The following is a 64,543-nucleotide window of genomic DNA, read 5'->3' as shown; positions in this document are numbered from 1 at the left end:
CTTCATGTTGCCGATGAAAATCTGCTATTTAAAAGGTATGCAGGGGAGGGGTGTGTGTTTGAGAGACCATATGGCATGCAGGTGAGAGAAGGAAAGACCAGATCACCTGTGGGATGGGGCATGGTTCTTCTGCCCACCCATCTTGGGCCCAGGCCCACCCAAAATTGGGTGTCTTGCTAAGCCCCTGCTCGACACAGATTTCCATAGAAACAGGAAGTTTGTATAGAAGAAGAGGCAGGATCAGTGCAGTGTTTGAATATGCCCTGTCTAAGGGCCCCAGCTCAAGATATTTCTTTCAGTGAGGGAGAACTGGGTAAAGGCAAGATTCAGGCAGAGATTACCCCCCCCCTCCCCCCCATGTCTAAAGGTGCAGAAATTTTAAATCCAGCACTAGTCTCTCTTCCCAGAATCACAGGAGGGGATTTGTGGACCACTTGTATGTACTTATGCAATGGCTATTTTTACAGTGACCAGTATACCAACTACCAGACATTTTGGTTCACTTTTGGGTCGTGTTTCTTTTCTTTTTGAAATACCCAAGATGTGTAAGGTAACAGGAAAGTACCCTAGCAGCATCCATACAAACAGGGTGAGTTTTGTGTGTTAATCAAAGTGCAAAAGATACTGAGGGAGCCTCAGATTCCATGTGCCATGTGGTGTTGTCTAGAAGAATAACTCTTACATTACATTAAACACTTCTATTCCGCAATTACCTATATGATTCAGTGCGGATCATAAAAGAGGGGAACACTAGGCCAATTCCTAGCAACAATCCAGTATTCACAATCAATTCACTAATAGAAACTTCTTAAATAAATAAATTTTCAGTCCTTTCCTAAACACCATATAATCACTGTTTTTCCAAATACCAGAAGGCAAAGCGTTCCAAATTAGTGGAGCTTGATAGGCCCTAGACGTGGTTAATTGTTTAAAAAGCTTCACATTTTTAATACTTGGAAATTGGAGCAGGGTTAGTTGCTGGAGGGAATAAGACTTCTCGCCCTGTGATAGACAATATATCAGACAAGAAACAGAATGATGTATTTCCATATGAAACCTTATTAATTGTTACAAGTCATTCAAATTGAATTCGGGCCATAACCAGAATCCAGGCATTCACTGGTCAGATATTTTTGGAGTTTTTCAGGAGATTTAATCCTTATGTTTTGGCAGTGGTCATAACATCGCTGGGAGGTTTAGGACCCTTTTACAAAGGCATGCTAGCGTTTTTAGTGCACGCTAAAAAAAATGTGCGCTAAATGCTAAGTTGCCCATTATATTGCTATGACAATAGTACTCAGGCATATAACAAAAGAGAGGGAACGAAGTACAAACTAAAGTCCAAACAAAAAAAAAACAGCACCACAGGCCTTTAAAAATGGAACAAAGTTCTTTAATGAATGAGCCTTGACAAAAAGACCCGACATGGGCCGTGTTTCGGTGACTAGCACCTGCGTCAGGGGTCACAGTGATGACGTGGAAAACTTGGGGAATAACTCGAATATATTCCTCTACAATATATTATTCCTTACCCCACGTCTCGTATAGTAAAAGCTACAAAGCAACAGGGCACTTTTCACTTTCTGTATCCGTGTCGGGTCTTTTTGTCAAGGCTCATTCATTAAAGAATAGTACTCAGGCGTACATCCAATTAAAGTGGTGAAGGGAGTGTACAGTCAATCACTTTCAGAATACTCAACTTCACATCAATTACATCCTTATTACAATTTAGCAATCAGAGGCGCTTTAATAGGATCAGCAGACCAGCGTACCTGTCTCTATAATGGCTAAAAATATTATGAGTTGGTGACTGCTTTCCATGTGGGTGCTCTCCTCGCCCGCTGGTGGCCAGAACTGGTGGCTGCTATGGACTGTTTTCTGCTGTCTTCCATGTTCCAGACTTCTGAGAGTCCGGTCCGGATTTTCCAAGTTGCCAGACTTGCTCTGCTGGTTTGTCCTTGAACAGCAACCTTACTTGGCTGGTGATTGCTGCAGCTGAGTGTCAGCTGCTGATGGGCTTATTAGCTTCTGTGAGCCTTGCTTGCTTTGCCTTGGTATCAAAGGTCATCCATGAGTTCCTGTTGGTTTGTTCGAGTTACTGCTCTGAAAGTTTTCTGTGTGTTTAACCCTGCCTGTTCCTGGACCTGGACTTTGCTTACTGCCTGCCTTTGACCCTTTGCCTGGACCTGGACTTTGACTTTGCTTTCCGCCTGCCTATAAGACTCTGGTTAGTTTATGGATTACCCGTGTTTGCTGCCTCCCCTTTTGACCTTGCTGTGCTACTGGATAATGTTTACTGTCTACTATTAAAGCCTCTTCTAGTTATATTCTGTGGTTCCTGCCTGTTGTGTTCAGCACTGCTTTCTGCTTGGGTGATTTGCCTGCCGCTCCTCAGCAGTGGCCCAAGGGCTCACAAACCTAGTTGCTGCGTTGAGAACGTTACATGAGTATAGAAGAAAGTGGGATGTTTGACCACGGCAAAACAAAACCTGGAGAGATGGATCTTAAAAATACCGGTTTATTGATGAAAAAAAGGACTCGGCACAACCTGTGTTCTCCCGTGGGGAGTTCAAGTTCTCCGCTTGACTGCAGATTTCTTTAAAAATTTTATGAGCCAAGCATTTTTTTAAAGAGATGGTATCGCAATCCTCATCAATCCCAATTTTTAAGTTTTTACTTATTTTTTCTTCATAACATTTATTTATATCATTTATCCCATTTATCTTGATTTTTCCATAGTTCTTATTATTTTTAGATTCCAAGTTAGTACTTAGCTTTTCAGCTACAATAGATAGTATACGGCGGAGACCCAATATCACCGACATAGATCCATGTTTCGCAAGCTGCTGTTTCAAGGTAGTCTACTGTAGAATGAATTATGAAAGAAAACCTAAATCTCATTATTATTAAAGTTTATACGCTCCGGTATAAGATCAAGTCAATACTGATCTAACCTTTGTTTTTCTTTATATGCGGTTTCTAAGATGGCCACCGAGCAATTCAACTGAGACTTATATAGCCACATTATCCTTACGTCATCTACTACGCCAATTAAACTACCTGGCTGAACAGGTGTATACATGGCAATAATTATAGATACTAGGTAGAGGCACACAGGTATAATTAATTTAAATAAGTGTCATCCAATTGATTTCATTATTCAGACCACGAGGCTCTACAGAGTTCAAAGTAAAAATCCAAATTTGCTCCCTATAATTCAGTAATTTCTCTAGATCGCCACCCTCCCACCCCTCTTTAACCTATCTATTGTGGCTGAAAAGCTAAGTACTAACTTGGAATCTAAAACTAATAAGAACTAAGGAAAAATCAAGATAAATGGGAGAAATGATGTAAATAAATGTTATGAAGAAAAAAAATAAGTAAAAACTTGAAAATTGGGATTGATGAGGATTGCGATACCGTCTCTTTAAAAAATGCTTGGCTCATAATATTTTTAGACATTATAGAGACAGGTACGCTGGTCTGATGATCCTATTAAAGCACCTCTGATTGCTAAATTGTAATAAGGATGTAATTGATGTGACATTATATTCCTATGGGCATCTTAGCATTTAGTGCACGTGAATTTTCAGTGTGCGCTAAAAATGCTAATGCGCCTTTGTAAAAGGGCCCTTTAATGGCCAGATGCAAAGCCCCCTTCTCTCTAACAGGGTACAAAAGACCATCCTCAGGTCACACCTCAGACCCTGCACTTGGATCTTTGCCAAGAAACAGTCACACCAGGTCCAGATGCCAAACCGAAGCGGTATCCGTTTACAACTGACTAAATTGTATTTCATTCTGCCTGACAGGTAATCAGTCCTGATGAATGTGATACACATTGAGCTCCGCACGTGTTCAGTTAAGCCACCTTTTGAACTTTTGTCTTTACTGAAAAACAAAAATCCGCTTTCAGAAAGGGCTGCACTGTATTTATTAGAGCATGTTGTGAGCAATATATTGGACTCGTAAATGTATCATATGCCTGCCCGAGTACAGCGGTGATTAGCATAAATTGTATTCACTGTGTGGAGCGTGTGTGCAGATTAAAATTGGGGAAGAGAGTTTCAGATTTTGTGTCGTGTTGTGACATTAACTATTACTGTTTGTTTAATAAACCACCTACAACCCTGAAGGCTATTGAAGTGATGTACATTCAGCTACAGTAGGGTTTTTTCCCCCCCTGCAGGGCTCACAATCTCAGTTCACACCTGAGGCAATGGAGGGTTAAGTGACATGCCAAAGATCACAAGGAGCTGCAGTGGGACTTGAACTGGGCTGCTATGGTTGTCAGCCGGGTGCTGTAACCGTTAGGCTGACTCCTCCATAACATAACTAGACCACAGGGGTTTTTTTTGGCAACATCTGTCTGCATATTTGCTCAAGTTCTACCTGTGGCAAAGTTGTTTTAAACCAGCTGAAAAGGAGGCGCAGAGACAGACATAAAATGATGAGTATAAAATGTATTTGCTGTGGGTCCTATACAGTGTGAGACAAAAACAGAACCCTAAATGAACAGTAAATTTATTAGAATCCGCTTAAGAATGAACATTCCAAATCCTTCATTCAACACTACCTATGGGGAAGCCCAGTAAACCAAGTGGTCCAACCAGTAGGAAGGAAGCGGAGCACACTGCTTCTCTTTGCCCTGTCCCTTTTCCTTTTCCTTCAAGTACATGTGCTCGGAAACCGATGTAAATACTTTTAGCTACTGGGTGGAAGACAATTTTCAGCTCAAAAAAATGTATACAAAATTGCTCCTCACTTTGTATTCTTTCAGAGGCTCATTGAGGGCACTTTTACAGAGCAGTGGTAAGCCCCACTTGCCCTTTCGGGACTGCTGCTGGCCCAACACGACCACCAGCGGTAGTCCGACCCTGAGCGCGCACCATTTCCGGGGAAAAAGAAAACCCAAGGAAATAGCTTCCGCGGCAATAACCTGGTGGTAAAGGTTACTGCCAGGTTAGTGCAGGAGCCTTTATCGCCACCTTAATGGGTGGCGGTAAGGGCTCCCCATTGCATGGCCATGCGGTAAGAGTTCTCTTACCGCATGGTCATGTGTGCTGGGGGCTTTTTTACCCATTGTGGTAAAAAGGGCCCTGGCACGAGGGAAAAACTGGTGCCAGGTCAGGGCCCTTTTTCCCACAGCTTGGTAAAAAGGCCCCCTTAATGCTGCCATGATTTATTTGCAAAGCAATACTACACTTAAATCATTCTACATTTATACCTTGGATGTACCATCTAAAAAAACCTCACTCTTTGGAGTAGTAAATCTCACTCTTTGGGATGGTTCACCCTTGGTATCTCTGCTCATGGCCACTGAGTCCCTACAATGGTCACCAAGACCTCTAGTGGTAATATCGCAGTATTACCGCTAGGGATCAGGATTCCATATATGGGGTGCCTCCAGGACCAGGTTTGGGACTCACTGTCCTACTCAGATGTTCATCAGATGTTCAATCAGATCATTTCAAGTCCATGACTCGTTTTTCTCGTAAACCTCCAGAGCCAGGAAGGCTTGAATGTGATTATATAAGCAAGAATCCCCAATGGACAGGGAATTATCTACCTCTAAATGTTCTAACAGAAAGATTTTGTTAAATTGTTTCCATTATTTCAGCTTGAAAGCAGAATCAGAAGCTTCTAATTTGGGGAATGATATCATTAGTGGAAAATTCAGTTCCTGAGATCCATCCAATGAAACGGTGAAGAATGAACCTCAGGGTTGTATTTAGCTTATAATGATTTGGCCAACAGTTGTTCAGTTCCTCTAGTGCTATTTAGTTCAAGCAGGAAACCAAAAAAATTTGAGCTGATTTTTCACTCATGAGGAGCAGCTGCCAGCAGGTCCTTACTTGAATAAGCACTTGAGACACAGACATATTGAACATAAGAGTTGCCATGCTGGGACAGATTGAAGGTCCATCAAGCCCAGTATCTTGTTTAATCCAGGTCACAAGTACCTGGCAAGATCCCAAAAAGTAACATGATTCCTCCCAGGGATAAGCAGTGGCTTTCCCCAGGTCTACCTTAATAACAGTTTGTGAGTTTTCCTCCAGGAATTTGGCCAAACCTTTTTTTATTGGTGCCTAAGTCACTTACTCCAGATTCTATAAATGGTGCACTACTTTCCACGTGCATAATTGCACACTATCCTGCGATACGCTCACAACTAAATTGGCTAATGACTAATGAGCCACTTAGCACCAATAATTGGGTGCTATCAATTATTGGAGCTACAATAATAAACTTGGATTTACACACACAACTTGCTATGCACTATTCTATATAGATCCGTGTGCAAATCTTATAATGCAGAATTGAAAAGGGGCGTGACTATAAATCACAGATAATTTACTCGCAGTCAGATGTTCAGAAGTGCTGCCCCAGGGCACAGAGACTCCACAGTTCTGGGAGCTGTTTCAGTGGTTGGAGGTGAGATCTGAAGAGAGGTAGCTTTATTGCAGATGAGAAATAGTTGAGCAGATAGAAGTGGCTCAAAGCTGGGTGACTGGAATGTGCGATATCTCTTTAGGGAGAAGATATTTTCAAGGTAAAAAACCAAGTTCGTTCCAGGGAGTTGGGAGCAGGACAAGTACTGGACAGAAGCAAGATAGTGAATGCCTCGTGGTCAGAGAGACAGGGGGGGGTCAAGAAGGCTCACAAGCCCAGGGAGGAGGAGTTAAAGACCAATCGGCCGTAGGGTGGCAAGGGTGGTCCAAGAGGACGGCCCTCGATTGGAGGGAAAGGTCATGCCTAGCTGACCTCTCAGGACAGAGTTAGTAAGAATGATCAGGAAATGACAGCAGTTAGACAAAGAAGCCAAGCTTGGCTGAGAAAGAGAGGAGGTCTAGGCAGAGACACAAACCAATGGTAACAGTTCTTATACAAATAGGCAAGTGTGGCTGCGTTTACCTGCAAACTACATTACACACAATGCATTGCTCACGCAACCTTGCAGTGAGAACTGCAACCATGAAAGTCCTTAGACATGAGAATAACAGTAAAGGCATTAAACACATTTTAGGATCGCATTACGGAACTAGTGCAAGGCTGTCGGAGACCAGAACACCAAAGACCCTCTCCTAAATTACGTGCCAGGATTTACACCAGGTTTCAGTTGGTTTAAATCCTTGTGCCCAATATTTGGTGCACAAATCAGCTCTAAGCGCTATTCTATAAAGAGCCATTGACCAGGTGTAAGCAAAGCACAACTTCAGCATGCCAAATCGGATCTATAATGGGTTAGGCCTTAAGTACACCCTAACACTGCTACACAATTGGCACTAAACATGCCCCGATTTAGGTGCCACTAAGGAGGTTTTATGACAGCCATGACGTCCAAAAGTTGAAGCCATCTCGCCTGCACAGCTGCCATATTGTGTAACCCTCAAACATTCGCAGACGCTTTGAAAAGAATAGCAAACTTGTGAGGTTTATGAATGCCTATGTGTGGTTTTTAATTTGACAGCTTTTTTTATTTATTTGAAAACTCCCCAATTGTAACCTGAGGCATTTTTTTTTTTTTTACTTCTGGGGGCATCAGCCGTAGTCCTGCCACAGGTGCGAGCGCTCTGGAGTGGCAGACTTGTTTTTGGAGCCCCGAGAGGCTCGATCTTTGTAGGGGGCAGCTTTAAGAAAGGCCCCGGCAGCTCCAAAAACAAGTCTGCTGCTCTGGAGCATCTGCACCAAGACCACGGCTCACTCCCCAGGACCCCTCCCCATGGTTAAAAAAACCTCGGGCTACATATAGCAGTGGTTCCCAGCCCCATTCGTGTCTGAGCAATTTTTCGTGGCACCCCCTCCCCCCGGCCACACAGGTCTCCGACACCCCCCCCTCCCCGGCCACACAGGTCTCCACCTTTTTCTCTGCACAAATAAAACAGTGCTAGGCTGTCCCTATAACCAGACCCTCCAAATGACACACTGATTATGATTTATAACAAATTACTACTCTACCTATGAAAAGTTATTCCGTTATTATACTTCCTCTGTGTACATCTGTATGCCGCACAAGCCAGCACGTTTGAAAATTTAAGTGAGATTAAATTAAAAATGCTACCAACAATAAAGAATGACAATGTGGATGCAGCTACTCATAGGTTTGCTTTTTGCTTTGTTTTGAATGGGAAGGGAAAACAGAGACTGGCTTCAACTTTTTGATTTCATCCCCTGTTTTCATCCAACCTCCATGGCAGCAAAAGCGTGTCCTGAAGGCTGTCTGCTCTGTGTCCCCAGTGGCAGGCATGCGCTGTCGACTCTGCTGGTCCTCTGCCCCCACCAACGTCAACTTCCAGTTTCGGGGGCAGAGGACCGGCAGAATTGACAGCACACGCTGCAACCCTGCGCTTGCTTTTTCGTTGTTGTTTTGCAGCCGCTGCTGTCTGCAGTAGCGGTTCAGGTGGCGGTGGGAGGTCGGGATTTGCCTCGGCACCCCAGAGAGTTTGCTGCGGTTTGGGAACCGAGGACTTATGGGAAGCTTTCAAATAAAACACTGTCAATATTAAAAAAAAAAAAATCACACATAGGCAGTCATAAACCTCACAAGTTTGTTATTGTTTTCAATAGCGTCTGTGAATTTTTGGGGTCGCACAATATGGCAGCAAGCTCTGCCCACGGCTTCAGCCCACAAAATGGGCCAGATCTCGTCATAAAACATCCTTGGGTGCCACATCATAGAATTGTCACCTTAACATTTCCCAGACTTAACACTCCCCCACACCCACATTTATTGAGGCAACATCTACCCCTTCTATAATTAAATTCCTGCTTGTGATTATTATAATACGCCTGCAAACTCTAAACACCAACTTGCAGGGAAGTTTGCCTAAACAAATAAGCCTTCAATTGCTTCTGAAATGTGGCCAAGTTAGGAGTTAGCTAACCCTAACTATTTTTACCACATCCTCTGGTAATAAGTTCCTTATGCATTCAGTGAAACAGTATTTTTTTTCTGATTTGTTTTAATTCTGCTACTTCCTACCTTCAAAGCATGTCCTCTATTCTTTATACTTGGTGAAAAAAAATAAAGAATTGATTCACTTAACCTGTTCCACACCACTCAAGATCATAAGAACATAAGCATTGCCATACTGGCTCATACCAGTATGGCCAATCTAGGTCACAAGTACCTGGCAAAATCCCAGAACAGTAAAACAGATTTTATGCTGCTTATCCTAAAAATAAGCAGTGGATTTTCCCAAGTCCATGTTAATAATGGCTTATTAACTTTTCTTGGAGGCACTTGTCCAAACTTTTTTTAAACCCTGCTAAGCTGCTTTTACCACATTCCCTGGCAACGAATTCCAGAGTTTAATTACATGTTGAAAGAAGAAATATTTTCTCTGATTTGTTTTACATTTACTATTACTTAGCTTCATTGGCGCCTAACATAGCTTACTAAAAGGTCCCTGTGAATTAATACATTTTACAGGCTTAAACACACTTTAAAAGAGGCATATTTTCAAAGCACTTAGCCTTCCAAAGTTCCATAGGTTTCTATGGAACTTTGGAAGGCTAAGTGCTTTGAAAATATGCCTAACTGTTGAGTATTTCTCCTGTTTGGCCAGCAGATGGTGCATGGTTATGCTTAAAGCTGTTACCGAGGCCTGGCTTCTCTTTCTTTTATTTGGCACACAGTGATGTAACCAATTTTTATTTGAAACTTGACTGTTCTGGGCTCTGATTGGCCTGGAGTTTTGAAAAATTACCCAGTAGTACTACTGGCTATTACTTCACTCCTAGCCAGGAGTTAAGAGAGACAGATCTTAGTGAATTATATGTCCTGACTTCCCCAGGTACTGTTTAGACAGTATACAGATGTTTATTTATTTTTGTTACATTTGTACCCCGCGCTTTCCCACTCATGGCAGGCTCAATGCGGCTTACATGGGGCAATGGAGGGTTAAGTGACTTGCCCAGAGTCACAAGGAGCTGCCTGTGCCTGAAGTGGGAATCGAACTCAGTTCCTCAGTTCAGCTAGTTTTCTAATTCATCCATTTTGGAACTACCGCCCAGCTACCGTGAGCCCCAGGCGGTAATTCCATTTTTTACACGTGTCCGATACGCATGGACGTGCGCCAATGTTTTGCTGTATGTCCATTTTCAGCCCCCCCCCCCCCCCCCCCCCCCCCCCCCCCCAAAAGACCTTTTTTACAGGAGCGTTGCACGCTCCAATACACACACCTACAACAGCACAGGCCATTTTTCAGAGCACCTTAGTAAAAGGACCCCTAAGATTGGAAAACAATTACCTAAGGGCCCTGTTTACTAAGCCACGCGTACCAACGAGAGTGTTGGAATGTAATTGTATTTTACATGCATTGACTGTCACCTATTATTTCTCTGTGATTACTCTGTGACCTCTGATGTGAATTACTTAGAGAGGTCACATAGCTATGCAACTTCCTGTGGGGGTTAGATGCAGCAGATGCAGCACATGGAGCACATGGAGCTCATGATCTCTCCTAATCTGAGAGGATCTATGGTGGTGTGAGCATCCATTACCATCTAAGCATATGGAAGGAGCTGATAATACAAATGTATAGTAATATGTATATATAAGCCTGTCTGATTATAATCTAACTACAAACTGTGAGTAAACAGATGTTTTGTTACTTCAACTTTAAAGTGACTCAGCAGTGAATTATTCAGGGGTGAATGAGAGAGAGATGAAGAAAGAAATTAACATTTCTAAAGCTGAAGCTGTGTGTACTAAAATCTGCTAATTATTTACTACAAATAATCCAACAAAAGGGTTATGGGCCCAGAACCAGGAATTGAAAAAGAAGAGAAATATTACCAGGCAGAAAAAAAGGCCACATTTTTCTCTTAAGTTTTAAAGGAAAGATTCAGTCTGTCTCTCTCTCCCCCCACACAGCAGACAGAAGGCTAAGAAAATGGCTGAGGGAAGAAATTCACCATTGTTCTATTCTCTCAAGGTGCCTAGATTAACTGAGTTTAATTATTACCAGTGGGAACTAAGATTCATATGTCTCCTTCGAGCAAAAGGATTAAATATATGCTTAGACCAAGACAGAACAGCTGAAAATATGGCTGAATGGGACAATGCAAACTATTATGTGAAGTGCATGCTTTTGGAAGCTCTCTCAGAGAAACAAGCCATATTAGTGGAGGGAAAAGATACACCAAAGGACATTTTATATAAACTGAGAACTATGTATGCAACTACATATGCAAAGCAGCAACCAATTTGGCTGGCAGAGTTGAATGAAACCAAATTAAGGGATAAAAGTAAATGTAATGATCACATTATGCATCTTATGTCTTCATTTCAAAAGCTAGAACTTTCTGGAATTCCCATGTGTGATGCATTGAAAAGAGCATTTCTTTTTACCTCACTATCAAAGAAGTTTGATGTTTTTAGGTCTGTAAATGAGGCCATTGAAGGGCAATCTTTTGAACAGGCAACATCAAAACTAAGGCAGGAATGCATAATAAATGATTCTGAGGAGATGTGTTCTCAAAGCAAGTCAGAGAGAAATGAAACAAATTTCTTGGCAAAGAACAGAGGAAGGCGGAGCTATGGGAAAACTCCACCCAAGGGCAAGCTGATTTGCTACTCATGTGGAAAGGAGGGACATGTATCTAAATGGTGTAAGGAAACACAAAACACTCCCTCTAGCTCACCTAAGCCAATGGAACTAAAGAATTTTCAAACCAGGAAATGTATGAAGGACAAAGATAAACACAAGGGCTTTCTAATGGCAGAAAAATCTTTGACTATGGTAAATAATAATTCAAATGAAAGTACTTGGATTTTGGATTCAGGGAGCACATGCCATTTAACCAATTGTAAAGATTTCTTTCAGGAAATGTGTCCAGAGGAAGGTATTCTTAAAACTGCAAACGCAGGGACTGCTAAGATCCAAGCAAGAGGCATTGGATTCTTAAAATGCAAAGTGTCTAATGAAGTTAAAGAAATTCCTGTAAGTGATGTTTTGTATATTCCCCAAGCAGTTTGCAATATGCTTAGTGTATCTACATTAGATAAGAAGGGATTTGCGATTCATTTTGAAAACAGTAAGTGCACAATCTCTAAAAATGATGAAGTGTATGCTGAAGCTTTTATGCATAATGATGTTTATAAACTGAGCATTTCAGGTGAAGCCTCACATATGGCGCAAGTAAGGAAGAATGATGGAAAATGTAGTCTGGAAATCTGGCACCGCCGCCTGGGACATCGTGATTCTAAGGTGATCCAGGATCTTCACAATGGGCAACTAGCCACAGGCATTCAGATAAGTGCAGATGCTGGTAAAATGGAGAAATGCATAGACTGTGTTACTCAAAAAGGTGTAAGACCCTCATTTCCTGCATACACAGGAAATAGGAGTAATAAAGTGCTGGACTTAATACACAGTGACTTATGTGGACCGTTTAATATCCCATCATTGGGAAATAACAGATTTGTGCTAATATTCTTGGATGATTTCTCTAGATATTGTGTGGCCTATTTGCTGAAAGAAAAAAGTCAAGTCACAGACATGCTGAAGAAATACGTAGCCATGGTGAGCAATAAATTTGAAAGAAAACCAAAGGTTCTTCAGACAGACAATGGTGGTGAGTTCACTTCACAAAGCATGCGCACATTTCTAGAACAAGAAGGCATTCAACATATCACAACAGTAGCTTATACACCAGAGCAAAATTCTGTTGCAGAGAGAAAATTTAGGTCACTTGTGGAAATGACCAGATGTATGCTGTCAGATAGCAATCTCCCTAAAAGACTATGGGGGGAAGCCATTCTCACAGCAGTGTACCTACAAAACAGAATGCCAACTAAAGGCGCTGAGCGCACACCACATGAGACATGGCATGGTAGGAAGCCAAACCTGTCACACATAAGAACATTTGGAAGTACAGCATATGCTCATATACCAAAGCAAAGAAGGCATAAGCTGGATTCCACAACAGAAAGGGGCATTTTAGTTGGCTATGCTCCAGGACACAAAGGATATAGAATTTTGAATCTGAAAACTGGCATTGTTGGCATAAGACATGTTACATATTTTGATGAAAACAAAAGGGTTGATAAAGGCTGGATTATCCCAGATGAGCCTTATCATCCAGAATATGAAACTAGAACAATAATAGACATGCCAGTGTATATAAATGCCATACCAAGGCAGATGTCTGAAAGCAACTCACCTGTATCTAACGAGGAACAGGCAGAGGAAACAGACACAGAAAGGATCATTGAAGAAGACAGTACAGTTGGAGAAGGGGAATCAATTGGAGAAGAACTCTCAGATTTTGAGGATGCAGAAAGGTCAGACCAACCTGTTGTCAGACGCTCATCCAGGGAAAACAAAGGTGTTCCACCCCCAAGACTGTCTTACTTAACAAAGTCAGCAGAAGCTCAAGAGCCCTTAACATGGGATGAGATTGAGAAAATGCCAGCAGAAGAAGCTGCTGAATGGCGTAAAGCTGCACAAGAAGAAATTGATGCATTGGATAAAAATAATACTTGGATTCTTACAAAATTACCTCCTGGCAAGAAAGCTATAGGATGCAAATGGGTATTCAAGTTAAAAAGGAATGCACAAGGAAAAGTGGAAAGGTATAAAGCCAGATTAGTCGCAAAGGGATATCTTCAAAAATATGGAGAAGATTTTGATGAAGTGTTTGCACCTGTAGTGAAACACACGACAATAAGAACACTTCTGAGCATTGCAGTCTCAAAAGGCATGCAAGTCAAACACATTGATGTGAAAACAGCGTTTCTTCATGGAGAAATAACTGAAGACTTGTACATGGAACAACCAACAGGTTTCATAAATACAAAACAAAGACAGCTAGTGTGTAAATTAAACAAAGGTCTTTATGGATTAAAGCAAAGTGCAAAATGTTGGAATGAAAAATTGCATGAAATATTGACAAATTTAGGATTTAAGCAAGGTGAAGCAGATAAATGCTTGTACACTAGGTGCACAAATGGACAATATGCATACATTTTAGCTTTGTTGATGATCTGCTCATTGCAAGCGAAAGTGAGCAAGAGTACAAGGACATTGTAAAGTGTTTAAACCTCAATGTTGAGATAAAAGAACTTGGTAATGTGTCATACTATCTTGGTATAGAAATTGAGAAACAAAATGATGGTTCTTATCTTCTAAGCCAGAAGCAGAAAATAAATGAGCTTATTGAAAGTTTAGGTATGCAAGATGCCCAAGTTGTAAGCACTCCCATGATCACTGATTTTCTGAAGGATGAAACAGTAAGAGAACCTTTACCAGATAACATCCAATATAGATCAGCCATAGGTAAGCTTTTATATCTAGCTACCACATACAGGGCTGATATAGCAAATGCAGTAGGAATTTTGAGCAGAAGGGTCAGCTCACCTACCAAATCAGATTGGACTGCAGTTAAAAGGATGGTAAGGTATTTAAAGGGTACCATTGATTGTAAATTAAAGATTTCAGCCAATAGTAATCCAAAACTAATATGTTACTGTGATTCAGATTGGGCAGGGGATCATTCTGATTATAAATCCACAAGTGGATATGTGTTTATGTATGGAAATGTACAAATTTCATGGGCCAGTCATAAACAAAGTATTGTGAGTTTGTCTTCTACAGAAGCTGAATACGTGGCCGTATCGGAAGCGTGCAGAGAACTGATGTGGATTGAAAAACTTTTGCTGGATTTCGGAATAGCTGAAAAGAGACCAATCCAGATAATGGAAGATAATCAGAGCTGCATCCGACTGTCACAGAATGACAAGGTTCAGTCACGCACCAAGCACATCGCAACGAAATACCACAACGTGCGAGAGTTGGCAAAAGAAGGGGTCATCAGTCTACACTATTGTCACACCAGTGAGATGACAGCTGACATCATGACCAAACCGTTACCCAGAGAACATTTTGTGAATCTGCGTATAAAGCTTGGACTTTGTATGAATAAATAATTGCATGACAGTTATGCATGAGAAGGGGTTTGTTGGAATGTAATTGTATTTTACATGCATTGACTGTCACCTATTATTTCTCTGTGATTACTCTGTGACCTCTGATGTGAATTACTTAGAGAGGTCACATAGCTATGCAACTTCCTGTGGGGGTTAGATGCAGCAGATGCAGCACATGGAGCACATGGAGCTCATGATCTCTCCTAATCTGAGAGGATCTATGGTGGTGTGAGCATCCATTACCATCTAAGCATATGGAAGGAGCTGATAATACAAATGTATAGTAATATGTATATATAAGCCTGTCTGATTATAATCTAACTACAAACTGTGAGTAAACAGATGTTTTGTTACTTCAACTTTAAAGTGACTCAGCAGTGAATTATTCAGGGGTGAATGAGAGAGAGATGAAGAAAGAAATTAACATTTCTAAAGCTGAAGCTGTGTGTACTAAAATCTGCTAATTATTTACTACAAATAATCCAACAGAGAGAGACACCCATTATATTCCTATGAGTGATGCACCTTAGTGGTTTCAATTTATAGAACATCCTACTTCCCAGGGCACACACTTAATGTCTAGTGTTAGGTTAGAATCTCATAAGATACCCAGCACCTGTAAACCAGGTTCCAAGTTAAATACCTTTCCCTGAATTACCCGATTTTTATTTTGTCCACTTCAGGACAGGGGACCAAATGTGAGAACTTTTGCCACAAGTCTACTGCTAAAAATAGAAAATTTAGAACCGCTTTGCAGAGGACACAGCTTTACTGGATTCAAAATTTTATTCATATTTTGCCAAAGCACAGCACATTAATACAGACAGCATAAACTGGGATTCAGCTGTGTGAAGACCCCGTAGGTGCATGTTAAGCTGTGTTGATCTCCACACGACCAAACTGCACAACCTTTCTTCCAGCTGCACGAGACATATTTTACAGATGGAAGCAGTGCGAATCAGTGGCAGACGTGCTCTATGCAGCTTGCATTTCATTCAGCAATCCCATAACACCCTCTCTGGACAGAAACACGACCTCCCCAGTGTTCTGACACCAAACTTCAAACTGGGATGGGGTATCTAACACTCTCTTCCCTGCTACGATCACATATGGATACCCCAGCCTCTTAGCGTCCTTCAGTCGTTTCCCAATACTGAAGTGACTCCTGTCATCCAGAAGCATGTCACCCTTCAGCTGAGGGGTGGCCTCTGTAATGTCATCATAGAGAGCTTCTACAAGGGCAGTGGCGCTTTCCTCCTTGCTGCCTTTCTTTGGGGGAATGAAACAGACCTGGTAAGGGGCAATAAGCCCTGGCCACCGAATGCTGTCCTCTGTTGACAGGACTTCAATAGCAGCGGCCAACATGCGTGTAACACCCAAGCCATAGCATCCCATTTCTGCTAGAACAGGCTGGTTCTGGGCATTAGAATAAGCAGCATTAAAACTAGAGGAATACTTAGTGCCCAGGTAAAAAGTGTGCCCGATCTCTATCCCTTTTGTTTCGGCCAGTTTTCCTTGGCAGGCTGGGCACAGAGTCTGGCCAGGGTTTACCGCTTCCACGTTGGCCGAAAACTGACAGCCCGAGCAGACCAAGAGCCGATCCTCACCAATTTCTGCAGGAAGCTGAAATTCATGCGACATCTGTCCGCCAATGTTGCCAGTACTGGCCTGCACCTTTACAAACTGCAAACCCAACCTACTAAGCAAGTGACAGTAGGCATCACACACGGCGTTATAGGTGTGGTGTGCTGCCTCCTCTGAGACGTCAAAGGTGTACATGTCCTTCATGTAAAACTCTCTGCTGCGCAATAAGCCAAAGCGAGGCTTGGGCTCATCCCGAAACTTTCGGGTTACCTGGTAAAGCAAGAGAGGAAACTGTTTATAGGATAAGGTACCCTGGGAGGCAATCAGGTCTGTTATAACCTCTTCGTGAGTAGGCCCTAAGCAGTACGCCTTATTGTGTCTGTCTCTAAGTCGGAAGAGTTCACTCGCCATTAAATCCCACCGTTCACTTACTCTCCAGAGTTCTGCACTGCATAAACTGGGCATGTTAATTTTCTGCCCTCCTATGGCCTGCATTTCTTTGTCTATCAGTCTAATGAGTTTCTCCATGGCCCGAACCGTGTAAGGCAGATAGGAATAACATCCGGGGCTTGAAGGATAGATTAAACCTGCTTGCAGCATTAGCTGCTGGCTTTTGCAGGTCAGCTCACTCAGTTTGCCCTGCAGTGCAGGAACCGTGTCCTCCCGGAAATTCATAGGCTGAAAGAACTGGGACTGCAGAAGTCGCTTTGTTCTAGCGACGCGACAGTGCTGGAACCTGGAATGGTGCCGACGCCAAGCGTCCAGGCTGAACAGTAATTCCCTCCGTCCTCTTCGTAACATTCTTTCTGCCCAGTTCTGCAGGCTTATGCCACTGTGAAAGAAAATCAATCATGTTAAATGTTAATTTGTGTAACGTGCATCACTTCAACCTTTCGTTAGCACATTATTGATCAGAAATGATAATACATTTTTACTAGAGCCGCCCACCAATCGTGATTAATCGCGTAAATTTTTTTTTTACTCGCATCAATAATTTTAACTCGATTAATCGCATCATTTTTTTTTTGTTACATTTGTACCCTGCGCTTTCTCACTCATGGCAGGCTCAATGCGGCTTACATATTGTATACAGGTACTTATTTGTACCTGGGGCAATGGAGGGTTAAGTGACTTGCCCAGAGTCACAAGGAGCTGCCTGTGCCTGAAGTGGGAATCGAACTCAGTTCCTCAGTTCCCCAGGACCAAAGTCCACCACCCTAACCACTAGGCCACTCCCCTACTGTTGCTACTATTTGAGATTCTACATGGAATGTTCCAACATTCCATGTAGAAATTGGCCCTTGCAGATCACCAATGTGGCCGCGCAGGCTTCTGCTTCTGTGAGTCTGACGTCCTGCACAGAAACAGAAGCCTGCGCAGCCTTCTACATGGAATAGCAACATTCCATGTAGAATCTCCAATAGTAGCAACATTCCATGTAGAATCTCCAATAGTATCTATTTTATTTTTGTTACATTTGTACCCTGCGCTTTCCCACTCATGGCAGGCTCAATGCGGCTTACATGGGGCAATGGAGGGTTAAGTGTCTTGCCCAGAGTCACAAGGAGCTGCCTGTGCCTGAAGTGGGAATCAAACTCAGTTCCTCAGGACCAAAGTCCACCACCCTAACCACTAGGCCACTCCTCCACTATCAAGCTGCTTTCTCCTATAAGGAGGAAGAAAAATGGCAGAAAGTTGAATGTGAAAGATGTTATAGGACCCACATACATTTTTTGGATGTAGATGATACACCGTGTAGTAATGAATTTCATACTAACGTGTTTGTCACGCCTATGGATGGAAACACTATTTTGGAATATAACAGCTATCGTCCTAGGCACCTACGTAACCCTTTTCACAGTTTTTATGCTTCCGCCGGATTTGTACGGCGGACGAAGATTTCAAAATACAGTCTAAGAGGTTCTACCAAAATATGGTTCATAAGTACATAAGTACATAAGTAGTGCCATACTGGGAAAGACCAAAGGTCCATCTAGCCCAGCATCCTGTCACCGACAGTGGCCAATCCAGGTCAAGGGCACCTGGCACGCTCTCCAAACGTAAAAACATTCCAGACAAGTTATACCTAAAAATGCGGAATTTTTCCAAGTCCATTTAATAGCGGTCTATGGACTTGTCCTTTAGGAATCTATCTAACCCCTTTTTAAACTCCGTCAAGCTAACCGCCCGTACCACGTTCTCCGGCAATGAATTCCAGAGTCTAATTACACGTTGGGTGAAGAAAAATTTTCTCTGATTCGTTTTAAATTTACCACACTGTAGCTTCAACTCATGCCCTCTAGTCCTAGTATTTTTGGATAGCGTGAACAGTCGCTTCACATCCACCCGATCCATTCCACTCATTATTTTATACACTTCTATCATATCTCCCCTCAGCCGTCTCTTCTCCAAGCTGAAAAGCCCTAGCCTTCTCAGCCTCTCTTCATAGGAAAGTCGTCCCATCCCCACTATCATTTTCGTCGCCCTTCGCTGTACCTTTTCCAATTCTACTATATCTTTTTTGAGTTACGGAGACCACAGGGCTAAATACAACAACAGAGCCCTGTTACTTACTGACAAGCAACCTAGAGAGTCAGACAGTGCGTGTAGCACTTTTGTGCTGAAGTTTATGTCGGGAGGGGATGCGGTGGCAAACATAATCAAACACAATGGGGATATAATGCAAACACACCCTTTATTTAAAAATCAGTCTTTGCGGGTAGCCTTTGCGCGTGCAAGAAATTTAAAAGAACTACTAAGCCCCGCACAACTACCAAGTGTCAACAACTCCTTGCTATTACCCGGGGGGGGGGGGGGGGGGGGGCATTTCAAATGTGAATCCCCTAGTTGTAAGACTTGTGAGATCACTCGGCAAACTGATGCTTTCTGCAATCCAGCAGATAAAAAAGTATATCATCTAAGACATCACACTTCTTGTTCAACCACACACGTTGTATACGTTGTGAAATGCCCGTGAGAAGTTTTTTTTTAATTTTTGTTACATTTGTACCCCGCGCTTTCCCACTCATGGCAGGCTCAATGCGGCTTACATGGGGCAATGAAGGGTTAAGTGACTTGCCCAGAGTCACAAGGAGTTGCCTGTGCCTGAAGTGGGAAATGAACTCAGTTCCTCAGTTCCACCACCCTAACCACTAGGCCACTCCTCCACTGTTGCTACTATTTGAGATTCTACATGGAATGTTCCAAGAAGTCGGCCCTTGCAGATCACCAATGTGGCCGCGCAGGCTTCTACATGGAATGTTGCTAGTGGAATAGTAACATTCCATGTAGAATCTCCAATAGTATCTATTTATTTTTGTTACATTTGTACCCTGCGCTTTCCCACTCTTGGCAGGCTCAATGCGGCTTACATGGGGCAATGGAGGGTTAAATGACTTGCCCAGAGTCACAAGGAGCTGCCTATGCTTGAAGTGGGAATCGAACTCAGTTCTTCAGTTCCCCTGGACCAAAGTCCACTACCCTAACCACTAGGCCACTCCTCCACGTGGGCAAGACTAAAAGGGCTTTACGTACCTGTATTACTGAGCACAGATCCTCTATCACAAAACGGCGCACAGGAGCTCTGATTGTCTAACACTATATTACATTAGGACATAATTTCAGTGAATTGAGGTGTTTGGCCATTGACCGGATTTATCCCTCCCACGGGGTGGTGACATCAATCGTATTTTATTACAGGAGCTATTTTGGATTTTTCACTTGCGTTCTCTAGTGCCACAAAGTCTCAATACAAGTCTACAGTAGGGCTGTTACATGTGAATTAAGAACTCCAACACATAGTTTCCGCTTTAACTTTACATGCGTTTCCAGTTGCTTCCCTTTAAAACAGACACCGCCATTTTTTTGACAGCTGATGGAGGATGCGGCTAGGCGGGAGTGAAGCTGCTGTGAGTCAGAATTTGTTTGGGTTTTTAAAACATGTATTCACTGGTTTGCTGATTGATGCTTTTTTGTTTATCTGCAGGTGTTCAGGCTCGTTTCCCTTGAAAAAGCAAACTGGTGAAACAGATGTCCGTCGGGACATATGGAGCCAAAGATAAGGGCAGCCCCGCTGAATACATATTGCAATGGTCATCCAGCAATTTAATTTAATTCATGATATTGTTAAGACTATATGGCCAGATGCACTAAATTTGAGCCACTTAATTTCAAGTCATGTTAATATGGATGGAGGCAGTTTTTCTGCCGATGATTAAGACTAATCACCATAAAGGTCTTATATTATATTGGGGATGTGTGAGCGGGTGATTCATGAGACATTTTCCCCTGCTTTCTCCATAATTAACAGTGAACACAGTGAATTTGCAGTCTTCATAGTAACATAGTAAATGACGGCAGATAAAGACCTGTACGGTCCATCCAGTCTGTCCAACAAGATAAACTCATTTTACATGGTACATGATACTTTATATTTATACCCGAGTTTAATTTGTCCTTGCCATTCTCAGGGCACAGACCATAAAAGTCTGCCCAGCTCCCGTTTTGTTTACCCAATCTCTGCTATGATTCCATGGAAGCATTCCTTCTAAACCGGATTCCTTTGTGTTTATCCCACGCATGTTTGATTACTTGCCTATTCATATAAACAATCCGCACCCGAAAGGAGCCCAAAATAGCCCAAGCTCAATCCGCGATCCCGCACCCGAAAGGAGTCCAAAATAGCCCAAGCTCAACCCACGATTCCACACCCGAAAGGAGCCCAAAATAGCCCAAGCTCTCTGAGGAGCAGCAGGGGGGAGCTGCTCTTCTCTTGCTGAAATTCCACGTGGTCACTGCTCGGTGTTGAAATCCCACGTGGTCACTGCTCGGCTCGCTGCTGCTGCTGCTGCCACCTCTCCCAGGGCTGATGATGAGTCATCAGCTGAAGACCTCATCACCCACTTCACCCTCCTATTAGTGCTGAGCTGGAATACAGGAGGAGAAGACTCCAAGCAAGTCTAGCGTGCCATGAAAGCTGCTTCTTCTTCCCTAAGAGGTGGTTTGTAAAGTACATAAAAGAAACTTCAACAAGTTTGGGAAAAAGACTTGAATGCTCATCTTTCAAACAAAACATGGCAATCTTTTTGGGCCTTTGGTCCTAGAGTTTCAGAGGGTATTTTACTACAGCTTAGCTCGAGTTATCTGCAGCAGAGCCCACAGCAATAAAATGGGCCCTGCTGCAGATAACTCGAGCAAGATGAAAACGGTAGTGGAATTCAAATATGCGTGGGATAAACACAAAGGAATCCTGTTTAGAAGGAATGGTTCCGCGGAATCTTACCGGATATTGGGTGGCGACGCTGGCAATTGAGAAACAAAATGGGAGCTCGGCAGACTTCTACGGTCTATGCCCCGATTGTGACCGAATAGATTGGGATGGGCTGGAGTGTAAATTTTAAGGGGCTTTGACGTTAGCTTCAGAACTTAGTAAAGAACAGTGCTGGGTAGCCTTCTACGGTCTGTGCCCTGAGAAAGGCAAGGGCAAATCAAACTCGAGTATACATACTATGTAAATGAGTTTATCTTGTTGGGCAGACTGGATGGAACGTAAGGTCTTTATCTGCCGTCATTTACTATGTTACTATGCTTTAGTAAAAGACCCCCTCAATGTCTGCTTCAATCACCCTATCCTTATACTTCGTTTATCACTGCTCGCTCTGGACCCCCAGGAAAGCCAAAGCTAGCAGTCAAATTCTATTGATTTATGTTGGTCTTGCTCCAAAACAACAGGTACACTTTCCCATATGTGGGGAAAATGTGGGATACAAATGCAATAAATAAATATGTTATACGAGTGTGGCATTTTTTGGTCAGACATATGGGATAAAGTTTCAGAAATATTTTTATCTACTAATATTTCCCTCCAAATCATCATTTGGAAGTCCTTCATTATGCCTGAAATATCTGATGATCCAGATAAACTTTTATTTGACTTTCTAATCTCTATTGCCATTAAAATTATCGTAAATCTTTGCAAGGTTAATTCATCTCTCTCTCTTACCAAATGTGGTGGAATTGGGTTATTTTATATAAGAACTATGAATCCAAACTTCGATGTCATACATTCCCCAACTCTAGGAAATTATTAAAACGGAAAACGATAGATACATATATTTCTAACTTATAATTTGCAAGGCCTGCGATAATCCATTTTTGAGCCTTCTACACCTTTGTCCTTAGATTAATTCTCATTACTCATGCTTGCTTTTGTGCTTTGTTTGTTTATATTGCTCTCACAAATTCGACACTTAGGTAATTCATAATTTCATGAATATTATTCATATTGTTAATATTTTAAAATACAATAAAATAAAAAAAAAGATTAGTCCCCTACCTACAGGAAAGAACTGTGCAGCGCAGCAGCAGGGGATCCTAATTACAGAAAAGAACTAGAAGAAGAAGAGGAGACCAAGCTCCGCCCCCACCTCCACGCCTCCTTCTCCCGCATTGGCTGACGGATGCAGATGCAGGTCCACTCTTTCCGACAGATTGGCTGCAAGCAAACCAGGAAGCGGAAATAGAAAGCGACCATGAGGGGAGGATAAGCTACTTTCATGTTAAACAAGTATGAGGGGTTGAGGCTTTTTTTGTTTTGTTGCCTCTGCCGCAGGATATTAGAGTAAATGCTTGATTAAAAAAACCCTGCGTGTTCCTCAGTGTTTCAATTGGGGCTGATACACCTAAGGAGGTTGATTGATACTCACATTCCACCCCGCTTTACCGTCTTTTCTCAGATGAAGGATCACCCCTCCTTGTCTCTGATGGCGTCAGCAACAATTTATGATGGTAACCAATAGTAAAACACCATCGATCCAAGACAACAACCAATCCAGAGGTTGCTTTTATTGCTCGACGTGGTAATTGGCTGGTATGCTGAGCTGGAAAACAGGAGGAGACTCCGAGCGTGTGAAGGCTTCTTCCTTAAGGTGGTTTGTAAATGGACAGCTAGGACGGGTGGTGACGTCGCCTACCAGCCTCTGTTCAGCACCGTCATGGCTTCGCAGGCTCCAGCGCACGAGGAGGACTCTATGGATAGCTTCTTGGATACATTTAAAAGCCAGAAATATAAGGGAGGCTTTAATGAGGCCACGTGGGAAGAGGTTAGTGCATTTGTGCCAAGCCGGAGCTATGCATAAGCTCAGATTCCCGATTTGTCAGGCTGAACTAGTTCTGAGTTTGCCCTGTTGTACATAGGGCTTTGTAGTTCTGACTTCCTAATAAAAATAAGTAGAGGAGCAGGCTAGTGGTTAGGGTAACAGGCTGAAAATGGAGTAGTGGTTAGGGTGGTGGACTTTGGTCCTGATTCCCACTTCAGGCACAGGCAGCTCCTTGTGACTCTGGGCAAGTCACTTAACCCTCCATTGCCCCATGTAAGCCGCATTGAGCCTGCCATGAGTGGGAAAGCGCAGGGTACAAATGTAGCAAAAATAAAATAGATACTATTGGAGATTCTACATGGAATGTTGCTACTATTGGAGATTCTACATGGAATGTTGCTATTCCACTAGCAACATTCCATGTAGAAGGCTGCGCAGGCTTCTGTTTCTGTGAGTCTGACGTCCTGCACGTACGTGCAGGACGTCAGACTCACAGAAGCAGAAGCCTGCGCGGCCACATTGGTGATCTGCAAGGGCCGACTTCTACATGGAATGCCAACATTCCATGTAGAATCTCCAATAGTAGCAACAGTGGAGGAGTGGCCTAGTGGTTAGGGTGGTGGACTTTGGTCCTGGGGAAGTGAGTTCGATTCCCACTTCAGGCACAGGCAGCTCCTTGTGACTTTGGGCAAGTCACTTAACCCTCCATTGCCCCATGTAAGCCGCATTGAGCCTGCCATGAGTGGGAAAGCGTGGGGTACAAATGTAACAAAAAAAAAAAAAAAATCAGGGCAGATCCCAGGAAACATCAGAACAAACGGTCTGTTAACACCAAGGTAGCGGAGGAAATTAGCAAACCAAAGTATGCAGAGGTCCAAAATCAAGGTATTTTGCAAAGATATCACCAAAACAGGGAAGATATGGTATCCCGATAGCGAGGTTGCATTAGAGACTATAGTAGACCAGGTGTCTAAATAAAAAGCAGACAAAAAAACACTGTCAACTGCAAAGCAAGATGTAAATAGGAAAAACAAACATAGTTTGAAATGTCTATATGCAAATGCCAGGAGCGTTAGAATATTGTACTAACTGAAAAATTAGACATAATAGGCATCTCTGAGACCTGGTGGAAGGAGAGTAACCTGTGGGACACTGTCATACCGGGGTACAAATTATAGTATAGTGATAGGGTGGATTGAATTGGTGGAGGGGTCTGTTAAGGAGGGCCTTGAATCAAATAGATTTGAAAATTGTGCAGGAAACAAAACACATCTTGGAATCCCTATGGATTGAAATTCCGTGTGTAATGGGGAAAAGGATAGCGATAGGCGTGTACTACCGTCCACCTGACCATGATGAATAGACAGATGTAGAAATGTTATCACAAGTTAGGGAGGCTAACAAAGTGGAGAACACAATAATAATGGGTGATTTCAATAACCCCGATCTTGACTGGGTAAATGTAACAGGGTATGCTAGGGAGAAGAATGGTGAACAAAACACTTATAGGAGCATCTGTGAAGGTGAAAAATTTACATCAGGCATGGATGCTTTTCAAAAATACCATCCAGGAAGCCCAGGCCAAATATATTCCATGTATTAGAAACGGAAGAAGGAAGACCACATGACATCCGGCATGGTTAAAAAGTGAAGCAGAGGAAGCTATTAGAGCTAAAAGAAAGTCCTTCAGAAAATGGAAAGATCTGACTGAAAATAATAAGAAAAAGCATAAGGAATGGCAAGTCAAATGCAAAGCGCTGATAAGGAAGGCAAAGAGGAACTTTGAAAAAAAAAGATTGCGTTGGAGGCAAAAGTACTTAGTAAAAAATTTTTTTAGGTATGTTGAAAGCAAGAAGTGGGCAAAAGAATCAGTTGGATCGCCTGAGTTTCTAAGGCGTACAGTGATGGGGAAAAAAAATGATACTCAAGACATGGTTGGAATCAGACAGCCCCCCTCTGTCCAACTTTGGAGGTCATATATGATTACACTATTTATTTATTTAGATTTTGCTTACACCTTTTTCAGTAGTAGCTCAAGGTGAGTTACATTCAGGTACACTGGATATTTCTCTGTCCCAGGAGGGCTCTCAATCTAAGTTTGTACCTGAGGCAATAGAGGGTTAAGTGACTTGCCCAAGATCACAAGGAGCAGCAGTGGGATTTGAACCGGCCACCTCTGGATTGCAAGACCGGTGCTCTAACCACTCCTCCACTCAGCAACATTCCATGTAGAATCACCAATAATAGCAACATTCCATGTAGAATCTCCAATAGTAGCAACATTCCATTTATTTTATTTAGATTTTGCTCACACCTTTTTCAGTAGTAGCTCAAGGTGAGTTACATTCAGGTACTCTGGATATTTCTCTGTCCCAGGAGGGCTCTCAATCTAAGTCTGTACCTGAGGCAATGGAGGGTTAAGTGACTTGCCCAAGATCACAAGGAGCAGCAGTGGGATTTGAACCGGCCACCTCTGGATTGCAAGACCGGTGCTCTAACCACTAGGCCACTCCTCCACTCTACACTAAGCACTATGGAGCGCAGGATGGTCCCAGACCTTGCCTCACGTAAGGGAGATAGATTTCTGCAGTGTTGGAGTGTTGGTCCCCTTCTTGTGACACCTTGACTCCACTTGCTCGCAGCAGGGTACTCAACAGTTGACTAGGCACTAGAGATGTTCTCATTAATTGAAGGGAGGGTGATGGGGGGGGGGGGGGGGGGGGGGGGTAGGGAACCAAAAAGGAAGGGGGAGAGTTGAGGGGGGAAAAGTAAGATGGCAAACTGCATCTTTGGAGCTTTGATACTCTGTCAATAATATAAGTTTATGGTAGATATTGAATTGTTGTATTAGTACCATTGTCTATTGTACAATTTGTCATCAATAAAACATATTTAAAAAATAATAATAAAATGAACTTGGGAAAAATCCACTGCTTATTTCTATAATAAGCAGCATAAAATGTATTGTACTGTTTTGGGATCTCGCCAGGTACTTGTGACCTGGATTGGCCACTGTTGGAAGCAGGATGTCCTTTGGTCTGTTCCAGTATGGCAATTCTTATGTTCTTAAGGTAGCCAGAGTTCAAATTCCACTGATCCAGCGTCATAATAAAAAGACTCTTTTTAAACATCATTCCTTTGTGATCTACATATTTTGTGCAAGAACTGCCACAGGAAATATATGAACTAAATTAAAAACTGAAAAGGAAATTAGAGAAATCCTTCTCTGTATGGTTATCTTATGAGAACTAGTTGGGGGAAAATGAATATTTGATTAATCTGACCTTGATTAGAATCAGTAACTGGCCAATCTATATGAAGATGTTAAATGTTTATTCTGTACTTGTATGTGAAAGGGAAGAGATTTGGAAGGATTAGGGAGAGGAATTTATACACTGTAGACCCAATATAACATGGGCACCAGGGTCCAAAGCTCTTGTTAATGTTATGAGTCTGTGTTTTTTTTTTAAATTAAATGGCTTACTGACATCAAACATTTCCAAACCACAGAATACATTACATTTTTTAACAGAGATCAAATAAGTGGATTTATATCTTGTTTGCTTTTATTCTTTACAATTACTGATGTGTGGATCATCATTGACCTTATCATTGCCCTGTTGGCTAGAAAGTACAGTCTTGTCCAGAATATTTGCCACAGTTGTCATCAGCCAGCCACTTCAAAAGCAGGACAGTCATTATGGATCCCATCATCTACATCCTTAGTGGGAGGTTGTGTAATAAATCTGTTGTTACACTGTCTCTGCCTTGTTCCCATACATCCTTCTCAGTGACATCTTCAAACTCATGATGGCTCCTCGGCATCCAAACCTTGTCTACTGGAGCCGGATGAAAATGTCTTGCCCAGTCCCCCCGTTCCCAGCATCTCTTGATTGTGAAACAGCGTTTCATGCCTTTTTCTGCCAAGTCAAAAACTCCTGCGAACGTGGGTTTTGGTAGGCATTCTGTAACTGACCTGTTCTCCCCTATGATTCTTCTTAAATTCTTTCTGTAGTGCATCTTGATGTCCCTTGATCCAAAGGCTGAATTTTTGATATTGTGTTCTTTGGTGGATGAGCTAGGTAGTTGTCCAACAGTGGCAATGCTTGAGGTTCCCATCCCTTCTTCCTCAGATGAGACCGGACAGAGGTCATCCATGCATTTTTGCTGTATCGATTTGAGAATGCCAGTGTTTTTCCATGCTTTTGTGGTGAAAGCACCTTGGCAATCAGGATTTTCTAATAGAGTGATTTCACTTTATGGGTGCTAGTCTTGTTCATGTAGAACAGAAGAGTCGCTCTGTTTTTTCATTAGCTTGAATCCTTATGCCTTTTGTTCTTGAAACTTACATATAGCAGTGTCCAGGTACGGAGCATGCAATATACTCCCCGAAATGTTATATGATGCCCACTTAATTCCAGTCCTGGAGAACTGATGTGCTCAGGAAGGTACTTTTGTGTCTGTAGATTGAATTTCGCCTGAAATTGCAGCTTGGCGAATTCTGTGTCTTTTCTTCCATCTGCTGAGCCACCCCTTACTTCCTTGAAAATCCTTTCCTGTTTTCCCTCGATGATTGTTTATCAGCTCTTTCTTCAGTTTCTCTGCCTGACTTATGATCTCTCCAGAAATTGGTGTTTCCTCTGCACTCTTCCGGGTAAATTACATGAAGACACCTTTTATCAAGTGGACTTGTCACAGGCCATCTTCAGTTGCTTTAGTTGTAGGCCTTCAGTGACACCAAATTCAGGTATTGCTTACCATAAATTGCTGTCATCTTTTATCCAGTCCCTCAGCATGGATTACTCTACTCCTAAATGTCAAAATACCTCTGCTTGAGTTTTTTTCCAGACTTCAAGTGCAGTTTTTCTTTAATGGACTATTTTTGTTTTTTCTTTTGCAAACTATCCATACCGGTACTGAATAAAGATGGTATTGTTAATGGTCATAGTTTTTATGAAGGCTGGCCTTCACGCATGACATGCTCAGTTTTGCACCTGCATGCATGTGCGAACGCTAAGCAGGCACCAAATGGGGGGGGGGGGGGGGGTTGACAACTTTGACTTGGGGACACTGCCACTGCCTGCCCTACCCAAGTTGTAAGTGTTTGTTTGGTTGGGGTGTCCAATGTGACAAGGAAGATTAAAGTTCTTCAGGTGTCACTACATTGTAAGCGATTCTGTGTTATCTTTGGGTCCAAAGTGAACCCGCATTGTATTGACCTGAATTCTTTCGGGTCTGCAGTATTTGTTCTGATTACTTTACATTTTGGCATAGATACACTTTCTCTAATGTTGTGTATACATTGACTTTGATTTAATAAACCCAATAAAGTAGAGTTGAACACATGCCCTTGCGTGCAGTGGGGTAAACCCAGAAATGGATCAACTTGTCAAGCAAATCTGGAATTACATGGCAGTCTGAAATTTGGAAGGAGGAAGTACAGTGGTCCTTCCCTGACTGGTTCTGTACTGACAGATCTCCGCCTAGCTTTCAGAAAGTCAAAGATCCTGTGAATTGGAGGCGGAAAGTGTTGAACTCTGTCTGAGATCTCAATGCCTCTCACCAGTGATAAGTTTTAATAAAATTACTAGGTTGAGATCTATGCAGGCTTCCACCCTCCACGCCAGCTGCAAAAGGAAGTAAGATCAAAGCGGTTCCAGGTTAGTGACTAAGGCATATTTTCAAAGCACTTTGGGAGGCTAAGTTCCATAGGTTTCTATGGAACTTTGGGAGGCTAAGTGCTTTGAAAATGAGCTTGATGATAAAAATCCTCACTGCCTCTCGTCCATCACTTTCTTCAAAGGCTTAACGCATTTCTACTGGCGTTTGTTTATGATGGTCTTGTAAGGTATATATTTAATACTATTCAAAAGTATTTTTTCCCAAATAGGCTTTTTTTTTTCCACAGTACTAGAACTACTTGGTGATTTAATGAATTAAATCCCTCATTTCAAGTCCTTCTTTATCCAACTGCTCTTCACCTGAACTTTAGGCTGTCTAATGCGCAGTTCCCAGTTGAAGTGCAGGTGAGATGGTCTGCCAACAGAGAGAAGGCAGGGACCTGCCAACGCAGCAGCCATTGCAAAGAAGGGATGGTTCAGCACTGCTGCTGCCTTCAGCCTAGTGGTTTTTTCCTTTGTTTCTACCCCTTTATACTACTACTACTTAACATTTCTAAAGCGCTACTAGGGTTACGCAGCGCTGAACTCATTGGTGGGCGGCACTTCTTGACTTGCTGATGCCACCTCTTCTAAGGGCTTCTAATCGGCCAATAGAATTGTAGGGTCTTGTGTTCTTGTAGGACCCAAAAGAGGAGGTGACCCAGCATCAGATAAGAGGTGCTGCACATGCCAGCTGCATGCTGGAGGAAATGGCACAAGAAGGGGGATGTGTGCTCTAGAGGGAAGGAATTAAAAGGGTTGGGGGGTAGGGGAGAGGAAACACAGGGATTTCACCAGCAGCCAAAGGAGTAGGGGGTAGAAAAATGACTGTGCCAATGATGGTAGCCTTCCCGGTGACATGACTTCCTGCTTCCTCAGAGGTGGTAATACGAAAGAGGGAAGGCTGTGGGGCCCACAGGAGCGATGTTGGTTGCTTCTGTTCACTGCTGGAGAAGAAAGAGGCCCATCTAGCAAACACAATGAGAAGATTCTTGTTGCAAGAAAAGATTCTGTTTATGAGTCTACTGTGGCCATGAGATGTATCAGAAGATGTACCCGCCAATGAGGAAGAGAGCCCTTTGAGTGGCATGATCTGAAAATCAGCTTGACACAAAACTGCTTGGACTCCTCACCCTGAACCAGGGGCGTAGCTACTATGGGGCCACGGGGGCCTGGGCCCCCGTAGGTTTGGCCCTAGACCCCCCCTGCCGTGACCCTCTTGACCTCCCCTTCCTGCCACCAACCCTCCCCCGCCGCCATCGTATACCTTTACTGGCAGGAGACCCCAACCTCCACCAGCTGAAGTCCTCTCCTCGGCTGCGCGGCGTTGCTTGCTGAATGATCTGATCAAGTTTCTGTGCGTGTGTCTGATGGCCTGGCGGGGGGGGGGGGGGTTGAGAGGGTTGTGACGGCAGCGGGGGGGGGGGGGGTCAGCAACGCCACGTGGCCGAGAAGAGGACTTTGGCTGGCAGGGATTGGGGTCCCCCGCCAGCAAAGGTACCTGGTGGGAGAGGGTTGGCGGCAGAAAGAGGGGGTCGAGAGGGTTGCGGCAGCAGTGGGGGGTAGTGAAAGTTGGCGGGGGGGTTGGCGGCGCTGGGGGGGGCTAAAACGTGCCCCCCTACCTCAGGCTGTGGACCCCCCTCCCATCGAAGTCTGGCTACGCCCCTGCCCTGAACAGTGAAGCTTGTTTGAAAGTCTCATCTCATCTCCTCCTGGCAGATCAGAAAGGATCACTCTGTTTCCAGATCATGCCTGTTCTCTTTGCACTGACTTCCCAATGATAAACCAAAGATTTTTCGCTAAGTAATTCATCTTGCTGCAGAGCTTTTAGCAAGTTCACCTTTGAAAAAAAAAATCATGCTTTATTTGTGACAGAAAAGAGAAGCTTCTATATTAAATGATAAAGAAAAATCCCACAAAGCAGGCCACTCTCTTTTAGAAATAATGCATTTCATTAAAATTGTTTCACAAAAAATAATTTACAAACGTGGAAACAGAAGGTACATTTTTTTTGTTCAAAAAAACCGAAAAGCACCAAGAGTCTTCAAAATCAGGACACGGTTCCTTTAATTATATGACTTGAATGACCCAACACGGGCCGTGTTTCGGCCGACAGTGCCTGCATCAAGGGTCAAATGTGTTCCAACATGTAATGGATTCAATGTGTAGCAGTGGAGCTTCCTCCCATGCACATTGCAACGTAATCACTCACTGATCAGAGCATAAGGAGACCGACTTTGTTCCTAATGCACTGAGTGATTACTTTGTAATGTGCATGGGAGGAAGCTCCGCGGCTGCACACTGAATCCATTACATGTCGGAACACATTTGACCCCAGACGCAGGTGCCATGTGCTGAAACATGGCCCATGTCGAGTCATTAATGGAAGAATGATTTTCAAGTCATATAATTAAAGGAGCTGCGTCCTGATTTTGAAGGCTCTTGGTGCTGCTTTTTTTTTTTTTTGGACTTTGTTCTGTTCATTGGACCCTCTCTGCAGTTTCAACACAGGAACATCTTCTGTACTTTAGAACAGGCTTCTTTTTGGCTGTGATCCCTTGTTGTATATAATTATGTCTTTGGTTAATTTCAGGGAGCACATTTACAAAATAGCAGTGCATTTAGGAGTCATCTGGTGGAAGAGTAACTAAGAAAAACTCTATTCAACATAGAACTGAGGCATCTGCGATTACAACTCACTAGAACTGGTACTCTCTCTGAGGCTGGACCTCAGGCATGGAATAAATTCCCTTTTTCCTTGACATCACAACAGAATACTGCATTGTTTAAGCAGATGTTGAAGTGCTATCTGCTGGACCATCTTGTTGATTAATAATGCTTTCTGGTGTCCTTTGCTGCTGTATTTGTATGGGACTGATGTTATTGTATTGATAAGTAGTTTGTATTGTATTTATTTTTGTTTGTTTTTGTATATGTTGTGGTGTTACATGCCTTGGATAAAGGTGGGATATAAATAAATATAAACATATAATTGGGACATCATTTTGAAAGACAGTGAAACAGGACACACATTCTCACATATGGGTGATGTCATTTGACAGAGCCTACAGTGGAGATGATCCCCAGCATTCAGTTGTGGAAAGGGTGGGGGGGGGAGGTAAGTGGTATGCGTGTATGTGTGTGTTGAAGATGTGGAAGGTATGTGTGTATGTCATGAAAGTTTTAAGGAGGGTATGTAAGTGGGTATGTTGGTATGTAGAACCCTTATTTTATCATCCTCACTTTAATATTCCCTTATCTCTTGTTTGGCCTAATTAGATTGTAAGCTCTGTCGAGCAGGGACTGTCTCTTCATGTTCAAGTGTACAGCGCTGCGTACGTCTAGTAGCGGTATAGAAATGATAAGGAGTAGTAGTAGTCTTGGGATTCCGGAATCTTGCTACTCTTTAGGATTCTGCACAGAATCTTGCTACTATGGGATTCCGGAATCTTGCTACTCTTTAGGATTCTGAACGGAATCTTGCTACTCTTTAGGATTCTGCACGGAATCTTGCTACTCTTTGTCCTTATCCCTTATTTGTTCTGTTTGTCTGTCCTAATTAGATTGTAAGCTCTGTCGGGCAGGGACTGTCTCTTCATGTTCAAGTGTACAGCGCTGCGTACGTCTAGTAGTGCTATAGAAATGATAAGTAGTAGTAGTAGTAGTCTTTGGATTCCGGAATCTTGCTACTCTTTAGGATTCTGCACAGAATCTTGCTACTATGGGATTCCGGAATCTTGCTACTCTTTAGGATTCTGAACGGAATCTTGCTACTCTTTAGGATTCTGCACGGAATCTTGCTACTCTTTGTCCTTATCCCTTATTTGTTCTGTTTGTCTGTCCTAATTAGATTGTAAGCTCTGTCGGGCAGGGACTGTCTCTTCATGTTCAAGTGTACAGCGCTGCATACGTCTAGTAGCGCTATAGAAATGATAAGTAGTAGTAGTCTTGGGATTCCGGAATCTTGCTACTCTTTAGGATTCTGCACAGAATCTTGCTACTATGGGATTCCGGAATCTTGCTACTCTTTAGGATTCTGCACAGAATCTTGCTACTCTTTAGGATTCTGCACGGAATCTTGCTACTCTTTGTCCTTATCCCTTATTTGTTCTGTTTGTCCTAATTAGATTGTAAGCTCTGTCGGGCAGGGACTGTCTCTTCATGTTCAAGTGTACAGCGCTGCGTACGTCTAGTAGTGCTATAGAAATGATAAGTAGTAGTAGTAGTAGTCTTGGGATTCCGGAATCTTGCTACTCTTTAGGATTCTGCACAGAATCTTGCTACTATGGGATTCCGGAATCTTGCTACTCTTTAGGATTCTGAACGGAATCTTGCTACTCTTTAGGATTCTGCACGGAATCTTGCTACTCTTTGTCCTTATCCCTTATTTGTTCTGTTTTTCTGTCCTAATTAGATTGTAAGCTCTGTCGAGCAGGGACTGTCTCTTCATGTTCAAGTGTACAGCGCTGCATACGTCTAGTAGTGCTATAGAAATGATAAGTAGTAGTAGTAGTCTTGGGATTCCGGAATCTTGCTACTCTTTAGGATTCTGCACAGAATCTTGCTACTATGGGATTCTGGAATCTTGCTACTCTTTATCCTTATCCCTTATTTGTTCTGTTTGTCTGTCCTAATTAGATTGTAAGCTCTGTCGAGCAGGGACTGTCTCTTCATGTTCAAGTGTACAGCGCTGCATACGTCTAGTAGTGCTATAGAAATGATAAGTAGTAGTAGTAGTCTTGGGATTCCGGAATCTTGCTACTCTTTAGGATTCTGCACAGAATCTTGCTACTATGGGATTCTGGAATCTTGCTACTCTTTATCCTTATCCCTTATTTGTTCTGTTTGTCTGTCCTAATTAGATTGTAAGCTCTGTCGAGCAGGGACTGTCTCTTCATGTTCAAGTGTACAGCGCTGCGTACGTCTAGTAGCGCTATAGAAATGATAAGGAGTAATAGTAGAACTATGGGCAGAAAGTGCATTCTCGTTCAAGCAGGATTCAAAATGAGATCCCAACAAATTAGAGGCTTACAGCCCTTCTCCTCCGGATGCATTTTAATAATATGAGGTTTAATCTCTGCATGAGAAAAATTAGGGCAGGATGGGTAGATGTGAGGCTGAAGGGGTACAGTGATGACAGTATAAGCCATCGACTGGACAAAATATTAGATCATATTCAATAATGTCGACCAATATCAGACAGCGCACAACCTGTGTCACATGAAATGATTTGCCAAAAACCGAGACTAAAATTAAGACCAGACAACAAAGGTAGACAAATGAATTTTATCTTCTGTTTATTGCTAGTAGCCTTAGAACTGAATCGAATTGAAAAATCGATTCATATGAGTGAATCAAAAACCTTTTGGCCCAATCGGACAGCACTTCAGATCTGTGTTGTAATCATCTGTAGTACACTGCCAGCTCTGTCACCAAAGCCACATGTTATCTGTCTCCTTTTCCTCCTTTTGTGCCGGATAAGGGCAACAAGTTTCCAGATGCTCTCTGACTTCTTTTTCATTCATGTGCAGGAATTTGATAAGATTCCAATGTTTATGAAGAAGGCACCTTCAGAAATTGATCCCGAGAAGAATCCTGATCTGGCTTGCATCCAGTCTCTGCTGTTTGAGGGGAAGTCTCCTGAAGGTATCTGGTGTTTCAGGAGTTATAAGTAGCGTGTTGATGCACTGGGCTGACTGGATCTGGGCAGCCATTTTGTTTACCAGTTGACTGTCATTGGATCCCTCTGTAAACGTATAAGCTCTCTCAGCAAGGGGCATAGTGGCCTTGTGCATTATTTTATCCAGGGGTGTATACACTCATTCACTACATAAATATTAGTATTTTCATTAACCTTTTCCCTTCTTGAAGAGAATATATAAATGCAAGTCCCAGGTCTGCATTTAGGGAGTTATTCCTTGTCAACAACCACGAGTTCTGGCATTTCAGAGAATTATCAATTACTAGTAAAAAAGCCCCGTTTCTGATGCAAATGAAACGGGGGCTAGCAAGGTTTTCTTCAGAGTGTGCATGTGGGAGTGTGTGTCCCTGCCCTCTGCCCTCTCTGCCTCCCCCTCCCCCCTTGGAATCCAGTCCTTCAGTGTTAAGTTTCCTGCTGTTCTGTGTTACAGAGAGAGTGAGGCATCTCTCTCCCCTACCCCTCTGAGTCCTTCACTGTTACAGAGAGAGGGATTTCGTGCTGTGCTGTTTTCCTTCACTCATGGGGAAACCGGATAACTCTGGCGCTTCACACTTCCGGCTGGAGGCTTCAGAACGTTGGTCTTGCCTTTTATATATATAGATTTCAAAAAGCCAACAGTTAGTATTGAAATCTACTGCTGCAGATGGTAAACCTGAAACAGCCAGAAAAAGTTAAAATTTGAGGTGTGCACCTGACTGCCCTCTGACCCCTGGGGAGCCTAGGAAAAGCACACATCTGCTCAGCTGATACAGAGCTAAGCCATCATGCACCTGTTCTAACACTTTGAACTGGTCAGCTGGACTGAAACATGCTTTGATGTGGTTGCACACCCTGTTTCTGCCTTTAATATACAGCAGAACCTGAAGTCTGGCTGATAAAGCCCATTTTTTCTATCTTAAAGAAAACAGTCTTGTTACGTGGCTGTGATTATTGTCAAATATATCGATGTAATTTCCACTGACTGTCATTCTCTATCCTATTTGCAGAACAAGCCAAGATCTACAAGGATGAAGGGAATGACCACTTCAAGGAAAAGGAATACAAGAAGGCCATAGCTGCCTACACGGAGGGTTTACGGAAGCAGTGCAGCAACCCAGACCTAAACGCCATCCTCTACACTAACCGAGCAGCAGCTGAGTTCTACTTAGGTACAAAGCAAGCATGACAGTGACCGGAGCCTGATAGTGATGCTCTAGATGACCACCCTTTTCCTATTTGAGATTCTACATGGAATGTTGCTACTATTGAGATTCTGTTGCTACTATTTGAGATTCTACATGGAATGTTGCTATTCCACTAGCAATATTCCATGTAGAAACCTGCCCTTGCAGATCACCAATGTGGCCGCGCAGGCTTCTGCTTCTGTGAGTCTGACGTCCTGCACATACGTGCAGGACGTCAGACTCACAGAAACAGAAGCGTGCGCAGCCTTCTACATGGAATGTTGCTAGTGGAATAGCAACATTCCGTGTAGAATCTCCAATAGTAGCAACATTCCATGTAGAATCTCCAATAGTATCTATTTTATTTTTGTTACATTTGTACCCTGCGCTTTCCCACTCATGGCAGGCTCAATGCGGCTTACATGGGGCAATGGAGGGTTAAGTGACTTGCCCAGAGTCACAAGGAGCTGCAGTGGGAATTGAACTCAGTTCCTCAGGATCAAAGTCCACTGCACTAACCACTAGGCTACTCCTCCACTAGCAACATTCCATGTAGAAGCCTGCCCTTGCCGCGCAGGCTTCTGTTTCTGTGAGTCTGACGTCCTGCACGTACGTGCAGGACGTCAGACTCACAGAAACAGAAGCCTGCGCGGCCGCGTTGCTGATCTGCATGGACAGGCTTCTACATGGAATGTTGCTAGTGGAATAGCAACATTCCATGTAGAATCTCAAATAGGAAAAGGGTAATGGGACTTGATATACTGCCTTTCCGAAGTTTTTGCAACTACATTCAAAGAGTTTACATATATTCAGGTACGGGCAATGGAGGGTTAAGTGAGTTGCCCAAAGGCACAAGTAGCTGCAGTGGGAATTGAACTCAGTTCCCCAGGATCAAAGTCCTCTGCACTAACCACTAGGCTACTCCTGCACTCCACAAACCAAGAGCTGGGATATAACAGTAACATTTTTTTGAGGAACAAGGAAACATAAATTTCTCTTTTTCTGGAGGAAAAGACCTCAGAAGCCTCTGAAATAGACATCAATAGGTCAATTCTCATATGGGTTCAATCATTGGTCAATAAAAACCTCCTTTTTATCCAAAGTGCAATGAATATGTGTGAAACAAAAGTATAACTCAATAAATCTATCTAATATATAACCGAGACAGATGTGCCAAACATCTCTTGACTTTAAAGGCAGGAAACATCAGAACAAACGGTCTGTTAACACCAAGGTAGCGGAAGAAATTAGCAAACCAAAGTATGTAGAGGTCCAAAATCAAGGTATTTTGCAAAGATATCACCAAAACAGGGAAGATAGGGTATCCCGATAGTGAGGTTGCATTAGAGACTATAGTAGAGCTGGTGGTTGGGAGGTGGGGATAGTGCTGGGCAGACTTATATGGTCTGTGCCAGAATCGGTGGTGGGAGGCGGGGCTGGTGGTTGGGAGGCGGGGATAGTGCTGGGCAGACTTATACGGTCTGTGCCCTGAAAAAGACAGGTACAAATCAAGGTAAGGTATACACAAAAAGTGGCACATGTGAGTTTATCTTGTTGGGCAGACTGGATGGACCGTGCTGCTGTCATCTACTATGTTACTTATGACATCCCAACGTGGCCCCATTTCGCCATATTACACAGCTTCTTCAGGGGTTTATTATTTTGTGCCCAGTCGGTTCAGCTTTATCTAAAAACCGCAAAAACAGAATCAGTAACAGCCTTTTAAAATCTTACTGGATAAATTTACTAAAACATTTTCAAAAACTGTCAACTTATAATTTAAAAGGTGAACTTTGAGCAAGGATTTGAAGATGGGCAGGGAGGGGGCCTGGCGTATGGACTCAGGGAGTTTATTCCAAGCATGGGGTGAGGCGAGGCAGAGAGGGTGGAGCCTGGAGTTGGCGGTGGTGGAGAAGGGTACTGAGAGGAGGGATTTGTCCTGTGAGCGGAGATTTCAGGTAGGGACGTAAGGGGAAATGAGGGTAGAGAGGTAATGAGGGGCTGCAGATTGAGTGCATTTGTAGGTTAGTAGGAGAAGCTTGAACTGTATGCGGTACCTGATCGGATATCAGGAGTTTTACTCCAGGGACCTGCTTGTTGCTCCAATAGGACTGGCTATAACATCTGAAGCTGTCGTAGAGGCTAGTATGTACTGTTTCTTTGACACCTTTGGGAGGTGGGAGGAGGGGGGTTATTCCTTAACCCCTCCTCCAGTGGTCATCTGGTCACTTAGGACACCTTTTTCTGACTTAGTCATGGTCAAAATAGATCTATACCAAAATATCTAAATTGTAGCCCTGGACATTTTTTTTGTTTCGTTCCCTAATGTCAGAAAAACGTCCAGGTTTTGGGAACGCCCAGATCCCACCCCTAACCCACACCTTTGCGATTTGAACACACTGAAGACGAATTGCATAGCAAAACGCTTAAAAAATGCGTTTCCAAAATAGAGATTTGGATGTTTTTGGCAAGGAAAACATCCAAATGCCGCTTTCTGCTGCTTGTTGAATGGTTTTCTGTTTCGAAAATGAGCCCCTTAACAACATAAATCACATAATCTGTTTTACAACTAGTGAAATTATGAGTTTTGTACACTTTGCCATCTGTTGGATTTTGAAATCCTTTCTTTGAAGACTTGTTTGCAACGTAGTATCACAGATGGCACAATTGAAACACTTGTCCTACTGGTAACAAATGTTTCTTAGTTGTAGTGGAACAGTGTTCAGCTTTACATAAAATTTCTTTTAGATTCTGCTCTCTTGAAAAAGCAATTCTTACATTAGCATCCAAAAAAAACTGGATGTAACTTTAGCAGATCCCAATGTTTCCTAATAATCTTCAACACATCCGCTCCTTGTGAAGACTATCTCAAAACACGAGTCTGTACTGGAACTGTCAGAAACCTTGGAACCTGAAGATGATAGAAAAAAAATCTCGATTATTGTACTTTTCTCTCTACACCAATTGGATATCCTCTCAATACCAATTTATTCATCAACTGTTGGCCTTGTACTTTAAATTCTTTCATAGTTGTACAATTATATCGATCTAAACAGTTGAGAAAAGGGTAAACTGTCTTTCAGTATTCTGGAGTGACCACTCTCATACTATAAAAACAGTGTTGTGATCAGTCGACTTTGTAAACACCTTTGTGTTAGAACATAAAAATAGCAATACTGGGTAAGACCAATGGCCCACCTAGCCCAGTATCCTGTTTCCAGTAGTAGCCAAGCCAGGTCACAAGTACCTGGCAGAACCCCAAAGAGTAGCAACATTCCATGTAGAACCCCAAAGAGTAGCAACATTCCATGCTACCAATCCCAGGGCAAGCAGTGGCTTCCCCATGTTTGTCTCAATAGCAGTCTATGGACCTTTCCTCCAGGAACTTGTCCAAACATTTTTTTAAACCCACATACTCTTAACAGCTGTTACCACATTCTTCGGCAACGAGTTCCACAGCTTCTATCACTGAGTGAAAAAATATTTCCTCCTGTTTGTTTTTAAAATATTTCCATGTAACTTCATTGAGCGTCCCATAGTCTTTGTACTTTTTGAAAGAGTAAAAAATCGAGTCATTTCTACTCGTTCTACACCACTCAGGATTTTGTAGATATTTCAAAGTGGATCCGCACCAAAATGGATTAGAGAACTTGCCAGAAATCAAAGGCTCGGTGATATGACCATGCTGGGAGGGGTTTGCGTACACTGCCTGTCTGAAATGCTTGATTGTGGTTCTTTTTGTTTTGCCAGGTAACTATCGCTCTGCTCTGAATGATGTGATAGCAGCAAGAAAGCAGAAGCAAGACCACCTCAAAGCGATTGTGCGAGGTAAGGCGTGCAGGGTCCACTGAAATAGTGTATTTTCAGAAAATTGTTTTCCTTATGGCTCAGAGAGTCGCTAAACTCTGAAACAGAGGATGTCAGGTTTGCAGAGAAGGTTTTCAGTTGTTGTGTTCAGAGAGCTAAGGTGTTTACCCATCACAGTTCATTCTCCATTTCTTACCCGGTAGGGACTGTACACATCGGTCTCCATTTGCATTCCTCTCTCCTTTGCTTTGGATTGCACTCCTCCTTATATTTGTGTCAAGTATCCTTAAAGAATTTTTAAAAGACAGTTAAACCTTTTGTCCCGATTATGTGGGGAAGGGAGGCTGAACCTCAAGTTTGATTGTGGATGAAGGACAGAGGCAGTTGTCAGTTTGGTCACTTAGGATTATTACTTAATCTGTCTGTATTGATTTTTATGTATTTTGTTTAATCTGGGCAGTCATCAAATCTTTTTAATAATATAAGCTAATCCCCAGCCAAAAATAGTTTGAAGGAAGTGAGTTAGCTACACAAATCCTACTGATGGATGGGGGGGGAATGAGAGTTGTAGGAAATGAGCTGAGGAATATGACAGGTCTGTCACCCCTGCTTGGGGGATCTGAAGTTACCAAGGGAGTCTTTTACTTAGGTGCACTGGCGTTTTTAGCGTGCGTTAAAAATAAGCGCGTGCTAAAGACGCACATAGGAATACATTGGCGTCTTTAGCATTTAGCACGCTATTTTTAACGTGCGCTAAAAACGCCAGCACGCCTTAGTAAAAGACCCCCCCTCCCAAAGACATGTACAGCGTTAAATGAAAAAGATGTTCTATTTTATTCTATATATATATATATATATTTTTTTTTTTTTAATAGTTTAATCTCTTTTACTGATTTTCGATACAAATACAAGCAAGAGCTCACAACGTAGCAACAAGCAGCATTTTACAAAGTATGGCAATACCGGAGCTCACATTTAAGAAGTAGCTACCCATATCTAAGTTCAAATTGAGTTACGAAAAGAGAGGGAAGGGGGGGGGGGGGGGGGGATACAAATCATAGTATAAAGCATGCATAGGCTATAAAATACATCTATTTTATTCTATATTAGAGAATAATTTGTTTCTTTCATTTGGATTTTTTTTTTGCCTAATTGGCTGTGGTGAGTAATGTTGTCTCTGTAGGGTATGTGGCGGGGTTTTATATGAACATATGCTATCGCTAAAAATCTTGCTGCTCTGTGCTTTGGACGCCCATGTGTACAGGTGCTTTGTGTCACTTGGAGCTAAAGAACTTCACAGAGGCAATAGTGTGGTGTGACGAAGGGCTGCGAATCAGTTCCAAAGAGAAGAAACTTCTGGAAACAAGGACCAAAGCTGACAGACTCAGGGTATGTTACATCTTGGTTAAACACTGGCTGCTAAACTTTGTGGAACTGGGAAATTTTTTTTTTGTTTGTGCTTTAAGCCAACGAGTGGCCTAGTGGTTAGGGTGGTGGACTTTGGGCCTGGGGAACTGAGGAACTGAGTTCAATTCCCGCCACAGGCAGCTCCTTGTGACTCTGGGCAAGTCACTTAACCCTCCATTGCCTGCCGCATTGAGCCTGCCATGAGTGGGAAAGTGTGGGGTACAAAAATAAATGTATCTACTTCAAAATCCAAACTTTGATACAAGTAGGAACAAAGGCTGGAGCGTAGTAAGGGAGGTCTTCCAGAATGTCCTGATTTTGGTAAATAAGCTTAGGTTTCTGCTGAATTAACCGGGAAGTGATACCGTAGCCGTTAAGCCTCCAGTTCCCGCTGCCACCCCTCTTTGGCGAGGGTGGTGGAAATGTGGAATGCCCTCCCGCGGGAGATGGTGGAGATGACAACGGTAATGGAATTCAAACGTGTGTGGGATAAACACAAAGGAATCCTGTTTAGAAGGAATGGTTCTGTGGAACCTTAGCAGAGATTGGGTGGCGACGCCGGTAATTGGGAAACAAAACGGGAGCTGGGCAGACTTTTACGGTCTACGCCCTGGTTGTGACTGAATAGATAGGGATGGGCTGGAGTGTAAATTTTAATGGGCTTCGATGTTAGTTCCAGAACTTAGTACAAGAACAGTGCTGGGCAGACCTCTACGGTCTGTGCCCTGAGAAAGACAAGGACAAATCAAACTTGGATATACATATAAAGTATCACATACCATGTAAAATGAGTTTATCTTGTTGGGCAGACTGGATGGACCGTACAGGTCTTTATCTGACGTCATTTACTATGTTACTATGTTTATCCTGCTAAAGCCACCTAGTGGAGAAGAAGGGGACTGAAGACCAGCCAGTCATTTCCTCATTTCCCCACTTTCTCTCAGAACAACAAAGAAAGAGGAAAGTGAAAAACTTGAGTGGGATCTCTGGTATTGTACCAGCAGTGAAATTGGGCGGATTACCTCTGTCTTCCCTTACATTTGGGCTTTCTGTTTAGATCAAGAAGACAGAGCTCTGGGCACTGTGGGGTGGTTTACGCCTGGAGACAGGGCATCCCTTCCTCCGTGCAAAACCTCTTTACGGCCATTGTGGAAGTTGGGATACAGACCCACCGCAAAACTGTTTCATTCATTGCAATAGTGCTTGCTTTAAGAAAGTGGCAAGGCTGCCCCATTAGCTCAGGCTTTGGGAAACAGGGCAGTCTATAGCTCAAATATGCCATTGAGAGGCAATTTAAACCTTTTAATTCTTAAAGTTGTGTAAAATATTCTTTTGAGCCTTGAACTTAAACCTGCTGGTCATTTCCCTCAACCTAACCGTCCTCCTGAGCACTGATGTCTCTCCAGGATAAGTCTTTGAGGTAAATAAAGGATGGAGGCTTTCTACAGTAAATCATACTTGCTTTAGTATGGTGCTGCTTTCGCAATTATTTGTATCCGTTGGAACTACATTCTAGAGAGCCTTATGAGTAAGTGTGTGTTGGTGGGGTTGGAGGGGGAGGGGTTGCTAGTATCCCTTTTTCTAAAGAGAGAGCAGGTCCCCCAGTACTGATCAGAATGTGTTTTTTTTCCCCACAGCGAGCAGAACAGCGAGATGCGAGGAAGGCCACAGTGAAAGCAAAGCAGGAGCAGTCACAGAGGGAAGCCCTGTTGCAAGCAATAAAGGTGAGCCCTTTCCTGATTGTCATCTTCACAAGACTACGGAACTTCACAGCTGTTCCTGGCATTCTGGGAAATCTCGTCCCAGAAACAGGTTCAGTGAAACCTTGAAGATGCCGATCCTTTTCTGTAACCTTGTGATGTATCGTTGTGGTTAAAAGCAGGGGCGTAGCCAACACCCAATTTTGGGTGGGCCTGTACCCAAGATGAGTGGGCAGAAGAACCCCGTCCCACAGGTGATTTGGTCTCTCCTTCTCTCGCCTGCAGGCCATATGGTCTCTGAAATATCCCCCATCTCCCCGCATACCTTTTAAATGGCAGATTTTCACCTGCATCAAGCAGCAACTGATACATACTGCTCGCACTGGCCCCACAGCCTTCCCTCTGACATATTCCTGCCTATGCAGAAACAGGAAGTTGCATCAGTGGGAAGGCTGTGGGCCCAACATTAGCAGGCAAAGATCTGCTATTTACAAGGTATGCAGGAGGGACAGTTGTTGAGAGTTTTCAGCTGGTGGGGCTCGGGAATCCCTGCCAGCCACATCATAGGAGTGTTGCTACTAGGTGGGCCTGAGCCCAAAGTGGATGGGCCTGGGCCCACCTGGGCCCACCCTTGGCTACACCACTGGTTAGAAGTGTCATCTTTGACTCCTCCCTCTCCTCTGCGCATATCCAGCAGATAGCCAAGACCTGTCGCTTCTTCCTCTTTAACATCAGCAAAATTCGCCCTTTCCTCTCTGAACACACCACCCGAACCCTCGTCCATGCTCTCATTACCTCTCGCCTTGACTACTGCCAACTTTACTCCTCACGGCCTCCCACTTAGCCATCTATCCCCCCCTTCAATCAGTTCAGAACTCTGCTGCAGTCTTATATTCCGCCTGAACCGATATTACCCATATCACCCCTCTTCTCGGGTCACTTCACTGGCTTCCAATCAGATACCGCACTACAGTTCAAGCTCTTCCTTTCTACCTACAAATGCACTCAGTCTGTCACCCCTCATTACCTTTCTACCCTCATTTCCCCTTACGTTCCCGCTCGAAACCTCCGTTCACAGGACAAATCCCTCCTCTCTGTACCCTTCTCCACCACTGCCAACTCCAGGCTCCGCTCTTCTGCCTCGCCTCACCCTATGCTTGGAACAACCTTCCTGAGCCCATACGCCAAGCCCCCTCCCTGCCCATCTTCAAGTCTCTGTTAAAAGCCCACCTCTTCATTGCCGCGTTCAGCTCCAACTCTTACAGTTCAGTAAATCCAGACTGCCCCAATTTGACCGTTCACTTGTCTAACTAGACTTGTAAGCTCTTTTGAGCAGGGACTGTCCCTCTATGTTAAATTGTACAGCGCTGCGTAACCCTAGTAGCGCTTTAGAAATGTTAAGTAGTAGTAGTAGTAGTTATTCTCTATAAAAAAATGGAACATCGTGTCGGCTCTGGTTTTTATTCTAATTGTAGTAAGATATTGCAGCTCTCTCATTGTCTCTTGGCCTGCAGAGGGTTTTTTTTGTCTGTTGTTGTTTTTGTTTTTTAATTTAACCTTGTATTTAGCGCATCCTCCCAAATGCGCTCAGGACAGTTTTACAGAAGAACATAAGGTTGCATAGGTATAAGGCCCCTCTTTGCACAGATTTCTGTTCCTGCCTGCTGGTGCCATTTTAAAGAATTTGCACTTGAGTGGCATCAAGTGATAGAACCACTATCATTGTAACTGGGGACAGGCACTGGAGACTTGGGGGTGGGAGGGCGGAGAAATGGTGCGGGTTTTTGTTTTTGTGTTTTTTTGTCAGGTGCAGCACAAAGGTGACATCTTGTGGTCACTTTGTACATTCCACACGTGCATTTTCTTTTCTTTTGTATTATGTAAATCCGTATCTAGCTTGTGTCTGCTGAGTTCTTACCCCTTCCTGCTGTGCTTTATTTTATTTATTTGGGGTTTTTTTTTTGTTACATTTGTACCCCACACTTCCCCACTCATGGCAGGCTCAATGCGGCTTACATGGGGCAATGGAGGGTTAAGTGACTTGCCCAGAGTCACAAGGAGCTGCCTGTGCCTGAAGTGGGAATCAAACTCAGTTCCTCAGTTCCCCAGGACCAAAGTCCACCACCCTAACCACTAGGCCACTCCTCCACTGTTGGTGCTATTTGAGATTCTACATGGAATGTTGCTGCTATTCCACTAGCAACATTCCATGTAGAAGTCGGCCCTTGCAGATCACCAATGTGGCCGCGCAGGCTTCTGCTTCTGTGAGTCTGACGTCCTGCACGTACGGGTTAACATAGTCCGCTGTGCACCCAGCTTGTTGTGGATTCAAGGCGGACTATGTTAACCCGAGTCCCTGATGAAAACATTGAAACCCGCGGCGTCGGGCGTAATTTAGGGGAAGCCTAAGTGGACTCCAACAACGTGAGACATGCAGTGGCATGCAAGTTAAGTTAAAGTTTTTTCATTTTTTATATTTAAAGCACACATTATATATTTTTGAGCACTCTCGGCAGTGTGTTTGCAACAATCACAGCATTCACCAATAGTTTATCAAGGGACGACCCGATGAAGAGAGACTATGCTACTAGGCAAATAATGTGAAATTGCCGTAAAGTAGTATTTTCCGAGGGCTCCCTATAATAACTTTAACTTAACAGTTGGCTTGTGAATTGTTTGCACACACCCAGTTCTAATCTTTGGTATTGTGATTTGCGTGGAAGTGGAATAGCAACATTCCATGTAGAATCTCCAATAGTAGCAACATTCCATGTAGAATCTCTCCAATAGTATCTATTTTATTTTTGTTACATTTGTACCCTGCACTTTCCCACTCATGGCAGGCTCAATGCGGCTTACGTGGGGCAATGGAGGGTTAAGTGACTTGCCCAGAGTCACAAGGAGCTGCCTGTGCCTGAAGTGGTAATCGAACTCAGTTCCTCAGTTCCCCAGGACCAAAGTCCACCACCCTAACCACTAGGCCACTCCTCCGCTCCACTTGTATCCCACATTTTCCCAGCTTGTGCAGGCTCAGTGTGGCTAACAAAGTTACAAGATAATTACATAATACAGCAGGATATAATAGTTATATAAAAACTAACAAATACAGTAACGAAAGCAGCTAAATAAGAGAATATGGATGGGAAAACAGGAGCAACAAAAGGGAAGCAGACGTAAAGCAAAAAGTGGGAAATCACCTTTGCTGCAGGGTGTGGGCCGATGCAGAAAGCCACTGCAGCTGACAGCACACGAGAGATTTAACAATTTAAGAGCTGCCCAATGCAAAGAAAGACTTTGTACTGCAGGAAAAACATCACGTTAGGCACTGTGTAAATACATGATAAAGAGGTTATTGGCTATTCCATCCTTAAGGTGAGCACAACATGAAAGATTTACTGCCAGGTATGAGGTGGTGTAGAAGGGTTGGGTCACCCTCTGCATCAGGACAAAAAGATCACTAGAACCACCCCCCCCCCAAAAAAAAAAAAATATCTGTTGTCTAGTGGCACCCCCCAACAACCTCTAACAGATACAGGGGTTTCCCTTATTTGGTAGTTGGAGCAACTACTGAGTAAGTTAAGAATTCGCTTATGGTAGACTGACCCCACCTAGTCCATGAAAGTATGATCACGTTACCCCTCATTTAAAGGATGCGCGCTGGCTCCCCATTATAGACCGAATTACCTATAAGATCTTATTTCTAGTGTTCAAGACCCTGACTTCAGCCAAACCAATCTACTGTATCACGTTCTCTTACCCCTTACTGCCCATCTAGATATCTCCAGTCAGCTCGGCTAAATCAACTAGTTCTACCCAGTTACCGTGAAATTGCTCATGAACGTACGGCATGCAGTTTTTTCCGTTCAGAGTCCCCAATTATGGAACTCTCTCCCAGGCTCGCTTCATCTACAGCCCTCCCTGGCTAAATTCAAGATGGATCTTAAGACTCGTCTGTTCACTGAAGCCTTCTCTTAACATAGAGTGGACGAGTGGCCTAGTGGTTAGAGTATCGGTCTTGAAATCCAGAGGTGGCCGGTTCAACTCTCCTTGAGCAACTGTTGAAAAAGGTGTGAGCAAAATCTAAATAAATATTTGAGATTCTAGATGGAATGTTGCTACTATTTGAGATTCTACATGGAATGTTGCTATTATTGGTGATTCTACATAGAATATTGCTGAGTGGAGGAGTGGCCTAGTGGTTAGAGCACCGGTCTTGTAATCCAGAGGTGGCTGGTTCAAATCCCGCTGCTGCTTCTTGTGATCTTGGGCAAGTCACTTAACCCTCCATTGCCTCAGGTACAGACTTTCTCCTGGGACAGAGAAATACCCAGCGTACCTGAATGTAACTCACCTTGAGCTACTACTGAAAAAGGTGTGAGCAAAATCCAAATAAATAAATTGCTGGTAACCAGTGATCCAGTCAAGGAGTTCTTGAGAGAGAAAATCCGCTGGCAAGCGGAGAACTCAAACGCCCCACGGTAAAGACAACAGAGAAGAGAAAGTGGGAGAGCGACCAAGGATATCAGAGACTGGAGGATGTTCTTAAAATGAAAGTTTATTAAGAGTTTCGAAGACTCGACACAACGTCGTGTTTCGGCCGTCAGGCCTGCATCAGGAGTCTGCTGTGCAGGGTGGTTCAGAAAAATGACAATGGGAGATTCTTTGAAGATGTCACAACAGTCTCTTACACAAAAGATGACTGGATAATGATGTAATTGATTCTAGTGGTATAATAGTCTTGAAAATTATCTAGCAGCGCATGCAGCGGTTTGACGAGACCACTCGATTATCTTCCAAACGTTGTGTCGAGTCTTCGAAACTCTTAATAAACTTTCATTTTAAGAACATCCTCCAGTCTCTGATATCCTTGGTCGCTCTCCCACTTTCTGTTCTCTCTCAAGGAGTTCTTGAGAACATTTGTAGTGCTTCCTTGTGTTTTTCCTCACCCTTTATCCTAATATTGTAGTTCTTCCCCCTCCTACCCTACTGAATAGGTTGTGTTTATGGTTCTGTCTCATACCTCCCTTCTCCTTTTAGCCTGAAAGCTGCTCTGAACGTATTCCCGTTTGAGCAGCGTAGTAAAATTGTAATAAACTTGGAAACCTAGAGGTCAACGCACAAAAGTCCCAGTAACGAAACGTTCACTATTTCCACCTCGGGATATAGTGAGTGATGCTCCCAAAAAAAAAAATCGGATGCAAATGAGCTGCTCGCAAAAAAATAGCAAGCAGCTTGGTAAGGAAAAAAGCCAGTTGGCATTCATGTGCACAAGAGTGAATGGCTAAGCGTGGCCTGCTCTGCACATGCTCAGAACAGCATGCTATCCACAGCTTTCATATAACCACAATTCAGATTATGTGGGATATAAGTACCAAAGTAACAAAAACAAATGGGGATCACTCCGCTGGATTATAAACCATAGCAACCAAAAAACAGCGAGTATTTCATATCGATTGTGAATAAATAACAGAGGGGGAGAGGACCTCAGACCAGTGACACTTTTTTAATCAATTGAGATTATATTCGTGTAGTCACAAATGTGGAATCACTGGTCCTCTACCAACCTCCTCCCTCAAAATTCATTTGTGTGCTTCTAATACTTGTTAGTGCTGAATTTCGCAAACATATTCAATACATATCAGACACCACAGCTACATAGCTTATTGCTGCTCCAACCAGGGGCTCCCCAACAGGAGGAGGTTGGTAGAGGACCAGTGATTACACATTTGTGACTACACGAATATAATCTCAATTGATTAAAAAAAGTGTCACTGGTCTGAGGTCCTCTCCCCCTCTTGTTATTTATTCACAATCGATATGAAATACCCGCTGTTTTTTGGTTGCTATGGGATATAAGTACATAAGTAATGCCATACTGGGAAAAGACCAAGGGTCCATCGAGCCCAGCATCCTGTCCACGACAGCGGCCAATCCAGGCCAAGGGCACCTGGCAAGCTTCCCAAACGTACAAACATTCTATACATGTTATTCCTGGAATTTTGGATTTTTCCAAGTCCGTTTAGTAGCGGTTTATGGACTTGTCCTTTAGGAAACCGTCCAACCCCTTTTTAAACTCTGCTAAGCTAACCGCCTTCACCACTTTCTCCGGCAATGAATTCCAGAGTTTAATTACACGTTGGGTGAAGAAAAATTTTCTCCGATTTGTTTTAAATTTACTACACTGTAGTTTCATCGCATGCCCCCTAGTCCTAGTATTTTTGGAAAGCGTGAACAGACGCTTCACATCCACCTGTTCCACTCCACTCATTATTTTATATACCTCTATCATGTCTCCCCTCAGCCGTCTCTTCTCCAAGCTGTATAGCCCTAGCCTCCTTAGTCTTTCTTCATAGGGAAGTCGTCCCATCCCCGCTATCATTTTAGTCGCCCTTCGCTGCACCTTTTCCAATTCTACTATATCTTTCTTGAGATGCGGCGACCAGAATTGAACACAATACTCAAGGTGCGGTCGCACCATGGAGCGATACAACGGCATTATAACATCCTCACACCTGTTTTCCATACCTTTCCTGATAATACCCAACATTCTATTCGCTTTCTTAGCCGCAGCAGCACACTGAGCAGAAGGTTTCAGTGTGTTATCGACCACGACACCCAGATCCCTTTCTTGGTCCGTAACTCCTAACGTGGAACCTTGCATGACGTAGCTATAATTCGGGTTCTTTTTTCCCCACATGCATCACCTTGCACTTGCTCACATTAAACATCATCTGCCATTTAGCCGCCCAGTCTCCCAGTCTCGTAAGGTCCTCTTGTAATTTTTCACAATCCTGTCGCGATTTAACGACTTTGAATAACTTTGTGTCATCAGCAAATTTAATTACCTCGCTAGTTACTCCCATCTCTAAATCATTTATAAATATATTAAAAAGCAGCGGTCCTAGCACGGACCCCTGAGGAACCCCACTAACTACCCTTCTCCATTGTGAATACTGCCCATTTAACCCCACTCTCTGTTTCCTATCCTTCAACCAGTTTTTAATCCACAATAGGACATTTCCTCCTATCCCATGACCCTCCAATTTCCTCTGTAGCCTTTCATGAGGTACCTTGTCAAACGCCTTTTGAAAATCCAGATACACAATATCAACTGACTCCCCTTTGTCCACATGTTTGTTCACTCCTTCAAAGAATTGAAGTAAATTGGTCAGGCAAGATTTCCCCATACAAAAGCCATGCTGACTTGGTCTCAGTAATCCATGTTCTCGGATGTGCTCTGTAATTTTGTTTTTGATAATAGCCTCTACCATTTTCCCCGGCACCGACGTCAGACTCACCGGTCTATAATTTCCCGGATCTCCCCTGGAACCTTTTTTAAAAATGGGCGTTACATTGGCCACCCTCCAATCTTCCGGTACCACGCTCGATTTTAAGAATAAGTTGCATATCACTAGCAGTAGCTCCGCAAGCTCGTTTTTCAGTTCTATCAGTACTCTAGGATGAATACCATCCGGTCCAGGAGATTTGCTACTCTTCAGTTTGCCGAACTGCCCCATTACGTCCTCCAGGTTTACCGTGAAGTCAGTAAGTTTCTCCGACTCGTCCGCTTGAAATACCATTTCCGACACCGGTATCCCACCCAAATCTTCCTCGGTGAAGACCGAAGCAAAGAATTCATTCACTCTCTCCGCTACGTCTTTGTCTTCCTTGATCGCCCCTTTTACCCCTCGGTCATCCAGCGGCCCAACCGATTCTTTTGCCGGCTTCCTGCTTTTAATATACCGAAAAATATTTTTACTATGTTTTTTTGCCTCTAATGCTATCTTTTTTTCATACTCCCTCTTGGCCTTCTTAATCTGCGCCTTGCATTTGCTTTGACACTCCTTATGCTGTTTTGTTATTTTCAGACGGTTCCTTCTTCCATTTTCTGAAGGCGTTTCTTTTAGCCCTAATAGCTTCCTTCACCTCACTTTTCAACCAGGCCGGGTGTCTTTTGGACTTCCGTCTTTCTTTTCTAATTCGCGGAATATGTATGGCCTGGGCCTGCAGGATGGTATTTTTGAACAGCGTCCACGCCTGTTGTACAGTTTTTACTCTCTCAGTTGCCCCCCTAAGTTTTTTTTTTTTTTTTTACCGTTCTTCTCATTTTATCATAGTCTCCTTTTTTAAAGTTAAACGCTAACGTATTTGACTTTCTGTGTACAGTTACTTCAAGGTTGATGTCAAAACTGATCATATTATGGTCACTGTTATCAAGCGGCCCCAGTACCATAACGTCCCTCACCAGATCATGCGCTTCACTAAGGACCAAGTCTAGAATTTTTTCTTCTCTCGTCGGCTCCTGCACCAGTTGCTCCATAAAGCTGTCCTTGATTTCATCAAGGAATTGTATCTCTGTAGCGTGTCCCGATGTTACATTTACCCAGTCTATATTTGGATAATTGAAGTCACCCATTATTATCACATTGCCCATTTTGTTCGCGTCTCTGATTTCTTTTATCATTTCTGTGTCTAACTGCTCATCCTGGCGAGGTGGACGGTAGTAAACTCCTATCACCATTTTTTTCCCTTTTATACATGGAATTTCAACCCACAGTGATTCAAAGGTGTGATTTGTGTCCTGCTGAATTTGTAATCTATCTGAGTCAAGGCTCTCTTTAATATACAATGCTACCCCTCCACCAGTCCGGTCTACCCTATCATTACGATATACTTTGTACCCCGGTATGTCCCACTGGTTATCCTCCTTCCACCAGGTCTCAGTAATGCCTATTATATCCAATTTTTCATTTAGTGCAATATATTCCAACTCTCCCATCTTATTTCTTAGACTCCTAGCATTTGCATATAGACATTTCAGAGTATGTTTGTTGTTCTTATTTGCATGATGCTCAGTACCTGACACTATTGATTTGACATCTTTTGTCTGATCTTTAGTTGTATTTAAGGGCACCTGGCCTACCACGGTCTGTTGTGCAACCTCACTATCCAGAAACCCTATCTTCCCTGTTTGTGAGGTATCTTTGCAAGATACCTTTTCCCGAACCATGCGCTTTTGAGCGACTGTCGGCCTTCCCCCATTTCTAGTTTAAAAGCTGCTCTATCTCCTTTTTAAATGCCGACGCCAGCAGCCTGGTCCCACCTGGTTAAGGTGGAGCCCATCCTTTCGGAATAGGCTCCCCCTTCCCCAGAATGTTGCCCAGTTCCTAACAAATCTAAAACCCTCCTCCCTGCACCATCGTCTCATCCACGCATTGAGACTCTGGAGCTCTGCCTGTCTCTTGGGCCCTGCACGTGGAACAGGTAGCATTTCAGAAGTACCAATAAATAAATAAACCCATACAAGCTGTGTGTACGAAAGCCTTGCGAATCAGCTTTTTTAAATTATTATGATAGTGTGTGAAAATAGTGGCCATTCCTGAAGAGTTGGAACAGAAGGGTTAAGAGCAGCATGAAAACATCATCACTCCTGTTCTCCAGTTAGATGCAAATGAAATCCAGATGTTGAGGCGACAGTCATCAAGAAGTCAACCCAGAATTTTCGTTGGCAGGCGAAAACCTTGTAATAATCGGGGGCAAAAATCGGAGCAGCATGACTCCTTTTTCTCCCCTGGGCTGCCTGTAAAATCCGCTGCCTAGGTTTCTTTTGCTTGCACCTCACCTTAGTTGCATTATTTTGGAGTACAGACAGTGGTGTCTTGTATGTTTGGCAAAAGGGAGGATTGCGAGCATTTCTGTGTGGTTGGGGAGACCTTTCAGTTACCAACCTCTTACCTGCACAACCTGGTAACACTGAAGTCTACAGTGTGGAAAGATATAATTAAAGGGCTCTTTCCTTTAATATCTTTTTGGACCGAAGAGGATGGAAGCTGTTACTTGCAAACATGCCAGGCAGGCAGCTGGTGACTGCCGTCCTCCTGAGAAGACGCTGAAGAACAGTTACGACAGCTCCTGACTTCCTGCAAAAATTTCCACATTAAAAGTAGGAGCTGCGTTTTGTGCGTTTCTCAGAATGCACATTTAAATAATAATTGGCTCATTTAAATGCATTACCATACGATTCACGTTGCCGTGAATGGGAAAACATCCCGCAGAATTCCTTTGTGCGTCTGCCGCTGAATACTGTGCTCAAAAAACTAGCTGGAACAGGTTAAAAACGCACGTTGCTGGCCCGGTAGGTTTTATGCGTCAAACCCCTAGTCACTAGCAGCTCATTTGCATTCGATTTTTTGAGCATCACTCACTATTTCCACCTCATTAATTTTTACCGAGCTGGAAATAGCAAGCGATTCTTTATGGAGACTTTTATCCATCAGCCTCTATGGCTTCTACAGTTGGGGAAGAGGATATTCCACCAGACGTCAGAGCTTTTTAATGTCATGGGGGATGGGAGAGTTGCTGCTAGGCACCAGGAAAGTGTTTAAGTAGAAGAAAGTTTAAAACAAATAAGAGAAAATTTTTATTTAGTCAGCACGTAATTCGACTCTGGAATTCGTTGCCAGAGAATGTGGTTAAGGCAGTTAGCAGAGTTTAAGAAAGGTTTGGACGGCTTCCTGAAGGAAAAGGCCATAGAATGTTATTAAAGGAATGTAGGGAAAAATCCACTATTCCTGGGACAAGCAGTACAAAATACTTTGCTCCGTGGATCTTGTCCGGTGATTGTGACCTGGATTGGCCACTGTCGGAGACAGGGTGCTGGGCTAGATGGACCTTTGGTCTGTCCCAGTGTGGTGATGCTTATGTCTTAAAGGGGAGGACAGGTAAATTTTTTGGGGGGGGAGGGGGGGGGGAGTCACCTTTCCCGTCAGTGCCTGAGCCAATCACTGTTCAGGCTCTGACAGGAAGGGTGACATTTTGCAATGAGCTGCGGATTACGCTCGTGTTTTTACCTCAGCAGTAATTCGCATGCTCATTGCTTACTGCATACCGATGGAATTTTGTTTCATTAATTGCGCAGTAGAACCAGTGAGCTGAGCCGGCTCTACTGCATGTCTTTCTGTATTTTTTTTTTCCATTGGCCCCGTTGTGTGCTGGACTATCCCAGGGTCTCTCACACAGAGAGAACTTTTCGTGCTGGAGAGCGGTTGATGGGTTTTGATATTAAGAAGCTCCTCCCTGCTTCTGATTTGCTCTTTTGTGAGTTTGTTTTTCTTTTTGACTCAGGATCGGAACATTAAGCTGATCCAGCAGACCTGCAGTGAGGAGGAAGAGGTTGCCTCGGATGGGATTACTGGCCTCTCATTAGACGAACTGAGCTCCGGAAACGCCACGGCCGCAAAGGTGTATTTGGATCAGAAGAAGAATCTGCACTGGCCTGTGCTGTTTCTGTACCCAGAATACAGACAGACAGACTTCGTCTCGGCGTTTCACGAGAACTCCAGGTAAACTCCACTACTACTTAACGTTTATAAAGCGCTACCAGGGTTACGCAGCGCTGTACAATTTAACACAGAGGACAGTCCCTGCTCGAAGGAGCTTACAATCTAAAGGACAAAAAAGACTCATAAGAGTCGGGGTCTTCCATAGAAAACCCTGTGTACTACCTTTGGGCCCTTCTGTTTAATCTCCAGTCTGTTTGAATTGACCTATTTGGAGCTGTGCTGTTGGGCCTAGAAAAAAGTTTAAAGTTTGCCGCATGTGTATGTGGTTAGAACCAAAGCAGTCCAGGCAGTGTGAAGCACATCCTATGTAATAAAACGCACCTCCAACATTCTGAAGCTGACTGCATGGCTGAGGCATTCCTGCTCTCTGTATCCATCTCCTGAATTGACATCACGTACTTCCGGGTTCGTCACAAGCAGAAGTGACCAACCACACGAGGTTTCTCGGCTTCAGAATGTTGGAGGTGCATTCTATTAAATAGGATTGGTCAGTTCCTTGAAGCACAGCCAGAGCTCAGCGTCCTGCACAGTAACGCTCCGACACCAGAGAGAGGGGGGGGCCTGACACCAGAGAGAGGCGGGGATATCTCTGTCACACACACACACACTCTGTCTCTCACAGTCAATGTCTTTCTCTCTCTCACTCTCACACACTGTCTCTCACACACTCTATGTCTCACACTGTATCACATTCACTCTCTGTGTCACACAGTCACTCACACACTCTTGGTCTCATACACTCAGTCTCACAGAGAGTCTGTGTCTCACACACACTCTCTCGCACACACTGTATCTGTGTGAAACACTCTCTCTCTCTCTCTCACACTGTCTCTCACATACGCACTTGCACACACTCTCATTCTCACACACACACTTGCACCCAGACTCACTCTCTCTCTCTCTCTCACACACACATTCGCACATTCACTCTCTCTCACACACACAGTCACTCTCATATACACTCTCTCAAACATGTGTCAGAAACGGGCCTTTTTTTACTAGTTGTCTTTATAATATGTTCACAGCCAGCTCAGTGACTGTCATGTCTCGGGGCTTAAAATAACACAGGGGAACTTGGGCAGAGAGGCCACAGACTGCCCGTAGATTACTGCTGATTGGGAGAGGTGGGTTCTGTGCCTTGCCCCACTACCCACAATCCCCTCCAAATGGGGAATGGGGGGGAAGACAGTGTACAAACCAAAAATAGATGCCCCCCCCCACCAAGGCTGGCGCTTGATTTTCTTCAAATGGTGGTAAAATTAGCACCATCTCCCGAACATTTTTGTGCTATTTAAGACTGTTGAGTTTCTAATGTTGGTGTTTTATGATGGGTTTTATAGTGTTTCTAGGCCACATGAATTAAAGGTAGCAACACTGGAAACAGGCCAGTGCAGGGGGTCAGTCTGGACATGTGTTTTGTTTTGGGGTTTTTTTGTTACATTTGTATCCCGTGCGTTCCCACTCATGGCAGGCTCAATGCGGCAGGCAATAGAGGGTTAAGTGACTTGCCCACAGTCACAAGGAGCTGCCTGTGCCGGGAATCGAACTCAGTTCCCCAGGACCAAAGTCCACCACCCTAACCCTAACCACTAGGCCACTCCTCCACTGTTGCTACTATTTGAAATTCTACATGGAATGTTGCTATTCCACTAGCAACATTCCATGTAGAAGTCGGCCCTTGCAGATCACCAATGTGGCCGCGCAGGCTTCTACATGGATGTTGCTAGTGGAACAGCAACATTCCATGTAGAATCTCCAATAGTATCTATTTTATTTTTGTTACATTTGTACCCTGCGGCTTACATGGGGCAATGGAGGGTTAAGTGACTTGCCCACAGTCACAAGGAGCTGCCTGTGCCGGGAATCGAACTCAGTTCCCCAGGACCAAAGTCCACCACCCTAACCACTAGGCCACTGTGCAGGTTTTTTACAATGCTGGCTAAAAGGGAGCAGGCTGCAGCCAGTCTTGTCTTGGAGCGATAGGAAGTAGAGGGTAAACGGTGCCTGTTTGGTTTCAGGTTTATTGATCATCTGATTATGATGTTTGCTGAGGATCTGCCACCGTGGGACGTGGAGAGAAAGTACCTCCCCAATGAGCTGGAGGTAGGTGTAACCAATTTAATTTTGACTGATCTAGTGAGCGACCCTTGTACAGACTTGTACATTTCATAGATCTTTTTCTCACATTAAAGGAGTGGCTGAGTAAGTCCAGAGGCAGGTTCACCTTTAGAGACTAACCAGTTTATGGAGGCCTGAGCTTTTAAGGAGCAAAATCCACTGCAAGGACATGAGGGTCACATAAGAAGTCAAACACAGCGAGGGTGACAAAAAAAAAAAAAAACAGCATTTGATGTCCAAAAATTTGTTATGGCTTTATTACAAAATCCGAGACTCGACATGAGTCGTGTTTCAGCCTAAAAAGGCCTTCCTCAGGAGTCTAAAATACATATATATATATATAAAATAAAATCATAAATAATAATGAAATCTTGACACAATATAAATAGACATAGAAGTGGACATACGGCCTAGATAGATAGATAGATCACATAAGAAAGCATATAATACCCATAACCCACTGACTGCCATACATATCTACAACACTTCCAGCTTCCACCCATCACCTACCACTAGGGTCCACTGTCTGCTTCCAGGCTCTATGCTATAACCAGATTTGTTCTGACCCCTCTGAGACTTGTATCTGGAGAAAGGGCAGACATTTTTGAGATTACACTACCCACCCAATGAAATGAGAGAGATCAACAGGGCCAAACATATGCCCAGAAGTAATCTGCTACAGGGCCATACTAAAAACAGAAAAAAAGAGACCGCCCCTGATTTTCGCTTACAGCTCCCAGCTAAAACCAGTACAACTCATCCTGGACAAGGATACCATCCTCTCACATGTCTTGGCTGGTATTCTTATCCTGGCATACCGACAGCAACCACAAACTGTTTTAACAGTGACACCCTGCCAGAAACACAGACACCAGAGTGGATACCCTGGAGGGAGTAGAAACGATGAGAAGGGATCTCCGAACCTTAGAAGAATGGCCGAGGGTCTGGCAGTTAAAATTTAATCTCACTAGTAACGTTTGGGCTCCAATCCCTATAGCCACATTTCACCATAACAGCGTCTTCAAGGGAATTTATCCCTGTTCTTGCAGATAAATTCCCTTGAAGACGCCGTGATGGTGAAACGTGGCTTCACGTCGGGAACAACAAAGGGACATGGGTTTTAATAAGAGTGTTGAGAACACACAAGCACTGCACTGGGGAGAAATGTGATTGGCAGCAGCACAACCAGCCCACGGCACTGAAACGCCTAAAGATAAGTGACATTTACCATCGTTTAGAGTCTATGTCAACCTTTCAAGAGGCAGACTCAGTTAACAAACAGGCAGGAAGGCAGGCACAGTGCTCTGATGTTATAGGGCAGCTGTGTTAGCGTGCCTGGTTATGGTATAGAAGGCCAATAGCAATACTGAGCACTGCATACAAAAGTTTTATAGGTACTTATAAGGTACTTTTTTTATTTTTACATTTGTACCCCGCACTTTCCCTCTCATGGCAGGCTCAATGTGGCTTACATATTGTATACAGGTATTTATTTGTACCTGGGGCAATGGCGGGTTAAGTGACTTGCCCAGAGTCACAAGGAGCTGCCTGTGCCTGAAGTGGGAATCGAACTCAGTTCCTCAGGACCAAAGTCCACCACCCTAACCACTAGGCCACTCCTCCACTGTTGCTACTATTTGAGCTATTCCACTAGCAACATTCCATGTAAAAGTCGGCCCTTGCAGATTGCCAATGTGGCCGCGCAGGCTTCTGCTTCTGTGCAGGACGTCAGACTCACAGAAACAGAAACCTGCGCAGCCTTCTACATGGAATGTTGCTAGTGGAATAGCAACATTCCATGTAGAATCTTCAATAGTAGAAACATTCCATGTAGAATCTCCAATAGTAGCAACATTCCATATAGAAGTCGGCCCTTGCAGATCGCCAATGTGGCCGCGCAGGCTTCTGCTTCTGTCGTCAGACTCACAGAAACAGAAGCCTGCGCAACCTTCTACATGGAATATTGCTAGTGGAATAGCAACATTCCATGTAGAATCTCCAATAGTATCAACTTTATTTTTGTACATTTGTACCCGCACTTTCCCACTCATGGCAGGCTCAATGCGGCTTACATGGGCAATGGAGGGTTAAGTGACTTGCCCAGAGTCACAAGGAGCTGCCTGTGCCTGAAGTGGGAATCGAACTCAGTTCCCCAGGACCAAAGTCCACCACCCTAACCACTAGGCCACTCCTTGGCGGCGGGGGGGGGGGGGGGGGGGGGGGTTGGCGGCTAAGGGAGGCAGGCTAAACAGTGCTCCCCACACCTCAGGCTCTGGACCCCCCCCCCCCTCCCACTGAGGTCTGGCTACACCCCTGGAATGAACATATAAACCGCCAATGAGTGCTTACTCCTTTAGTTCACAATCCAGGCAGCATCACTGACAGAGTGGGATGACGGTGCCCTAGAGAAAGGGGGCTTGATTTGCATGTTTAGCACTGTTAAGTGTAGGTTTAGCATTACGGAAAACAGTGGCCAGGATGTAACTGCAGGTCCTACAGTCCTGAGGTACTGTATATTGAACATCCTGTCAGGGCCAGTAGCACTGTCAGCAGTGAGTGAGGAACAAAGCAGAACCTTAAGAGTTGGAAGGCTTCCTGCCCTTGTAGAAGCTGAGTTACACCCCTGGCAGATCAGCATTTCTAATTTTTACTCTGGTTTTATTCGGTGTCTCATAGTTGTATTTTGAAGATGAAGAAAGAGCAGAGTTGCACCAGGTTGATGTAGAAAGGTCACTGTTGGAGGTGTTACAGCACAGAAGGTGAGAGCAAACTGGTACCCGTATTTTCTCCTAGAAATGTTTTATTGTTTTGTTGTTGTTGTTGTTTAATATTTGTTTGTGGTCCAGTAGTTCTTCTTCCTGATCCTTTAGGTGTCTGACTCTGGCATTTTTATTTATTTATTGTACTACTAGTAAAACGTGCCCATTTCAGGCGCAAATGAAACGGGCGCTAGCAAGGTTTTCTTCCCGAACCCCCCCCCCCCGCTCACCCCTTCGGCGTTGTGAAGGCACTGACCGCCATTGTTGCGGACCTCGTCAACGCACGCCAACGCCACCTTCAATGTGCTGAGTCGTTGGTTGTGAAGCCACTGACACCATTGCTCCGCCCGCGACGTCATCACGTTTGACGCGAGGGCGGGTCCCCAACACAGTGATTTCGGTGGCTTCACCACCACGAACCCTTCGAACCGGAAGGAAGTGCCCGGAGGAACTGACAGTGACGTCAGTGTCCTCAGAACGTTGAGGGTGAGTTTTATTATATAGGATGCTCTTTCATAGAAACATGATGGCAGATAAAGGCCAAATAGCCCATCCTCTGTAACCCCTACCTCTTCCTTTTCCTAAGGGATCCCACATGCTTATCCCACGCTTTCTTACATTCTTACACAGTCCTCGAGTCCACAGCCTCCACCTGGAGGCCATTCCAGGCTTCCACCACCCTTTCAGTTAAATAATAGATTCCTCCTAAGCCTGTTCTCTCTTAACTTCATCATATGCCCCCTTGTTCCAGAGTTTTCCTTCAGGCCTTTAGACGTGTCCCCTATGTGATGACTGGGATCGCTTCCCCGTGGTGCTCTAACATAGTTTAAAATGCCTATATGCGCATGCCAGATGCCTAAGAAATAAGATGGGAGAGCTGGAATATGTTGGGCAGACTGGATGGACCGTACAGGACTTTTTCTGCCATCACCTACTATGTTACTATTGCACTAAATGAAAATGTTGGGCAGACTGGATGGGACCGTACAGGTCTTTTTCTGCCGTCACCTACTATGTTACTATTGCACTAAATGAAAATGTTGGGCAGACTGGATGGGACCGTACAGGTCTTTTTCTGCCGTCACCTACTATGTTACTATGTTATGTTACTACCTCCCAACCCTGATCAGGCAGGAGAGGAAGCCATGAGTGGGAACTGAACTGGTCCCTTACAGATTTGTTTTAGTTTTACTCGGCATAACTCTTCTGCACGGGAAGAAGCCTTCTGCATTTGAGATGAGCAAAAACCACTTTTGGTTCTAAGCCTTCCATATGTGCTCCAGGGATTTACTACCAGGTGGGGTTTGTTGGATCATATCGTGAGGCTGCAATTTCCTGCTCCTCCCTTCCTCTCCCACACACTAAAGAGGGGCTTTGATTCTTCCCAATTGCTCCAGTAAATCTCACCCAAGCTCAATCACAGATTTTTTTTTTTTTTTTTGTTACATTTGTACCCTGCCCTTTCCCACTCATGGCTCAATGCGGCTTACATGGGGCAATGGAGGGTTAAGTGACTTGCCCAGAGTCACAAGGAGCTGCCTGTGCCTGAAGTGGGAATTGAACTCAGTTCCTCAGGACCAAAGTCCACCACCCTAACCACTAGGCCACTCCTCCACTGTTGCTACTATTGGAGATTCTACATGGAATGTTGCTATTCCACTAGCAAAATTCCATGTAGAAGTCGGCCCTTGCAGATCCCCAATATGGCAGCGCAGGCTTCTGCTTCTGTACGTGCAGGACGTCAGACTCACAGAAACAGAAGCCTGCGCAGCCTAGTGGAATAGCAACATTCCATGTAGAATCTCCAATAGTATCTATTTTATTTTTGTTACATTTGTACCCCGCACTTTCCCACTCATGGCAGGCGCAATGCGGCTTACATGGGGCAATGGAGGGTTAGGTGACTTGCCCAGAGTCACAAAGAGCTGCCTGTGCCTGAAGTGGGAATTGAACTCAGTTCCTCAGGACCAAAGTCCACCACCCTAACCACTAGGCCACTCCTACCAATGCTTATGATAGCAGTGTTTTCTCTTTGAGTGTTGGGGGGTTTATGTTGTTGGGTCAAAAGACCAAAAAAAAAGTCCCTTTTCTGCTGCTTCTTTTTGCACTTCCAGTACAGGAGCGTGGTGCTCTGCATCTTCATTCATAACAACCCAGGGCCTCTTCCCTCTTTTATATCCCTTCCAGTATACACAGCCTGATCATTGCAGTGACAGTCCTGGTGCTGTTTAAATATTGCTGTATGTGGTCCACTGTATTTATCGAGTATATTTTTGTTCTTCACAGGTATTTTGTGAAAGCTGGGACGCCTACGTTCTTAATTCTTGTAAAACACTCGCCTTTCTGTGCACAATATTTTGCTGACAAAAAAGTGCATCGGACAGCCTGAGAGCAAGGAGTACACAAATTTTACGTACACATGACTTGCACTGCTGGGAGTTCTCACAACAGCGGGAGGCTTGCATCTTGGCTCCTTCTTCACTGTTACTTTTACGTCTCCTGGCTGTTTGTTGCCTTAAAGGATTTTATTTCTCAAGCGTTTTTTTGTGTGTGTAAAGAAGGCATATTTTCATTTTGATCACATCGCAGTCTCTACTCTTCAGGTCTCCCATTTGGCATCATCCTGTTCACATGTTGGTATGAAACTCTGCTAATGATTTACTTAACATTGTTTTTGCTAATTCTGTGGCTTTAGGGACGGTAATGTACCTGTCTTTCCCCTTTTCCAGCTATCACTTTTTCTTCTTGCTCAGATGAGGAACCAGCTCTTATTGGGTCTGTAGCAGCTTGTCTGAACTATCCATCAAGCAATAGGCCTTGAGTGACAAGGTACTAATCCTTGATCCCTCCAAAACAGACTTCCCCCCCAAATTGGCTCATGACCCGGGTGGACTCCCTATTGACGCATCATTATTCTGCACTTCTGGGCTGTCACAGAACTTTGACTGTGATCGTGGGCTTATGGCCACAGAAAGATTGATGCACTGCTTTAGAAAACCTGGAGTTGGGCGATGGCTCCGAGCATCACTTCCACCCTGTGGGACTACCTGAGTGAAAGGCAGGCTTGTTTAACTTGTATGATTTTATTTGGATTGTAAAGAATAAATTCCCTTGTAAATAAATGTATTTATTTAACACACTTATACCCCCCATTTTCCCACTAGTTGCAGGCTCTATGTGGCTTACACAATAACATGGGTAGGCTACAGTTCAGTATAATATCATTAAACAATGTCATAGTAAAAAATTAATCGTAAACGTATTGTCTAAAACAACAAAGATAATACAAGATAATGGAAAAACATCAGGGTCCATAAATTTTGCTGAACAGATAAGAAATAAACTAAGCAACGTCTGGATGGTACACCTTCTTGAACAGGGTGCAGTGGCATTCCTAGGGGGGGCTGACACCCGGGGCGGATCGCCAATGCGCCCCGCCCCCCGGCAAAAGAACCCCCCCGGGTGCACGCCGCTGGGGGGGGGGGGGGGGGGGGTGCCGCGCGCCTGCCGGCTCTTCGTTTTCATGCTCCCTCTGCCCCGGAACAGGAAGTAACCTGTTCAGGGGCAGAGGGAGCATGGAATCGAAGGAAGCTGACCAGCGCGTGGCACCCCCCCCAGTGGCATGCACCCGGGGCGGAACGGCCCCACCGCCCCCCCCCCCCCTTGGTACACCACTGACAGGGTGGTCTTCAATAATTTCCTGAAGTTTAGATGATTCTGAGTTGATTCTAGGAGTTTAGGCAGTACATTCCATAGCTGAGTTCCTATGAAGGAGAAGCTTGGTGCGTAGGTAGATTTGTATTTGAGGCCATTGCAATCTGTGTAATGTAAAATTAAATAGGATCGGGAAAGACTGGAACTATTTCTGGGTGGTAGATCTATAAGATTTAACATGTATCCCAGGACCTTCACCATAAATGATCCTATGAATCCAGATGCAAATTTTAAAGGCAGTATGTTCCTCGAAGGGAAGCCAATGTAATTTTTCTCGAAGAGGCTTGGCAGATTCAAATTTAGATTTTCCAAACAATTCAGAAGTATGCATTCAGTTTTGTTTTTGCCTAATTCCCATCATCGTCTGCCCTGTCGCTAGCAGAAACCATTCAACTGCAGCCACCTTTGCAGTGCTAACTTTTAGGTGCAAGTGGAATTGTAAGTGTTAAATGGACAAAGATTTTGATATTTTTTTATTATGTAGTACAGACACATCGTAAGACCCCTTGTAGAGGATGTGGCCTTGGTGCAGCAGTGCTAAACATTTCTCACGTGGTAGGAAAGCCACCATGATCCAAGTTGCTGAGGTTGTGCTAAGGTGAACTTGTTTCTGCCGCTCCTCTGAGGGAGACGAGCAAAGCGTGTTCCCAGTGTGTCAGTGAGGCGAACTTGTTTCTGCCGCACCCCAGAGGGAGAGGAGCAGAGCGTGTTCCTTGTGTGTCAGTGCTCCAAAGGGGTACTGCCCTTTTCAGGTGTGAGGATTAGGAGGGCCCCAAAAGCGGAAAAACAGGCTTTAAAGCTCACCACTTTTTTTTTTTTAATCTCTGGCACATGACCCCTAGAAAGGGCTCATGTACTGCTGTTACAGAAAAAAAAAAAAAAAACAGATTGGGTAATCAGCCCTCTGCTAGTAAAGGGATGCTTTACCCAGAGCCAGCAACCCATATTATTGAACCCTAGACCAACATACATTGGTGGGGCCGGCTCTTCATTCATGATCGTCCTCTCTGCAGAAGCGGCAGGGAAATGTTCAGAGTTAGCTGTGGCTGTGATGGCAGCTAATGGTTTCTGAGTGAGGAAGACCAGGGAAACACATGCTATGGAGGAGTAGTTTAATGGGTGGATCTGGACAGCTGCCAAGTTACCCCTTTCCTATTCTGGATTTCTGACAACCTTATCGTGGTGCACTGTGGGACAGAAATGCTGATTTTAGTGGGTAGAATCGGGGACTCACTCAATTGGGGATGTAAGTTGAAAAACAGGATTAGCCAAAAAGTCTCCCTTCCGGAACTGAATAGTCAGCTTTGGAGCAGTGGGCTGAGAACCAGGAAAGTTAAGTCACTTTCACCCAGGGGCGTAGCTACTTGGGGCCTGGGGGGCCCCCGTAGATTTGGCCCTGGACCCCCCCCCTCCCGCCGCCGCCTACCTTTGCTGGTGGGGGACCCCAACCCCCACCAGCCGAGGTCATCATCTTCCTTCGTTCTGTTTCTGAGTCTGACTCAGAAAGAACAAAGGAAGAAGAGGACCTCGGCTGGCGGGGGTTGGGGTCCCCCACC

At 43.8% G+C, this 64,543-nt stretch overlaps 2 protein-coding genes across 8 annotated transcripts; one reads left to right on the top strand and one right to left on the bottom strand.

Moving 5' to 3' along the window:
- Positions 1 to 15,699: 15,699 nt before the first annotated feature.
- PARS2 (prolyl-tRNA synthetase 2, mitochondrial) lies at positions 15,700 to 23,308 on the bottom strand. Of its 6 annotated transcripts, none has more exons than XM_030206361.1 (3): positions 22,854 to 23,154; positions 21,229 to 21,508; positions 15,700 to 17,351 (listed from the first exon to the last, which is right to left on the bottom strand). In XM_030206361.1, the coding sequence occupies exon 3, from the start codon at positions 17,318 to 17,320 to the stop codon at positions 15,911 to 15,913; it is 1,410 nt and encodes a 469-aa protein (XP_030062221.1). In that variant the 5' UTR covers positions 17,321 to 17,351; positions 21,229 to 21,508; positions 22,854 to 23,154; the 3' UTR covers positions 15,700 to 15,910. The 6 variants fall into 6 exon arrangements, with proteins under 6 accessions (XP_030062221.1, XP_030062222.1, XP_030062224.1 ...); XM_030206362.1 differs by having other exon boundaries at positions 22,858 to 23,154; XM_030206364.1 differs by lacking the exon at positions 22,854 to 23,154 and adding an exon at positions 22,521 to 22,535.
- A 120-nt stretch (positions 23,309 to 23,428) lies between these two features.
- Positions 23,429 to 62,436, top strand: TTC4 (tetratricopeptide repeat domain 4). 2 transcript variants are annotated; one of them, XR_003942477.1, is made up of 11 exons: positions 23,429 to 23,619; positions 34,808 to 34,922; positions 35,964 to 36,125; positions 39,891 to 39,968; positions 41,212 to 41,336; positions 42,992 to 43,078; positions 54,179 to 54,396; positions 56,415 to 56,499; positions 59,191 to 59,273; positions 61,560 to 61,910; positions 62,003 to 62,436. XR_003942477.1 is itself a non-coding variant. In XM_030206367.1 (10 exons), the coding sequence occupies exons 1-10, from the start codon at positions 23,512 to 23,514 to the stop codon at positions 61,660 to 61,662; spliced, it is 1,164 nt and encodes a 387-aa protein (XP_030062227.1). In that variant the 5' UTR covers positions 23,429 to 23,511; the 3' UTR covers positions 61,663 to 62,436. The 2 variants fall into 2 exon arrangements, 1 of the variants encoding a protein (XP_030062227.1); XM_030206367.1 differs by having other exon boundaries at positions 61,560 to 62,436.
- The last annotated feature ends 2,107 nt before the right edge of the window (positions 62,437 to 64,543 follow it).

Source organism: Microcaecilia unicolor, chromosome 6 (assembly GCF_901765095.1).
Source record: "Microcaecilia unicolor chromosome 6, aMicUni1.1, whole genome shotgun sequence".
In the NCBI taxonomy this organism is placed as follows: Eukaryota; Metazoa; Chordata; class Amphibia; order Gymnophiona; family Siphonopidae; genus Microcaecilia; species Microcaecilia unicolor.
This window is presented reverse-complemented; position numbering and strand designations above follow the sequence as displayed.

Excerpts from the sequence above, each read along its gene's own strand:
- PARS2 (XM_030206366.1), bottom strand. The coding sequence starts at position 17,320 with ATGTTACGAAGAGGACGGAGGGAATTACTGTTCAGCCTGGACGCTTGG.
- TTC4 (XM_030206367.1), top strand. The coding sequence starts at position 23,512 with ATGGCTTCGCAGGCTCCAGCGCACGAGGAGGACTCTATGGATAGCTTC. Across the intron at positions 56,500-59,190 it reads ACCTCCCCAATGAGCTGGAG|TTGTATTTTGAAGATGAAGA; the intron begins GTAGGTGTAACC and ends GGTGTCTCATAG. Across the intron at positions 59,274-61,559 it reads GAGGTGTTACAGCACAGAAG|GTATTTTGTGAAAGCTGGGA; the intron begins GTGAGAGCAAAC and ends TGTTCTTCACAG.